The 69,786-nt window shown below is 54.1% G+C and overlaps 4 protein-coding genes across 5 annotated transcripts; 3 read left to right on the forward strand and 1 right to left on the reverse strand.

Annotated features, from left to right (window-relative positions):
- ZFP41 (ZFP41 zinc finger protein) lies at nt 4,620–9,396 on the forward strand. Its single transcript, XM_013969062.2, is given in 5 exon segments — nt 4,620–5,607; nt 5,610–5,973; nt 5,975–6,831; nt 8,221–8,327; nt 8,396–9,396. Coding segments are annotated over 3 exon segments (585 nt in total). The 5' UTR covers nt 4,620–5,501; the 3' UTR covers nt 6,090–6,831; nt 8,221–8,327; nt 8,396–9,396.
- GLI4 (GLI family zinc finger 4) lies at nt 6,750–18,621 on the forward strand. Of its 2 annotated transcripts, XM_018058667.1 has the most exons (6): nt 6,750–6,831; nt 8,221–8,327; nt 12,278–12,520; nt 13,836–14,004; nt 16,703–16,819; nt 17,558–18,621. In XM_018058667.1, exons 2-6 carry the CDS (start codon nt 8,229–8,231, stop codon nt 18,478–18,480), a joined length of 1,551 nt encoding a protein of 516 aa, XP_017914156.1. In that variant the 5' UTR covers nt 6,750–6,831; nt 8,221–8,228; the 3' UTR covers nt 18,481–18,621. The 2 variants fall into 2 exon arrangements, with proteins under 2 accessions (XP_017914156.1, XP_013824512.2); XM_013969058.2 differs by lacking the exon at nt 12,278–12,520.
- On the forward strand, nt 28,673–34,749 carry ZNF696 (zinc finger protein 696). Its single transcript, XM_018058686.1, has 3 exons — nt 28,673–28,990; nt 30,535–30,634; nt 33,132–34,749. Exons 2-3 carry the CDS (start codon nt 30,619–30,621, stop codon nt 34,181–34,183), a joined length of 1,068 nt encoding a protein of 355 aa, XP_017914175.1. The 5' UTR covers nt 28,673–28,990; nt 30,535–30,618; the 3' UTR covers nt 34,184–34,749.
- Nucleotides 40,961–57,130, reverse strand: TOP1MT (topoisomerase (DNA) I, mitochondrial). Its single transcript, XM_018058111.1, is given in 16 exon segments — nt 40,961–41,139; nt 41,525–41,678; nt 43,318–43,412; nt 43,830–43,906; nt 43,909–43,956; nt 44,429–44,543; nt 45,321–45,490; nt 45,652–45,832; nt 46,100–46,244; nt 47,151–47,243; nt 47,245–47,336; nt 47,790–47,912; nt 48,715–48,825; nt 52,611–52,779; nt 52,860–53,222; nt 56,703–57,130. Coding segments are annotated over 16 exon segments (2,463 nt in total). The 3' UTR covers nt 40,961–41,040.

Here is a 69,786-nt window from a genome sequence, read left to right on the forward strand (position 1 = left end):
TTGAATATAATATCGTAGCAACAAAGAGGGAGCAGAGTTGAATTTGGTCTTGACTGTGTTGAGACTGCAGTACCTGAAGCTCCTGCAAGGATAAAGTGTAAGGGACAGATGCACAGAAGGAGCCAGAGCCAGAGACACGTGAGAGAAGGCAGCATCTAGGAGCATCAGGGCCAAGTGCCCATTCACTGAATTGCCATAATGAGAGCCCCACCACCTGCCAGGCCACTGGAAGGACACATCAGGAAATAGAGAAAGCAAAACAGCCCACCCCCAGAAGCCTTGATTTTCTGGTGTGGGAAGGGAAGATGAACATAATAAACACAATAAGGAAATTACATAGCCTGTTGGAAAGCTGAAAGTGCTATGAAAAAAAAAAAAAGTAGGGAAGGGTGGGTACCAGGAGGTGGAGGAAGAGGCAGAATGCTGTGGTATTACGAAATGTGGTCACCAACAGTGCCAGTGGTGTCCAGGACGTGCTCCTAACCAGTGGACTACGGCAGAGGTGATGGGAGGTTAGGTACTACGAGACTTCACCGTAGCAGACTGGGGCCAGAGGCTTTCTGCTGGCCCTGAAGGAGCACAGAGAGGGCCACGAGGCAGGGAACTGTGGGTGATCTGCAAGACCTAAGGTCAGCCTCCCGACAACCCAGAAGAAGCTGGCCCTCAGTCACACAGCCACCAAGAAAGGAAACCTGTCAACGGCCACAAGAGTGTGGAAGCAGATCCTCACCGCACGCTGAGAACCTTGACTGCGGCCTTCGGGGACTGAGCAGAGGACCAGCTAAGCCTCGCCTGGACTCCTGTCCCACCGTGATATAACAAACGGTGGATAGGAAAAGTGCTATAACCGTGATAGAGGAAACCATGGCACAAGAAAGGAGCCCTGATATAACAAACAGGTATGGTTTTGAGCTGTTAAGCTTGTGATAACCAGAAAACTAACACACCCAGGGTGGTCAGAGGTCAGGGGTCCCCTCTAGGAGGTGAGCTCTCCGCAGGCGGTAGGCGGGAGTGAGCCAAGCTGACAGCTGGGGACAAGTGTTCCAGGCAGAGGGAGTGGTCAATGCGGCTGAAGCCGGCCACAGCCGGCCTGCTGCTTCGGTGGAACTCAAACAGGTGGCGGGGGCTGGGGGCACGAGTGAGGGAGGGGGTGCAGAGGGGAGCGAGGAGGGCTGGGGTGAGTGATGGGGGCAGGAGAGGAAGGGAGGGAGTGCGCAGGTCAGTGGAGCGAGACTGGGTGGGCGGCCGGGGTAAGGGGGGCGTGTGCTGCGACCCGAGTGAGTGGGAGGGGCTCGATCGAGGGCCGAGTCACCCGTGGCGCACCACCGAGAGGCCAGGGCCTCGCCGCCTAGAACGGCACCGGTAACGCCGGCCTGGGAGCAGGCTCTTCCTGCGGGTACCGAGGGTGGGCGAGGCGGGGATCAGCTGAAATGAGCTGAAAACAATTGCGGGGGCGGAGCCCTGCAGGGCGCACCACCGAGAGGCCCGCGACTTCGCTTCCTAGAGCGGCGCTGGAAGGGGCGGGGCCGGCGGCGGGCCCTTCCGGCCGGCGCAGAGACGCGGCTGCTCGACTGAGAAGATTCCCCGGTGCTCATCGCTGGCAGCTGGGGGTGCGGCTGGCCTTGATGAGGATGCGTCCCTTCCGGTCCAGGGACCCTGCGAGGAGCGCACCCGCCCCGATCTCCAAGCGGGAACTCACTGGGTCCCTCTGGCGTCGTGTGGAGCCCCCACCCAGGGCATCGGCCACCGCTCTCTCCGCTCCCTGGTTCCGCGGGGACAAGGGCGAGGTGCGCGAGGACCAGCGCCGTGCGAATCGAGGTGAAGGAGACCTCGGCCCTGCACCCGCGGCTGGCGAGGCTGTCAGGGCCCCTCTTCTCGGCTTCGACACCGCTGCGGGCCCTTTGACAGGCCCAGGGCCTATAGACTGCTTGGGTGCCTGTTTGCCCTTGGATCTCAAACCCGCTAATAATCCCATCTCTCACTGAGACCCCGGCTTCTGAGGGCGAGTGAGGTTACCAGGGAGTCCTGCTGCGGCTAGATACCCAAAGTTTCATGTTACAAGCGGCCTGGCCCAGAGAGTGAAGGAGCTACCCTGAAGTGACAGAGCACGTAGCTTTAGCTCAGGGCTGTGGTCTGTTCTGGCACGGTAGATTGCGTTTCCTGCGTGGCTGTAGCAGTTACCAGGCCTACAGATCTGTGAAATGAGAAGACCAAAACAGTGACCTCAGATCGGTTCCACTTCTAACAATTATTTTATTGCTGGGTATGCACAGAGCTTAGAGAAGTGAATATATCCAGTCTCTGCCATTAAGCACCTGCTTGAGTTAGGCAGACATGATGATGATGTTTTGGGAGCAGCATTATGTGCAGTCTCCAGCCAAGTACCTAGGGATTCCGGGATGAAAAAGAAGGATCCTTGCCCTCAGCTCATCAGGAGACTGCACATCAGTGACAAGCCACAGGGTCCTTGGAGCCCAGCCAGCAGACATCAGGCTCAGTGGGTCCAAGGACCACTCCTCTCCTTCGAGTGGGTCCGCAGAGAGCCAAGATGAGTTTACATCTGCCCTGGAGAGCCATGGGCTAGAGGATTGATGGCACTTTCCTGTTGGTCTTGGTTTTCACCTGTTTCCTACTAAAACTAGACCTCAGCTCAAACTGCAGCCTGGCTGACTGGGGCTCTGATCCTCCACCCTAGTTCTACCTGCCTCCCCAGCAGAGATGCCCCCATATTTGTATGCTTCCCTCAGCCTAGATGACCTTCTGCCATCCTCAGTTCTGGCTCCCACCTAATGCTAAGAACAGCCTCCTCCCAGAAGCTACCTCCAAGAGAGCCTTCAGAGAGTAACATTGGCCTGAATCTGAGTCAAGTGTATGTAAATATTTTCATCAAGATGGGAAAACTGTCCAGTCATTTTATGTGTTGCCTCTGTGCATGGGAGAGTGGATGAAGACTTAGTATCCGCTTTGACTTAAAGGAAATGCAAAGGATTTATCCCTCAAAACATACTTCACTTGAAATGTTACCATCTAGAGCACCACATTTTGGGGTGAGACAGCCTGGCAGAATATGGACCTCTTGGGAGATCAGGTGACCACACAGGCCATGGGAGGTCTCGCAAGGGTGACTCGAGGACTCAGAACAGGATCTGCTTTCTTGGGAAAGTGCTTTCTCCTGTCTTGTGAAGATTTCTTTAGCCTGCGGTTAAAGAGCCTGAAGTTTGTCAAGCTTTATCCTAGAAGTCCATTTGTTAGCGCTGAGGGAAGAGAGGTTAAGGAAGCTCAGAAATAATACAGAAAAGGGACAGGTGAAGCTTCTTAACCAATGAAACATGAGCCATGCTGGCAATTCTTCTACAGGTACCTGGGCCTGACCTGTCACTGGGACTGACTGATTCCTGTTTGAATTTTGTGGTGATATTAGAATGTTAGGGTTAGGGTTAGGGTTTAGATGGGATTAGGGACAGAGACTGTCAAATCTTTTAGATAATGCACTCAAGAGCCTGGGTTTGGCCCTCAGTGGACAGTCAGCTCCAGTTAAGGCCACAGGAAGAATGAAAGCCTGGTGAGGAAACAGGGCATGAGGTCAGGGAGGCTTCTCTGAGAAGAACCCTCAGAGTAGAGCTCTGAGTGAGTGAGGGGCCAGCACTAGTTCTCAGGACCTGTTTGTGGGCAATCAGGTGCTGAGGCAGGAAGGGCTGGGAATGTGTGGTGAATCTCAAGGTGCTTGGGAAGGGGCAGGGCAGCAGTGTGAGGGGAACCACGGGGGATTTGACAGGGATGTGATGGAGTTCACTGGCTGCTGGGTGGAGGATGCCACCCAGCAGAGGACTCAGGAGGGCCAGGGTGAGGGTGGGAGCAAGGTTCATCCAGGTGATGGGCAGTTAGAGGAAGCACAAGCTGGAATCAAGATTGCCAGGAGAAATATCAATAACCTCAGATATGCAGATGACACCACCCTTATGGCAGAAAGTGAAGAGGAATTAAAAAGCCTCTTGATGAAAGTGAAAGAGGAGAGTGAAAAAGTTGGCTTAAAGCTCAACATTCAGAAAACTAAGTTCATGGCAATCTGGTCCCATCACTTCATGGGAAATAGATGGGGAAACAGTGGCTGACTTTATTTTGGGGGCTCCAAAATCACTGCAGATGGTAATTGCAGCCATGAAATTAAAAGACGCTTACTCCTTGGAAGGAAAGTTATGACCAACCTAGAGAGCATATTAAAAAGCAGAGACATTACTTTGTCAACAAAGGTCCGTCTAGTCAAGACTATGGTTTTTCCAGTGGTCATGTATAGATGTGAGAGTTGACTATAAAGAAAGCTGAGTGCCAAAGAATTGATGCTTTTGAACTGTGGTGTTGGAGAAGACTCTTGAGAGTCCCTTGGACTGCAAGGAGATCCAACCAGTCCATCCTAAAGGAGATCAGTCCTGGGTGTTCATTGGAAGGACTGAAACTCCAATACTTTGGCCACCTCATGCGAAGAGCTGACTCATTTGAAAAGACCCTAATGCTGGGAAAGATTGAGGGAATGAGGAGAAGGGGACGACAGAGGATGAGATGGTTGGATGGCATCACCGACTCAATGGACATGGGTTTGGGTAGACTCCGGGAGTTGGTGATGGACAGGGAGGCCTGGTATGCTGCAGTTCATTGAGCTACAGTCAGACACAACTGAGCATCTGAACTGAACTGATGGGCGATACCTTCTGTCAGGGTCGCACGTGGCTCTCATGGCCTGTAGCTCTAGAAGCACATAGTCTGGCCCCAAATGCAAGAAGTGGAGAAGGAGCAAATAAAGGGCAGGGAAACTCCACAATTGGGGGCCACACAGCAGTTATTGGTCCATGGTGCACATGAGGATCCAGATGTGGAGATGTCGCCCCTGGCAGAGGAATAAGAATTCTTTGGTTAGGGACTTCCCTGGTGGTCCGGTGGCTACGATGCCACCCTCCCAATGCAGGGGGCCCGGGTTCAATCCCTGCTTAGGGAACTAGATCCTGCATGCCACAACTAAGACCTGGCAGAGCCAAAGAAATACATTAAAAAAAATTCCTGGTGAGCAACTGAGTAAATGATGACATTTACCCAGATGAGGAAAACTGGGAAGAGTAAGATCGGGGTGGGGGTGTTCTGGGAAATCAGTTCTTTGGTTATGTCCAGCCTGAAACTTATGAGATGTCCGGGTGGCACACACCAGCAAGAAAGGAAGGGGGCCGTGTCCGCATGCCTCTGCTGCCCCTTTCCCTGCCCATCTGTCACTTTGTAACTCAGTTCCTCCCAGACATTCACTTAATCTACTAGTTTGTGGTCTTGTTTCCAGCCCCAGAAGGGTTGCTGGCACTATTCTGTTCCAGAACTTCAGTTCCAAGCTTGGAAAAATAAAGTCCTTTCTGAAGAAGTGAATTTACAAGGGAATTTGTAGGCTGGAGGATTTTGCCCTTGGCCATTCTCCTTGATCCTTGCCGGCTTCCAGGGGGCCTTCCTCTACCCTGAAAACAAGGATGAAGAAGCCCACAGGCAAGAAAAATAAGACCCAGACCCCAGAGGCAGAAGTGCATGTGCAGAAGGACACTGCCAAAGAAGAGAAGGCATCTGGGAAAGAACAGCCAAACCCACTTTGGCCCAAAAGCACAGGAAGGAAGCCCGCCTCAGTCCTGAGAATGAGAGGCACATGTTTGAGGCCTTAGATGCTTCGTTTAAAGATGACTTTGAAGGAGTTCCCATGTTCACTCCCTTCCAGAGGAAGAAGCCCTACGAATGCAGCGAATGTGGGCGCATCTTTAAGCACTAGACGGATCATGTTCGTCCCCAGAGAGTCCACATTGGAGAGAAGCCCTTCCAGCGTGCCCAGTGCAGGAAGACATTCAGGCACAGCCCTGACGTGACCAAGCACCAGAGGATTCACCCCAGAGAAAAGCCCTTTAGATGTAGTGAGTGCAGCAAAGCCTTTAACTGCAGTTCCAATCTCCTGAAACCGGAAGACCCACACTGGAGAGAAGCTATACGGATGTAAGGAGTGTGGAAAGACCTTTGCCTACAGCTCATGTCTCATTCGCCATCGGAAACATCACCCATGGAGGAAGCATTGAGTGTGGGGAGGCCACCCACCGGACTCGGAACTTTGTGCCCACAAGAACGTCCTGGCAGGCCTGCCTGGGGGTCCTCTTCCTCTGGAGTCTGAGCAGGCTGGTGGGGTCCTGCCTTCACCAGGAGACCCACCCGAACCAGGTCAGCAAACACCCAAGCCATACAGAGAATCTCCAGGTTGAGACATCATGATAACAAGCATGCAAACTGCTGTCCAGAGGGCAGGTTTGGGACCTGAGCACTGCGCAGCACTTCCCACTGCTGCCTCGCCTGTAGCACCCATGCTGGCCTCAGCCCTCCCACCAGCTCCTTTGAAGACTGGTCTGCAGACCCTTTGCCCACTGTGTCCCAAGTCCATCTCCGTGCAGCCTGGCAGGAGGCCTGTGTCCCTGGGCTGGACAGCAGTGCTTCTGCAGTGAGCACTGGGAACCCCACGGTCCCCCCACCTGGGCTGGCTGTGCCGGCAGTGATGTGCTTTGTCCTGTGCCTTCCCTCCTCTGCTGGAGCACCAGTCCTTGAACTTGGCCCCCGTCCCCAGGAACTGGACTCCCTGTGTGTCCTCCCGGCTCAACCACCATCCCAGCTGAGCAGTCTGGCTCACCACTCAGGACACTAAATGCTGCCACCATGGGCGCTTCCTGCCCTGGCCATGTCGGCCCCAGGATGTTGATGGCAGCTTGGATCCAGCTTTTGCCTGCATTGCCGCTTTTCAGACACAAGACAGAAGGCCAGCTCTCCGTTCAGGTGAGTTCCACTTCTCCAAGCCTGGCTCCCAGGTTCTGTCCCACATCCTGCACATCCATGTGCTTGCCTGCCCTTGGCTTCCCTCCAGGAGTGGCCTGGCTGGGCCTCCGCACTCTCCTGGCTGGGGGTGTGGCTTGCCCAAGAATTTCGGCACAGTGTAAGAGGGAGGAGGGACCAGAGGGATGAGGGGGCCTGTCATCCAGGAAGTAATACGGCTTTTTATCAGTAAAATGTTGACACCTACATTTTCAGCTGTTTGGACCCAGAAAACTAATAATGACCCTGGTCTTGGGTCCTCCTCCATCAGAAGACAGGAGAGAATGCTCCCAGTGCAAACATCTCTCCAGGTTAAGACTCTTGTTCTTTCTAAAAGCTACAGCATTACAGCAGCTCTGCCTGCACCAGGCACCTCCATTCCACAGCTCAGTGGGCCCTCCTCCTGTACCAGCAGCCCGGCCCCAGGTGTGACCAGGCATAACCTGGCACTGTGATCCCACTCACACAGTCCCAGAACTGGAGATGTGATGAGGCAGAATTGTTCAAACAGGTGCCGGGAGGCTGGCTTAGGGAAAACACACCTGGGATCCCAGTGGGGAAGATTGCTGTAAAGGATGCTGCTGGGACATTTGGCAAACCTTGGGTCTAGACTGTCCACCAGTGGGGGAGGGGAGACATCAACGTCCAAGCTCCCTGGTCTGATGGTCTGCAGCCATCTCAATGTCCTTGTCATGAAAGATGTCCGCTGTGGTCTTCAGGGCTACAGAACAAGGTCACAGTGTCTGCAGTTTGCTCTCAAAATGTGAGCAAAGAAGCAATAACAACAATACCCAGACACTGAGTGAGTGACAACGCAGGCTGGCAAACCTGTTAAGGGATGGATAATAACTGCTCTTGGCTTTGTAGCCATAAGATCTCCGTCACAACTCAGCTTAGCCATGACATGCAACAGCAGTCAGAGCATGGAAATAAACAAGCACAGCTCTGTGCCAATAAAGCTTTATTTTACCAAAGCAGGCGGTGGGCCGGATTTGGCTGATTCTAGATGAAAGGATATGTGACATGTTCTGGGGGTATCTGCATCCGCTTCAGTTTGGTTTGTTTTTTATTTATTATGGTTTATAATATCCCATGATGAGTATATTGTTATATATAAAATATTGTTGTATAACACGTATTAATACCATAGATAGAAATACATCACATGTACTGTAGAAAAATTATCACTCTCTGTGTTAGTATGTCTCCCATGTTATTACCAATGGGAAGCATTTTTTGTGGCTACCTAATGATCTGTTAAATAAAAAGCCGACTTAACCGTTTCCTAACATGTAGGCTGTTTCTAGTTTAGGTCACTATAAACAATGTGGTAAATATCTTTTCCACATTTAGGGCCAACGATGGGTTGCCAGAAATGGACTGATGGATGGAGATCATGCTGGCAAATACCTTCCTCCGGGTTGTGCCCCAGAAGTGCTCCAGCAGCTCACAGACAGCAGGTGAGTTTTAATCTCGCCAGTTTGTTAGAAGAGAATAAACACTCTAATCTAATGTCTTTGATTTCCAGAGAGGAGGCGGATGCAAAGAGCATGGTCTCTTGAGCCGGGGTTGCCAACGCACCCTTGTGCCTTGGAGATGTGGGGCCTTGGCTGGTCCTCACCTCCTTGTGCCTCCAGTCCCCAGAGGTGACATCGGGGCTCTGACGGTGCTCAGCCTGGTCACCGCCTGTGTGTGACCTCAGTGCCACACTGACCCTCAGTTTAGCCACTGTCAGCTCTGGTCACGTGTTAGTGTCCTTAGTGGGGGGACATTGGCCCACAGGCGTGAGAGGTGGCCGTGCAAGCAGACAGCCTTCAGTGCCTCTCCCAAGAAAACAAGAGAGCCACGAGAAAACAGTCACACAGCCCGTCTACAATCAGCCACCGGCTCTTCTGCCGCCTGGTGTTTGGTGCAAACTGATGGTCTCGTTTCTCATTTCTTCTGAGTTAACTATTAACAACACCACACCGCCTCCAAGCGCTGAACCCCACACCCTTCAGATATCAATCTGTTTTGATGGTTTTGTTGGCTATTGCTCTTCAAATGAAACTCAAATTCCAGAAAAAGAAAACCTGCTAAGTAGCCTGAGTCAAAGAAAAAACCATAATGAAAGTTATAAAATACTTAAACCTGAATGATAATGAAAATACAGCTTGCGAGAACCCATGCATCTGTGGTCAGTAAATCTACGACAAAGGAGGAAGACTATACAATGAAGAAAAGACAGTCTCTTCAGTAAGTGGTGCTGGGAAAACTGGACTGCCACATGGAAATCAGTGAAATTAGAACATTCTCTAACACCATACACAAAAATAAACTCAAAGTGGATAAAACACTTAAATGTAAGACCAGATAGTATAAACTCCTTAGAGGAAAACAGGCAGAACACTTTTTGACATAAACTTGCAACAATATCTTTTTGGATCCACCTCCTAGAGTAATAAAAATAAAAACAAAAATAAACGAATGGGACCTAATCAAACAAAAGTTCTTGCACAAGGAAAGGAAATCATGAAACAAAAAAAAAAAGCTACAGAATAGGAGAAAGTATTTGCAAATGATTCAACTGACAAGGAATCAATGTCCAAAATATACCGACAGCTCATCTAGCTCAGTATCAAAAAAACAACCCAATCAAAAAATGGCAGATCTAAATAGACATTTCTCCAAAGAAGACATACAGATGGCCCACAAATATATGAAAAGATGCTCAACATCACTAATTATTAGAGAAATGCAAATTAAAACTACAGTGAGGTATCACCTCACACTGGGTCAGAATGGCCATCATCAGAAAGTGCAAATAATAAATGCTGGAGAGGATGTGAAGAAGAGAGAATCCGCCTACATTGTTGGTGGGAATGGAAACTGGTGCAGCCATTGTGGAGGACAGTATGGAGGTTCCTTAAAAAATTAAAATTAGAGATACCATATGATCCAGCAATCCCACTCCTGGGCATATATCCGGAGGAAACCATAATTCACTGAGCAGAGGAGTGGATAAGAAGCTGTGGCCCATTCACACAACAAAATACTATCCATCCATGGAAAGAGCTGAGCACCACCACCCACTACGACGTGGGTGAGATCCAGAAGCATTATGCTTAGTGTAGGAGCCAGGCACAGAGGACAAACACTGTATGATTCCACTTATATGAGTTCCATTTCACTGTGTGTATTTATATAAATGAATTGCCCTGGAACGGGCAAATGCATAGGAACTGGAGTAGCAGTTACCAGGTTGGAGGAGGACGTGGAGGGTTTGACAGGTACAGTCTCTGTTAGGTAGTGGTGACACGTACTCAGCACTGGGAATATTTAATGCCACTGAATTATTTACAGTTGGTTAAAATAATAAACACTATATACTTTTTTACCACAACAAAAAAAGTCTGTTGAATTTGATATACCAATAACAAAATGCAACTTTCTAAAGCTGTCATCCATTTTAACAACAAAAAATGGCATTTTCTGGCAAGTTGAAGATGTGCTCACCTGCTGACCCAGAAACATCACTTGCTGACACGCCATAGAGGAACTCTGGAACATGGGCTAAAGAGACACCTACGGCAGTATTTACACGGAAGCGGGTAAACGTGCATCAGCGTCTGCGGGTCTCAGACACAGCACTGCGCAAAGACAGGAGAACACGCAGTATGATTTCAGTCATTAGCTTGTGCCAAGCCAAGAAAACAGCACGTCACCTGGACATGCACATGGGGAGAAACAAGAGTCGATCCCCAGCCGGCAGGGCTTGGCGTTTGGTGGCCTCTGCTTCCTGAAGTGGGTGAAAGCCGGGCAGGGTATGGTCCAGCCCCGTAATTTCATTATAGCACACACACCCTAAAAAACAGTCATTTGTTTCCTCGCAATCCTGTTGCCAACCAGGGTGGGGTACCCCGCGCTCCAGAGCAGCATGGTCCTGTGACACCTTCCAAAGCTGAAACAGCGGAAAGCAAAGAGGCAGTTACCTTGTTAGAACACATCTCATTCAGGGTGCACAAGACAAATTAAGATGATGCCCCCAGACATGGTTAGCAGCCCTGGCACCTACTGCCGAGCCTGGATCCAAAGAAGGAGCTTGGCGCGCCCACTCTTAGCTGCCTCGGGAGCAGCTGCTGTAGAACAAAGGCTGAGCAAGCTTTTTTTTTCACTTTTTGCCTTTATTTTATCAAAGCTAAAATCCTCTTTGGATTTGTTGCAAACCAGGTACTAAAAAGCCTCACTCCAGCCAGAACCCCAAGGTGTCCTCACACTCACACCCACACCCCAACCAGCAGCAGGTTTGGTCAGTTCGGTCCCCCACACGCCCTCCCCCAGCCTCCTCTGCACCTTGCCCATCTCTCCCTTCTCTCCTGCCTCCCCACTGCCCTGAACCGATCTTAAATGCACTCTTCACTCTCTGCTCACGACAGTTTGCTGGCTCCTGGTACAAGAAGAATGAAATCCAGGCTCCAGATTGACTTTAAGACCACTGTCCAGCTTGTTTTGGAGGCAGGGACCTGTCCTGTTCCACACTGTACCCCAGCTTGTGACTCAGGACCTGGTACCAGGTCAGGCAGAGGAGGGCAGGGGATAACCTTCCAGAATCCACAGGGCTGGGACTCACCTCAAGTCTGGGGCAGGAATCAGCTGCTCAGGCACCTTTTCTCCAGCTCCGAGTGTGCTTCAGCCTCTTTCTCTGTTCTCATCCCGGTCTCACCACCCACCAAGGAAGGCCCTCCCCACACACTTGGTCCTTCACGTGTCCCTGGTTATCCGGTTTCTCTGCTGCCGTGGCAGCCACCTGGGACCAGATGTCTCCTCCTCCCTGATGAGATCCTCAGGCCTGGGGCTGTGGCTCCTCTCTTGCTGTCTTCTGTCCTCTACCTGCCCAGACTCAGAGGTAGCCATGGGGAAGTAATTCTGCTGGACGTCCATCCCTGGTGGATGGGTTCATGGAATCCTCCTCCAGCTGTTGCTTTTCCCAACAAGAGAGAGTGAGTCCACTTCTCTTTCTGGTTGTAAGATCTGGGCTGAGAAAGAGACTTAGTGAACATCAGGAAATTCAGGAAGAATTCCATGAAAAGGTTGTGGGGAAATCTGTAACACTTCTCAGGACCTAAAGTTTGGGAACACACTTCAATGGCAGGGTAGTTTAGGGGGCATTTGAGACAGCCCAAAAAGAGAGGAGGACTGACTTCAGCAAGTTCCCTAGCAAATGATGGCCGTCCATGCTAGGGAAAGATTCCCCCGAGGATGCTTTGGGTGGAACTTTTCTTCTTGCGGACAGGAGCACTCCAGTGGCTATAAGAACTGTGCTTGTAGAGTATGTGTGAGCCATCCCTGCCAGGCGCGCGCTGCTCTGGAAGCATGTGCAACCGGGGACCGAGAGCTCAACAGACGAACCTGGGGCGACTGACCTCGACAGGCTGCGGGCTCCTGTGATCAAAGGCCACAGATCCTTGTGGGGCAGGTCCACTGGCCTCCAGCCGGCGCCGCACAGTTTAAGGAACTCCCCGCCCCGCGCGGCGCCCCGCCCACCGCCCCGCGAGGTCACCGAGGCAGTGGTCCTCCCAGCACCCAGAACGTCCCGGAAGTGCGCGCGGCCGGGCGGGGCGGGACGCGGGTGCACTTCCGGCCGGCGCCCGGGCGGCTACCTCCCGCTCGGAAGGTGAGTGGATACCGGGCAGTGGTGATGGAGGCTGCCGGGGAGCCCAGCCTCGCTCGCGCGTCGTCCCCGCGGGCCGGGTCCGGCCCCTGCAGCCGCCGCCGCCTTGGCCTCGACCGGGGCTGGGGGCGCGGGTGGGGGCTGCAGCGGGCACACTGTCCCCGAACAGTCGCGGGTGCCCGTTTACGGGGCGCCTTCCCACGCTCCCGGAACCCCAGGGACGGGAGCTGTGGCGACCCCCCTCTGCAGACGGGAAAGTGGCTCAGAGCTGCCTCTGGCCCGAGGTCGGTGGCTGAACGCAGCCCGGGCTGCCTGCTCTCTGCTGCCAGGCCCCCGGAGTTCGGGCCCTTTCCCGCGGGGCACAGGCTCCAAGCTGCGGAAGAGGGAGTAGACAGGGTTCGCGCCCGGGCCAGTGCCGTTTGTGTCCCCTCCGCCTTCAGCCTGTCACAGCAGCGTGGAGGTGGAGGGTTTGCGTCCATGTGTGACTGCCGCCTCCCCTCAGACAGCCAGGGTAGAGGTGGCGGTGCATTTGCCCCCCGGATATTAACTAAGTGATATAAGATGGGTCTTAGCGGGAGTGAGAACCTGCACCCAGGTTCAGGACTGCACCCCACCCTGTGGCAGTTTACCTAGCTGCCGGTGACCCTTGCCATCATTAGGGGCTGAGGTCTGGTGGGGGCTGACCCCGAGGACACCTGTGGTGGCTGCCTCCCCGCTCACTTGAAACAGGTAATGTCTGCACCATGGCCGGACGTTCGTTAACTTTGGACTTTCTCCTGCCCCTTTTTCACCCCCAAATAAGACCTACTTCATTAAAGTGTGAAAGAAAAACTCTCCCCTTGGTCGAAGCTGTTGTTGCAAACCAGATTAAAGGAGGGTGTTTTTGACCCAGAGGAGACTGAGAGCACCGAGGTGTGCTGGGGCCAGGTCTGCAGCCTCTGAGGGCTCTGTGGAGGGTTTTCCTCTCTGGAAGAGTTTCCTTGAGAGTTAACCTGGAATGTTCATGCTCCAGCAGGCAGGGTTCAGTTTTTGTCTTCCCCAGAGCCAGGGGCCCCTAGCTGTGACAGGAGGTTTTTCTGGAAGAACAGCCTGCTTCTCCCAGTGGGCAAGGCCTTGGGTTGGGAGAACATTCTGTTCTTGTAGGTGTGCTGATGCTGTGCACCTGGTAGAACGAACAGTTCCAACACTCTGGGCCCCACAGGTTGCTTCTTGGAATTCCTTACCCAGGGAGGGAGGCTCTGCCTGTGGCTGATTGCCACCCCCACCCCCGGCACACCCCTCTGACCCCCTCACCCTGCCATGGTTTTCATTTTCCCAGGTCCCCAGTGTGCACTCCTTCAGCGGGCCTTGGGGGAAGATGGCGGCCCTGGGGGACGGTCAGGAGCCCCCTCATGTCCTGTCCCCGGTCAGTTTCGAGTCACCCGGGACACCTGGAGCCCACCACCATGAAGCCCAACTTCACCTCCACCTCCACGGTCATCAACATGGTACTTGCCTCCCTGCACTATCACTGCGGGCAGGCAGCTTGCTGGGCACTGGGGCTCCTGCACCCTGGTACCTGAGTTGGGACTCGGGCAGTGGTGGCTGAGCTTTGGGCTGAGCTGTGTGAGCAGTAGCTCCCTAGGGGACAGGCCCCCGGACTGTGTTTCTTTAGGGAATCGGGGCTGCAAAAAAAGCAGCCCTGATGGCCAGGCCTGTGTGACAGAAGCAAGTCACCTTGTCTCTCTCCCAGCCTTTGCTCCCACGCCAGGAAAATAGTGTCTGGAGATCTGGGCAAGCTGGTTTGGGTGGGGAGCCCTGTGCAGGTGGAGCCACCAACCTTGCTGCAGCCCCCAGCAGGATCTGGGGGTGTCCAGGTGTGGGAATAGCCAATAGCTGATTGGGGAGGACGTCGCAGCCCTGTGGCGTGTGGTGCCCCTGGGCCCTGCTGACACTCAGTCATCAGAGTCCGGGGCTTCCTTCCATGCCCCACATTCCACAGGAGGCTTGGCCTCACTCCTCTCACAGTGGGGGACACAGATGCTGGTGACAGCTGGATGGGAGCCCAGATGTGTCCCATCGCTCTCAGAGCAGGTGTGAGCCTGTGCCACTGCCTCAAGAGCTGGCACTGTGCCCAGGGCCCACTCTGGGCCCAGGGTTCTCACTCTTGGCAGGTCCTGGCGTTATAGCAAGTGGTGTTATGGCAGCTGAGATGGGCTGAGCAGCAGCTATGCTGGGTGCCAGCTGTGTGCTGAGGGCTCTGTGTGGGGACAGAGGAAGCCGGGGGTGGGCACCAAACACGCGAGGACAGTGAGGCCCACAGAGGTCGCAGGGGCGGCCTGAGCTCGCACACAGCCAGAGATAACGGGTCAGTCGAGGACGAGTAGGAGCTGCTAGCGTGCCCTGTGACGGGCCAGGCTGGGGCGTGTGCAGTGGGTGTGGAGCTGGGCGCTGCCCTCAAGGAGCTCAGACCCGCCCCCTGGGCACACACAGGTTTCAGGGCCCCCACGCTGCCCCTGGGGGCCTGCACTTCACCTCCAGCTCCTCATGTCACCCTCACACCAGCCTGGTGAGTAGGACCTCCTGTCGCCACATCTCTGATGGGGACCTGGAAGCCCAGACCTGAGCCAGTGGAGCCCAGCAGAATCCAGACCCCACAGCCTGACTGAAGCGCTTGCCCTCAACTCCCCTGCGGGCCCAGTACACCACAGCTCCTCCCCAGGGAGGCAGACCAGCAGGACACAGGACTTGGGAGGGGCTGTCCTGAGGATATGAAGGCTGGTCCCCAAGCCCCTGCAGAGCAGGGCTGCCCCTGACCTGATCTCACCCAGCCACGGACAGCACGGGCCCAGAGGCTGGTCTTGGGCGCTCTGAGCCATGTCCAGGTGCCCTGAGATGCCTGAGGGTTGCCCGATTGGAAGGAGTGGGGCTTCACCCCTCCCAACTGCGTCCAGGCTGTTTTTCAGGGCAGAGAGAACCTCTCAGACTCTCGAGCCTTTCCTCTACTGCTAAGGCTTTGCTCTTCAGGGGTCCACAGGGGCCTCTGCAGGAAAGACCCCAGCATCTCAGGAACCTGCCCAGGGCCCTCCAGCCAGCGAGGCCAGGACTTCTGGGGCCCCAGCCTCCCGACTCCTGTGTCCAAGTCGGTGCGATAGGCCAGAAAGAGCGTTCGGGAGATCCACCCTGGCAGGCCTGGGGTCCCTCAGACACAGCCAGGCCTGAGCCCAGCGACCCCGCCCACCTCAAGGACCATTTCTGAACCTGCGGCTGAGCAGAGTGCTGGACGCCAGGCCAGAGGGTGTCCTTAGAAGGGGAGCCCTGGTCAGCTTGAGCGGGACAGGGAGCAGCATGGGCTGAGGGGACAGGGCCTGGTCCCTGGCAGGGGTGCTGGGTTGGGGGGTGCAGGTGCGGGGCAGGGCTCAGCCCCTCTTCGCTCGTAGCTCCCAAAGACTACAGCGGAGCCGCACTGCACTGGGCTGGGTGGTGGGCCTGGCGTAGCCCCTCAGGGACTAGTGCCCTGCAGATGGAGGGCTGGACCCCTGGGGCTCGCAGGCTGGAGGAGGGAGGGGCCCCCGGCAAGGAGGCAGTCTTCCCAGAGGTGCCCCTGGCCTGGCGCCTGAAGCTGAATTCCAGGTACCCAGTGGCCAACCCCACCCCCCTGCTCCTCTCCTGCAAGTGTGTCCAGGCCTAACAACACACTTTCTGGGCTGTTCTACGCGGAAAACTTTGAACCAGAAAACCACCCACTGCCTTCCTTCTGGAGCACCGGCCACAGCAGCACGCTGTCCACTTGAGCCTCAGGCCTGGGGCCCACGGCCAGGGTCAAGCAGGCCTGTCCCTGTTGCTAGTTGAGGGTGGCCTGCCTTCAGGCCAAGCTGTAAGCCTTCTGTCACAGCTACCCTGGAGGTGCCCAGCATAGGGGGACACAGTGCCGAGCTCTGTGAGAGGCCGTGTCAGGATGCGGCCGTATGAGCAGGCTGTCCACCTAGCAGGCCACTCCTGGCCAGCCCCAGACTTCGGGTGGTTGAGTGGCAGGGTGAGGGCAGCAGCCCAGAGCAGCTGGCGCTCCGCCTCCTCCACTGCAGGGCAGCCACGTGGTGTCTCGGGGCCCCTCACACACCTGTCTCCTGAACACTCCAACCCTTTGTGGCTCTCAGGAGCCTCCAGAGGAGGGGGAAATGAGCCCCAGCCCCCTGTGACCCCCAGGCTTCCCCAGCAGCAGCCCTGAGGTGCCCTCCCAGCCCCCACAGGAGCAGGAGCTGTCAGACCTGGACTTCCAGGAGGTGGCAGAGGTCCAGATCTGCAGAGACACCTGCTGGTCAGGTGAGTGAGCAGGCTGCACCAGGGCCCTGCCTGCATCACAGTTACCTGCGGCTGCTGCCCACTGGGCTCCGGGCTATGCCCACCACACAGCCAGGCCCCCAGGCCCTTCTTGTCCCTGGCTCAGAGCGCGCTTCCGTCCCCCACAGCCCGTCCCCACTGATGCCCATCCTGTTACCTCCACTGTCACGGCTGAGTGCTGCCCAGGCCCCCATAGCCCTGGCCTGTCCAGCTAGTGTCTGCCCCAGCACCACTGGCGCCCAAGGCCAGCACTTTGGGAGTCGTCCTGGCCCCCCTTCCCCCAGCATACTTCCCCCCGCCTCCTCTAGCCCCCTGAATCAAGTTCTGGCCCCATCCCCTTCTCTCCAAAGCCTGGAACTGGATTCATCTGTCCAGGCGCTTAGCCCCTCATTTCTCTGCTGCCCCACCCTACCCCGCCTCTCCCCCAGAGAAGCCCTTGTGGTGTCCCCTGGGGCTCCCTGAAGCAGCTCAGGGGCCACAGGGGCCTGGAGAGGTGCCTCCTCGGAGAGGACGCGGCAGGCGCTGACTTCCCAGGCCAGCAGCCTGGGGAGTAGGGGCTTTTTTGTTTGGCTCCAAGTCTGAACCTCCTGTCCGCCCCGCCCTCCAGCAACCCACGCATGACCCGTCCGCTCCCACCCTGGCGCAGGCACCTGGGGTGGGACGGGGTCCTGTGAGGGGTGGCCTCTGAGAGCCCTCCACCTCTCCCGCTTCTTGTTTCAGGTTCTGAGTCGGAGCCGGAGCAGGCCCCGTCGTCTCCCCGCCAGCACAATCCTGAAGACGAGGTGCACCAGGCCGAGGGCGTGCTAAGGACCCTGCTGAGGAGCCTTCCCCACAGACCCAGTGGTGGGGACCACTTTGGGCAGGAGCCCAGCCTGGAGCAGCCAGCAGGCCAGCCACCGAGGGCCGGGCCCCGTTCCCAGAAGAGAGGCACCTGGATCGGGTCGCAGGGGGCCTCCGAGACAGAGAGCAGCCCGGGGCGCACAGCCGAGCTGGCGGGTGGCTTGAGCCGGGGCTCAGGCCTCGGGACCCAGCAGGGTGGCCCGCGGGGCGGGAAGCCACACAGGTGCGAGGCCTGCGGCAAGAGCTTCAAGTACAACTCGCTCCTGATGAAGCACCAGCGCATCCACACGGGCGAGAAGCCCTACGCCTGCCACGAGTGCGGCAAGCGCTTCCGTGGCTGGTCGGGCTTCATCCAACACCACCGCATCCACACCGGCGAAAAGCCCTACGAGTGCGGCCAATGTGGCCGCGCCTTCAGCCACAGCTCGCACTTCACGCAGCACCTGCGCATCCACAATGGGGAGAAGCCATATGAGTGCGGCGAATGCAGCCAGGCCTTCAGCCAGAGCTCCAACCTGGTGCGGCACCAGCGGCTGCACACGGGCGAGAAGCCGTACGCCTGCAGCCAGTGCGGCAAGGCCTTCATCTGGAGCTCGGTGCTCATCGAGCACCAGCGCATCCACACGGGTGAGAAGCCCTACGAGTGCCCCGACTGTGGCAAGGCCTTCCGCGGCCGCTCGCACTTCTTCCGGCACCTGCGGACCCACACCGGTGAGAAGCCCTTCGCCTGCGGCACCTGCGGCAAGGCCTTTGGCCAGAGTTCCCAGCTCATCCAGCACCAGAGGGTCCACTACCGGGAGTAGCGAGCACTGGGAACACGCGGCAGCAGCCTGGGGTCGAGGCGGCATTCCCGCGAACGGCTCTTGCCTGCACACCCTCCTGGTTGGCACAGCTGGCATCACATGCCCTGTCCCAAATAAATTCTTTGTACTTGATGGAAACGAGAGGAGGCCCGGGAGCTGACTTCATCACCTTCTTGGGCTCTGTGCAGGGCGTGGTGCAGATTGCATGTGTATATGGGTTGGTAAATAACAGCAATGGACCTAAACCTGGAGACTTCAGTTGGATACCGGGGTTTTTATTTTTACACGAATAGAAGCAGTGTACCATGATGGCTAGGAAAATCAACTGGAATTTAAAGCCCAACTCTACACTTAATTGTAAGGTTAGACAAGTTAATCTCTCCAAATTTATTTTCTAATTAGGAAAAAAAGATATATTAGTCGGGGCTCTCCAGAGAAGCAGAGGCAATTGGAGAGACAGGTAGGTTAGGAATCCGCTGAGGTTACGGAGGCTGAGACGCCCCAAGACCTGCGGAGGGCTGCTGGAGACCCAGGAGTATCAATGGTGTAGCTCCAGTCTGCAAGCCAGCAGGCCCGGGACCCAGGAAAATGCAGTGTTTCAGTCCAAAGGCAGAATGAGACTGACACCCCAGGTCAACAGTCAGGCAGGAGAAGTTCACTGTTACTTGGCCTTTTTGTCCTATTCAGCCTTTCAGCTGATCGGCTGCGACCCACGCACATGAGGGTGAGGAGCCCAAGCACTTAGTCTGCTGACTCAGATGACCATCTCGCCCAGAATAATGTTTGACCATATATCTGGACACCCTGTGGCTCAGTCCAATTGACACATAAAATTAACCATCATTAGCAAGGATAAGACGGTACTTGACGTAGAGTTGGCCTCATTCCTCCTGCTATGGGTGTTCTCTCTCTCTGGGATGCAGAACAGAGCTCAAAGGAGCCCCAGACCCATTCGCTTCTATTTTACCCACTAGAGGGTAAGGGAAACATCCCAGAGAAGGGTTCTGCTGGGGTCTTAGGCCACTTGCTGTCCATCCCTGGGAGATGGGCTCAGAGATTGCCATTCAGCCTGATTCAAAGTCACACTCGTGGCTGGTGGCAGGATGCTGGGATGAGCAGACAGAACCACAAGTTCCTCTGCCCACATTTTCAGTATCGTTATTGTCCACGTGCTTGTCTTTGTCAGTTGCAAAGCATCAGTCCATATGGGGCTACATCAGTATCTCATAAGTCTGAACTGGATGAGGGGTTAGGCTGGACGCAGACTCCGGAGAAAAGAGCATCTCCAAGGCTGGGGTTGGTGCTTGCTGAAAAACAGATTCCCAGACCACACATCAGGGAAGACAGATTCAGTAGATCCAGGGTGGGGCCAGGGAATCTGGATTTAGCTCCAGCACCCCCAGTGATGTTGACAGTGTGCCAGGCTTGGGGGCCTATGGGCTCACCCAGCCCCTCGAAGCAGGTGTTTCTGCATGAGCGATGGTCCCAACTCTACTCAGACCCCAACTGGAAGGGGGCCTGGCACTTCGGGACTGCCTGGCTGAGGCCAGGGTCTGCCCTCCAGCACCAGCCCTCCCAGTCCTGCCCTCTGGACCTGTCATAGCCTGGCTGTATTCAGTGGAGGAAGAGCCCTCAGGGTTTGAAGGCGGTGGTCACGCTAGGGGCCATCTCCTCGCCCCTGCGATTCTTTCCTAAGTGCTGGGTTCCTTCAACTGGTCGCAGGGATCGTGGACTTGCCTCAGCAGCGGACAGTAACGTTCTCACCTCAGACCAAGCCAGCATGAGCCATTCCTCCCCTGGGCCGCCCCAACAACCCAATACTCGCCTCCGCCTCCCACCCACTCCACCAGAGTCTTCTGGAATCACGAGTTGGGTGGTATCCCTTGCTTGCTTTCCAGAGTCTCTCCTTACGCGCCCGGCCTCCTTGCCCTTTCCCTCCCAGGCTGTCTCTGCCTCACCGCCCGCTTCTCCGAGGTCCCACAGGCAGTTGCTACCCAGCACCTCGGACAGCTCCAGAGAAGCGCGCCGGTCCGAGCGTAGGTGCACCGCCCCGAGGCTCTAGGGCTCAGCTCAGTGGCTCCCGGGGTCTCCTCTCCCCGGACTGCTGCCCCGGGCAGGGCCCCCCGCGGGTCCCCCACCCCCCAGCTTCCGAGAGCTCCGGGAAGTGCTGGCGGCGCGGGGCGGGGCTCGCTGTGGGCGCGGCGCGCGCTTCCGGCTCCCGAGGGCCGCGGGGCTGAGGCGGGGTGGACCCCGCGCTGCGGGTCCCTCGGCCCTGCGGCCCGGCTGGCGGTGGACGCGGTGTCACGGCCGGCCCCCTCGGGCCTTCCTCCCACAGTCCTCACGACCCCTGACCGCAGAGCTGCGTCCGTGCGCCAAAAAGGCGTCCCCCGCCCGCTGGGCCCAGGGACAAGACGGCCGCAGGCCAGGTTCCCAAATCATGCTTCTCCCACCTCCTCATTTTCGGGAGTGCGCTGAAAGAGTTGACAATCCCAGGGGAGGCCGGGTTTCGCTTTGGAAGAAGTTCGTCTGGGAGTGTGCGGGCCGAGCTTGTGAAGTCCGGACCGCTGTGCCCCCGAGGGGAGCCCCCGGCCCCGGGCACGGCCCCATCCGCGCCGCTGGGGTGTATTTCCCTGAGACCTCTCCAGGGATCAGCACGACGTCCTCCTCTCGCTGATGCCAGCGCTATCACCCGCTGTGACCTCACCTGCCACTCCGACTGCCAAGGGCACCAGGCCAGGCTCTCATCTTCCGGAGGAGGGGACCCAGGGACACGGTACTCCCCTCTCGAGCCCCGGGCTGTGTCCCTTTGGCCACGGTCCTGACCTCGGCATCTGTTATTCAGTGTGCGGCCCAATCCCCTCCCCGCTGCCCAGCTGCCTCGCCCCAAGGATCAGCCAGCTTCCGGGTCTCAGGGGAAACTAAAGGCTAGTCCTCAAGGAGGACAGGTTTTAACAGATTTTTTAAATTTTTAATTTAAAAAGTTTATTTGAGCAAAAATCATTTGGAATCAAGCAGGGCTCCCAGATTTCTTTTTCTTTAACAACATTGCTGGGTGGGCTGTGGGGGGTCGGGGGGTGGGAGAGGGCGGAGAAAGGTAGTGAACTGGAGATCGACTTGTACACACCGTTATATTTGAAATGGATAAACAGCAAAGACCTACTGAATAGCACAGGGAATTCTGCTCAATGTTATGTGGCAGCCCGGATGGGAGGGGAGTTTGGGGGAAAGCTAATACATGTATATGTATGGCTAAGTCACTTTGCTGTCCATCTGAAACTATCACATTGTTAATAGGCTATCAGTTCAGTTCAGTCGCTCAGTCGTGTCCAACTCTTTGTGACCCCATGAATCGCAGCACGCCAGGCCTCCCTGTCCATCACCAACTACGGAGTTCACGCAGACTCGCGTCCATCGAGTCAGTGATGCCATCCACCCATCTCATCCTCGGTCGTCCCCTTCTCCTCCTGCCCCCAATCCCTCCCAGCATCGAAGTCTTTTCCAATGAGTCAACCCTTCTCACGAGGTGGCCAAAGTACTGGAGTTTCAGCTTTAGCATCATTCCTTCCAAAGAAATCCCAGGGTTGATCTTCAGAATGGTCTGGTTGGATCTCCTTGCACTCCAAGGGACTCTCAAGAGTCTTCTCCAACACCACAGTTCAAAAGCATCAATTCTTCGGCGCTCAGCCTTCTTCACAGTCCAACTCTCACATCCATACATGACTACTGGAAAAACCATAGCCTTGACTAGATGGACCTTAGTCAGCAAAGTAATGTCTCTGCTTTTTAATATGCTATCTAGGTTGGTCAAAACTTTTCTTCCAAGGAGTAAGCGTCTTTTAATTTCATGGCTGCAATTACGATCTGCAGTGATTTTGGAGCCCAAAAAACATAAAGTCTGACACTGTTTCCACTGTTTCCCCATCTATTTCCCATGAAGTGATGGGACCAGATGCCATGATCTTCATTTTCTGAATGTTAAGCTTTAAGCCAACTTTTTCACTCTCCTCTTTTACTTTCATCAAGAGGTTTTTTAGCTCCTCTTCACTTTCTGCCATACGGGTGGTGTCATCTGCATATCTGAGGTTATTGATATTTCTTCCGGCAATCTTAATTCCAGCTTGTGTTTCTTCCAGTCCAGGGTTTCTCATGATGTACTCTGCATAGAAGTTAAATAAGCAGGATGACAATATACAGCCTTGATGTACTCCTTTTCCTATTTGGAACCAGTCTGTTGTTCCATGTCCAGTTCTAACTGTTGCTTCCTGACTTGCATACAGATTTCTCAAGAGGCAGGTTAGGTGGTCTGGTATTCCCATCTCTCTCAGAATTTTCCACAGTTTATTGTGATCCACACAGTCAAAGGCTTTGGCATAGTCAATAAAGCAGAAAGAGATGTTTTTCTGGAACTCTCTTGCTTTTTCCATGATCCAGTGGATGTTGGCAATTTGATCTCTGGTTCCTCTGCCTTTTCTAAAACCAGTTTGAACATCTGGAAGTTCACGGTTCAGGTATTGCTGAAGCCTGGCTTGGAGAATTTTGAGCATTACTTTACTAGTGTGTGAGATGAGTGCAACTGTGTGGTAGTCTGAGCATTCTTTGGCATTGCCTTTCTTTGGGATTGGAAAGAAAACTGACCTTTTCCAGTCCTGTGGCCACTGCTGAGTTTTCCAAATTTGCTGGCATATTGAGTGCAGCCCTTTCACAGCATCATCTTTCAGGATTTGAAATAGCTCTCCTGGAGTTCCATCACCTCCACTAGCTTTGTTCGTAGTGATGCTTTCTAAGTCCCACTTGACTTCACATTCCAGGATGTCTCGCTCTAGATGAGTGATCACACCATCGTGATTATCCAGGTTGTGAAGATCCTTTTTGTACAGTTCTTCTGTGTATTCTCTATACCCCAATACAAAATAAAATATTGAAAAGCATTTTTTAAAAAGAAAGAAACAAGATGAAAAAATTATAATATTTTGGGAGTTTGTTCCCTTCTCACACACTTCCTCTCCCTGACCTTGATCCCTGCATAACCCCATCCCAGACACAGGGTTTAATTCCCTTGTTCCCTGAATTAAAGAGATGACACGCCTTCCCCAGGTCTCTGCATGCTCCGGTTTAGAGGCTGCTGTCATCTGCTGCCTCCCCTTCTGGGTTCAGCTCAGAGTGAGGAGGAGATTCCAGGGCAGGAAACCCCGGAAGAGGCAGAACCCCAGTGCGTCCAGGGGACAAACGCCTCAAGTCTGCCGTGGCGGGGCCAGGGACCTGCTGGCCTGTGCAGAAGCCATCAGTGTTCCCAGCTGGCAGGGCTGCCACAAGAGACCTGCCCACACCAGGCGATTCTTGGGGAGGAGAGGAACCAAGACCTTGAGATGGGAAGTAAAGCCAGCCTCACTGCCAGCCTGTGACACGCCAGGGAGACTGCACAAGAGGGAGGTTGGGAGCGATGAGCCCGGCTGTTTGAGCCACTCCAAGTCCAGCAGGCGTGGGGAGCCCCAGCCCGGAAACCAGCTCTCCACCAGCCTGTGGGACCCAAGGCCTCCCCGCACGGGGCAAGGCCTGGAGCGGCAGAAGCTTCCAGTTAGGGAGAAGCCTCACCAGTGCGGCCAGTGTGTGCAGGAGGATTTTCGGGTGGACATCGGACCAGAGGACCCACACTGGCAAGAAGCCATCTCGTGTAGCCAGCGCGGGAAAGCCTTTACGCACAGCTCCCAGGTCACGCAGGCCCCGCGGTTCCACAGCAGCGAGAAGCCCGTTGCGTGTGCGCGTTGCGGCCCTTCCTTCAGCCAGAGCTCCAGCCTCACTCAGTACCAGCCGGGCCACCCCAGGGAGGAGCGGTATGCCTGCCAGGAGTGCGCGGTGCCTTCAGCATTAGCGCCTTCCTCAGCGAGCATCCACACCGGGGAAAAGCCCTCTGAGTGCAGCTGCACCTTCAGGGCCCTGTCGGACTTCTTCCTGCACCAGAGGGTCCACACTGCGGAGAAGCCTTTCGCTGTGCTGAGTGAGCAGGGCCTTCCTCTGAGCTCTCACCTGAGCCAGCGCAGGTAGGTTCATGACACAGAGTGAACCAAGGCAGCCACTGTGCTGGGGGGGGGGGGGGGGGCGGGGGGACGGGGGCGGCGCACTGGGGCCTCTGCTGCACCGAGCTGACCCTGCACGGGAGGGTGCTGGGGACACTGCGGACGCCTGCGGTGCTTTGGTGCAGGCGTGCGGAGAGCAGCGCTCAGGCTCGCCCTAAAGCTGGCCCCGACACCTGCACCGGGGTTAAGACGCCTGCGCTGGCTCCCTCACGGCAGCCCTGCCGGGCCTTCACTGCCCTTTGGGCCGCCCGGTAACCATGCTAACAGAGTTCCACTGGCTCCGCCTGGCAAGCGGGACCGGAGGTTGCGGCAAGGCGGCAGCGCCCTCTCACTCGCCGGGAAATCTGACGAACATGCTGTTGCAACGAGCTCCGTGGTCCCCCTGCCGGCAGCCCTGAGAAAGGCCTAGACCAGAGGTCAGGCAACGGGGACGAGCACTGCAGGACACCCGCTTCAAGCGGCCAGTGGGCTTTGCGTATGAGCGGACAACGAACTCTTTTCTTTACCCAACTTTTTCCCGCGGCGCCGCGGTGCGGGAGGTGCGGTGGGTGCGCCGCGAGGGGCGGCGACGCCGAATGGAAGTCTAGCTGGAGCAACCCTTCACTGTATTTTCAGGTTTGTGCTGTGTTTTCAGGCTCGTGGCTCCTTTTTGGTCATGGGGCTGGTCGAATAATGCAGGGCATAGTCCCTGGCTTGGAGAACAGTTGAGAAGTGGCGGCCGTGTGGGGACGGTCATGTTTTCAGGTAAGGCCCCATGTCTGTCTACTCGGTGTCTGGTGGGAGCAAAGGTTCTGGTGTGGGAGATCAGATTCGTGTGGTTGGAGTATTTCTTTTGGGAAGAGTGGTCCTCCAGAATATTGCCGGTTTTCCCTTAAGATGTGTCTTGAATGCTATTTCTAGTCATCCTTTTGAGATGTCTTCATTTTTACGTGTGCTTTATGATTTGTGAAACGTTACACATAAATAGTGCAGTGCGGGATTGGGCATGCATTCAGTGTTTACTGATGCAGGAAATGCCTCAGACACAGGCTCCTGAGGATGGGCTGGTGGGAGACAGGTGCAGGGAGCCCCGTTTGTTGGAGATTCTGGGAGAGTGTCCAGAGGGGCCCCCGGGGATGACTGGGAGTCCAGGGCTGGAAGAGTCGTGGCCTGCAAGTACTTTGGATGCCGGCGATGGTCCAGCTTCTGCCCTTTGGGCCACGTGGCTTATGTCTGTATTCTGCCCTCTGCCCTCGCATTCTGAAGCTGTTTCTGAGCCCAAAAAGTTAACGTCTAGGCAGTTGGTGGGGCTTCAAATTACCTGTTCTCTCCCCTCCTGGCCTTTCTGCTGCCCAGCTGCCCGCCAGAAAGCCTGTCCACTGTAGTTGGCTCCTTCATCCTTCCCCCTGCACCATGGCAGGTCTGCAGGCTCCAGCACTCTGGGCAGTAAGAGGGAACTGGAAAAGCCAGTGGGCTTCATTCACCTCTGTGTCCTGCACCTGCAGTGACCAGCAGCTGTGTTCCAGTAGTGCCTGTTCCACTGACTGGGCCCTGGAAGGCGGAAGGTGGCAGAGCAAAGGTGCTGACCAGGTTTCTCTTTCTCTCTCTCGGTTGTTAATGTCAGAAGAGGTGATGGACCCAGGGCAGGGCTCACCTAGGAGAGTGTGGCTGAGGGCAGGCAGTAGAGGGATTTGCACTGTTCCCCAGGGGATGTGAGTGGAGAAGCACACCTGTGTGCAGTTGGGGCCACAGGCCAGGCTGAGTTCAGCTCTCCCTGCCTCGAGCTGGCCCAGCCCTGGCAGCACTGAAGCCCCTCCACTCCTCTGGGCACTGGCCAGCTCTCTGGGGCCCAGAGCCTAGACATGCAAGCCAAGTGGACCCCCTACCCACTCACAGAGCAAGTGACACTGGCTTGGGTAGCATGTGGGGTCAGGGGTTGCTACTGGAACCCCAGGAATCTGGGTTTTCTGGTGGTCATGGAGGTCTCTGTCCCCTGCGCACCTCTCATCTCTGCAGGCCCCTGTGGCCTCGGGCTCCAACTGCTCAGGTCTGACACTATCTCAGCCCGGGCTGCAGAGGACACAGCCCTGTCTCCCCCCGGCTGCTGCACAAACCCTAGTCAGGTCACAGGCCCATCCTGGGGAAGCTGGTGGTATTGGTTCCAGAATGATCTAAGGAAGATAGGGCAGGGGCACACCCCAGAAAGGCGGGGCCCTGGCAGAAGCAAACAACAGGCCCCCCAGTTGCACCCCTGATCCTGCTGGAGAAGAAAAGCCAGTGCACATCCCACTAGAGCCCGAATGAGAAAGCTCACTCTGGCACCTGGCTGTGGAAGCGACAGATACATGATGGGACCCCATGGGGACGTCATGTGGGGCCTCTGCGTCCCCCCATGGGACGTCCTGCGTCCTGGGACGTCAGCGTCGGCCTCTTTGGCGCCATCAGAAGGCAGACTCAGCGTGCAGTTTATGTCTCCTCTGGGGCTTGCAGGGGAGACAGGCTTAATCCATTTCTACAAGCTCATCAACAAGCTCTGTTTGTCAGGACCTCACTTTTTTGATAAAACTTGACAAAGCACATTTTTCCCTATTATATAAACAGAATATATTGTAGAAAATTTGGGAAATGCAGAAAAGTAGAAAGAAATCACACTAGTTCACATCACATGGCAGAACCATACCTTTTAACTTTTTATATCTATACAAATTCTTTTTTCCCCAAATCTTTTTAGGATGGATTGCATCCATTATGCCTCTTAGCTCCATAACCCTTTCATGTGTGTTTCCGACACTCAGGGATGTTCTCTTACAGACCCTCACTGCAGGTACCAAGTCCAGGTAACTGGACACCGACACAACACCCAGCCAAGTGGGGCCTCTCATCCTGTCCATGATATTTTCCCTTCAACCCAGCATCCAGCAGGGTCACATCTTGTCTCTGGTTGCCCTGTGTCCTTAGGAATCTTCAGTGTGGGGCAGTTCCTCAGCCTTTCTTTTCTCCCCAGAGATGGTTTATTAGTTGCAGGGGAAACATGGTGCCCACAGTCAGAAAACCAGACAGGAGTGACCATGTGATCAAAATGATCTCTAGCCAGTGACGAGTTGGTGGACCCCATGTAGCTACACGTGACACCCAGAGGACACGTCGTTGCAGGATTCCAGCAGGAGAGGCGTGGCCCGTGTCCAGTGATGAGGGAGGGGAAGGGAATGGGCCAAGGCTCAGAGCGAGGCAGGAGCGAGCCGGGCAAGGTCAAGGACTGGTGACTGGTTTCACAGCTGGGGGAGCCGGAGGAAGAAGCACCACTGGAGAGGGGGTGAAGGCTGGGGGCCAGCGTCGGGCTGAGGGAGGGAAGGCTTGCTGCCAGCCGCCCACTGGCCTGTGTGCTGAGTGGGCTGAGAGCGTGGGTGGCTGCCAGAACAGAGCAGAGGGGCAGTGCCAGGGGCCAGGAAGGTGTTAGGATGGGGTGGCTGAGGAGCAAACTGGAGCATCTAAAGGAAAGTGCCTGGAGCATGGAGAGACAGCACAGTGCCGTGCTGGGCACAGGACATCCACCTCCCAGGACCAGACCCATGTCTGAGGCTGACGCTGGAAAGGTTTCTTGGCCGGGGTTCAACACAAGACCCTGTGTTGATCCACTCTGCACACAGCCCCACCGCGTAGCCTATGGGGCTCAGAGAACGCCCGCCCTCCAAACCTGAATCCTGCCCACAGGCTCCTGAGCCCGCAGGGGAGACCCCAGTCCTGGCCAGCACCTCACCTCAGCGTAGGAGAGACGCCAGGAACGGACCGGCCAGGCTGTGCCCCGGCTCGTGCAGCCCGAGGAAACCCTGAGATAGTAAAGCCCTCGAGTATGTAGTCGCTGCGACCAGAGGGGAGGGACCAGCCCGGGGACGCAGGGCAGGCGGGAGGAGAGGGTCCACCTGCCAAGACCAGCCGCCGTCAGGCTCCGGCTTCCTGCCCTCGGCGGATCTCCGTGGAGAGGGCGGCCAGGGGTCTCTCCGGCTCTGCCTGCCCCTTCCCCCGGGCGCTCCCTGCTTTCTCCACGAGCGCCGGCCTCCTCCGTCGGTGTCTTCGCCCACTGCGCAGTCAGCGAGGTCACCATCCCGAGTGACGACCCAGGCCTCGGGCCCTGACCCGGTGGAGGCCACGGGGCTGGCGGGGAGGGCTCGCGCGGGAAGGGGAGGGCCCAGGAGGCGTCCCGGAGGTCTGCGGAGGAAACCCAAGCAGGGGCGGGAGCGGTGAATGTGAAAGTGTACGGACAACCGCCGAGGGTCGTGCACGCGAGGCTAGGGAGCCCTGCCCGGACTCGCGCAGGCAGGTCCACGCCCCCCGCGGCTCCGGCTGCTGCCCGCGTCCCCCAGGGCAGCCGAGTGCCGGTCCTCCGGCGCCTAGAGCGTCACCGGAACTGCCTGCGCCGCCTGGGTGGGCGCTGCTTCCCGCGAGCGGAGGGGCTCCGGGTGAGTGCGGGCGATCCTGGGGCTCGGCGGGGAGAGGGCAGGGTGCGGAGGCCTGGCCGCGCAGGGGCAGGAGACCGAGACAGGCCCGGGGGGGCGGGCACCGGGACCCTGTCTGTCCCCGGCTGCGCTTGTGAGAAGGCTCACGTCCCGGAGGAGAGCGGAGGCGGCGGGCGGCTCTGACCTCGTCGGGGCCAGAGAGAGCCTCCCCCGCCCAGGGTGACGCCCCGGGACAGCCTCCATGCCCCAGGGTGACGCCCCGGGACAGCCTCCGTGCCCCAGGGTGACGCCCCGGGACAGCCTCCGTGCCCCAGGGTGACGCCCCGGGACAGCCTCCGTGCCTCAGGGTGACGCCCCGGGACAGCCTCCGTGCCTCAGGGTGACGCCCCGGGACAGCCTCCGTGCCCCAGGGTGACGCCCTGGGACAGCCTCAGTGCCCCAGGGAGATGCCCCGGGACAGCCCCGTCCCTGAGGTGGAATCAGTGTGCCTGTAACGCCTTTGTAAATTGTTGAATTACCAGCAGTGCAGTGCTCCTTGTCCTTTCCCAACGGTGCGTGAAGGTGTTTGTTTCCCTAATTGTCTCAATGTACCTAAGGGGCCACTGCTTTGAAGCCTTTGCTACTTTTAGACTGAAACATATTTTAAATTTCATTTTTAATTGCCAACCACGTGGAACAATGTGGTACCCGTGTTTAAAATCTATATATTAGCTGCTTGTTTATTTTCTTCTCTGGTTACCTGCTCGTAACTTTTGCTAGTTTTTCACGCTTTCTTATGTATATATAATAGGATATCTTTAGGCTATGAATCCTTACCTGTGTTGCAGGTATCTCTCCCGTTTGGGTTTTTTTTCTTAATCTGTTTTTTATACTAAATGTCCTGTGTAGTTAAGTCTGTTGGACTTCACCGTTGGTGTCACGCTTAGCAAAAGCATTCCTCAGTTCAAAATTACACCATTCAGATGACTTTTTATTTTTTTGGTTTCATGTTTTTATATTCAGATCTTTATCAAGAAAAATTCAAATACATAGAAATGTCTCCAGACATTTATGCATGTGTGCGTGCTAGGTCTCTTTGCGACCCCATGGACCGTAGCCTGCCAGGCTCCTCTGTCCATGGGATTCTCCAGGCAAGAACACTGGAGTGGGTTGCCATGCCCTCCTTCAGGGGAACTTCTCCCAGGATCGAACATGCGTCTCTTGTGTCTCCTGCCCTGCCAGATGGGTTCTTTACCACTAGCGCCACCTGGGAAGCCCAAGGACGGCTTAAAGGTGCTGGTTCATCCCTCGTGGATCTGAGACCACAGCAGGCAACTGACAGGTGCTGCCTCATCGGTCTGGGCTCCTCATCTGCTGGGAGGCTAGGGTGAGGGGAGCTAGCGTGGCCTAGACAGAGCTCCCACTAGTTTCTGGGGTGTCTGCTTATTCAGGACCTTGGTTTATACTGAGGTGGCTCCTCCAGGGCAGGCTCTGAATCTCCCTTCACTGAAGGAGCTCTGACGTCCCCCCTGTCATTTTCTCCCCTTTTTCCTCTTTCTCCCGGACAGGGGTCCCACTGTTGGCATTTCTGCAGGAAGCAGCAAACAGAGCCCGGCCTGGGTCTCCAGACCACCACGGAGAGGGCTGCCCTGATGGACAAAAGCACAGGTGAGGGGGGTGGGGCGGCCCGGCCCAGAGGGCTGTCCTGGACTGAGATGTGGGGACAGCTTAGGAGTTGGAGCTTCCCCATCAACCTGCCTGGCGGCTGTGGAGATGTCAGTGGACTCTGGCAGCTTCTGATGCTCACAGCGCCCTACCTTCATGCCTTTGTGCTCCCCATACCCCACCTTCTTTGCTCTCCAGGCCACACTTTTTTTCCCCATAATATTCACTCATTCAGCTGTGCCAGGTCTTAGTTGTTGTACGTGGGATCTTTTAGTTGCTGTGTGTGAACTCTCAGTTGCGGCAGGCGGAGTCTAGTTCCCTGACCAGGAGTCAAACCCAGGCCCCCTGCATTGGGCGTGTGGAGTCTTTTCTCCTAGCCACACTCTGCAGCCCACTCTCTCTCTGGAACCCCAACCTGGATACCTCTGAGAACAAGAATTTTGTTTTTTAAATTGTAGTTGATTTACAGTGTTGTTAGTTTCAGGTGTACAGCAGAGGGATTCAGTTGTATGTATATTCTTTCTCATGTTCTTTTCCATTATGTTATTGTAAGATAATGAATATAATTCCATGTGTTATACAGGAGGACCTTGTTCATCCATTGGGTTGCCCAAATAATTTGGGTTTTTGGTAAGATGTTACAGAAAAACTTGAATAAACTACTTGGCCAATCCCAGGTATTTTTGTTTATATTGACTGCCTCTATTTTTTTTTTAACCAATATTTTATATATAGTAGTTTGTATCTGCTAATTCCAAACTCCTAATTTATGCCTCCTCGCTTCGCTCCTTCTCCCTTTCCCCTTTGGTAATCATGAATTTGGTTTTGGTCTGTGAGTCTGTTTTGTAAATAAGTTAATTTGTATCAGTTTTTTAGATTCCACATATAAGTGATATCCTGTATTTGACTGACTTCTCCAGTAAGATAGCATCTAGGTCCATCCATGTTGCTGCAGAGGGCATCATCTCATTCTTTGTGGTTGAGTACTGTTGCATTGTCTGTGTGCACCACGCCTGTCATTTGTCGACGGACATTTAGGTTGTTTGCATATCTTGGCTGTGAACCTAGTGCTGCTGTGAATACTGGGGTGCATGTATCCTTTTGAGTTTTACCCAGATATATGTCCAGAAGTGGGATTTCTGGATCATATGGCAATTCTGTTTTGGGGTTTTAAAGGAACCTCCATACTGTTTTCCATAATGTCTGCACCGGTTTACATTCCCACCAACAGTGTAGGAGCCCTTTTCTCCACACCCGCTCCAGCATGTTATTTGTAAACTTTTTAGTGATGGTCATTTTGACCAGTGTAAGGTCTTTCCTGTTGTTTTGGTTTGTATTTCTCTAATAATTACCAGTGTTGAGCATCATTTCATGTGCCTGTTGGGCATCTGTGTGTCTTCTTTGGAGAAATGTCTATTTAGAGCTTCGGCCCATTTTTTGATTGAGCTGGTTTTTTGTAAATGAGTTGGATGAGCTGCTTCTATATTTTGTAAGTTCAGTCCTTGTCAGTCACAACACTTGCAAATATTTTCTCCCATTTCTGTAGCTTGTTTTGCTTATGGTTTCCTTTGCTGTGCAGAAGTTTGTAAGTTTGATTAGGTCCCATTTGTTTTTGCTTTCATTTCTTCTGCTTTGGGAGACTGATGTAACAAAACATTGCTATGGTTTATGTCAGAATGTTTTGCCTGTGTTCTCCTCTAGGAGTTTTACAGTATCACATCTTATATCTAACCCTTTAGGCCATTTTGAGTTTATTTTCATGTATGGTGTTAGAGAATGTTCTAAACTTCATTGATTTACATGCAGCTGTCCAGCTTTCTCAGCACCACCCTATGGGTGCTCTGGGATGAAGGCTTCTCTGCTGGAGGTGGCCTGTGGCTCTGGGGCATTGAGCAGCCTCCCTGGCTTTCCCCACTTGGTACCAATGTAACAAAAAGTAGGGTCGAGCTGCTCACCCCCTCAAAAGCCAATAGAAGCAAGGGTGACAGAAAGGAAAGTTTGCTTTATTTTGGATGCCAGCAACCTTGATTTGAGAGGTGGGGGCAGTCAAGTCCACAGTGTTGTCTCAGGGGGTCCAGGGTCTGAGAAAGAGGCTGGATCCCAGCATGTGCCATCAGCACTGCTTGCCCCTGTACTCCCGGATCTCTGCTTTGTTTCCTCCTGCTCTGCTGCCGACTGCTCTCTGGGCTCCAGTCCATGTGCCCAAACCAGGGAGTCACCAGAGCCTGACTGAGGGTCTGTCCCCAGGCCTGAGACTGGGCAGACTGAGATTAGAGGCTTGGGCTTTTCTGGAGTCTCAGGAAAGGACACTGACCACCCTCCCCCGGTCCCTCATCCATCCTGAGACCATAGAGGTTAGAGGTGGAGAACTGGGCAAGACGAGGACAGGCAGGATCACAGGCATCTTGCTGTCAGCTGTCAGCACACAGCTCTCCAGCACGACCTGTGTGTCCTTAGCCGAGTTCTCTTCTGAGTTGTGTATCTCTGCCCTCTTTTCCAGCTTACCAGGCTTCCTGCTGTGCAGCTTCAGCAGCTGAGCACGGGGCTCAGAGTGCAGAGCTGATGCCTCAGCAGGCAGCCCTGAAAGAAGGGGGCCATGGAGAGGCCACACCAGGACTGTTACAGGGTCCTTCCTGGACACTGGGGCTTCCAGACCCTTGTGGGAAGGAGGAAGCTGCAGAGAGACCCAGAGGTTCCCCTCGGGGACATGAGGTTCATGAGGACAGAGTGTCCAGGTCAGAGGTCACCCTGAACACAGCGTTGGCAGTAGATGGGAGAGGCCCCTGGAAAGGGCGGCCTTACCGATGCAGCACCTGTGACAGGAGCTTCAAATGCTATTCAGACGTGGTGAAGCACCAGAGCATTCACTCTGGGGAGAAGCCCTACGAGTGTAGTGACTGCGGGAAAGCCTTCATCCACAGCTCCCATGTCGTCAGGCACCAGCGCATTCACAATGGGGAGAAGCCTTACATCTGTAAGGAGTGTGGGAAAGCCTTCAGCCAGAGCTTCAACCTCATCAGACACCAGAGGATCCACACAGGAGAGAAGCCGTATGAATGTGCTGAGTGCGGCAAGTCCTTCAGTCAGAGGTCAGACGCTATGAAGCACCAGAGGATTCACACAGGGGAGCGGCTCTACGAGTGCAGCGAGTGTGGGAAAACCTTCATCCACAGCTCAAACGTCATCCGGCACCAAAGGATTCACCACAGAGAGAACCCCTACGAATGCAAAGAGTGTGGGAAAGCCTTCAGCCAGAGCTCCAACCTCATTCAGCACCAGCGAGTCCACACAGGGGAGAAGCCCTATGCCTGCCAGGAGTGCGGGCGCGCCTTCAGCCGCAGCTCCTTCCTTAGTGAGCACCGGCGCATCCACACTGGGGAGAAGCCCTATGAGTGCGGCGAGTGCGGCCGCTCCTTCAGGGCCCTGTCAGGCTTCTTCCGGCACCAGAGGATCCACACAGGGGAGAAGCCCTTCCGCTGTGCGCAGTGCGGCAGGGCCTTCCGCCTGAGCTTTCACCTTATCCAGCACCAACGGGTTCATGGCACAGAGTGAACCTGCTCTGGGGTGAACGTAGAGGAAAAGTTGAGTAAACAAGGCTGGAGGGTGGGTAGCACGCCCTTCAGTCTTTGCCAGCACCCCGGGGCTCGTGAGCTGTGCTCCACTGGCCACAGGAAGATAACACTGTCTTGTGGTCTGTGAGCTGCCCATGGAGGCCTGAAGTTTACCACCACCTCCGGGAGCAGCGGAAAGGAAAGAGGCTGGGGAAGGAGACTTGATGCTGACATGTGCCTCTGAAGCTGCTGTACTTCATTTTCATAGCACTGGGGTTTCCTGGAGTATAGTTTACATGTAATGTGATGCCCAGCTCTTAAGTGTTTGGTTATATAACAAATACAACCTGTTCTGACCTTTATGACTACCACGCTATCAAGATGCTCACTATTTCCATCAATCCAGAAAGACTCCTCGGGCCCCTCATCCTTAGAAGCAACCAACAATGTTGTTTTTGTCACTATAGTTTTGCTTGTTCTGAAATGTTATATAAATAGTGATATAATTTATACTCTTTATGTATTTTTCCCTGTGCTTAAGTTTTGAGGTTTATCCATGCATCAGAAGTTTGTTTTTGTTTTTTTTTTTAATGTTCATAGCACTTTTGAAAAGTGGTCACTGTTCATGATCTAATACCTCAGACATCACAATACAGCAGCTTTACAGATACCTGTAAATGTTACTTGCCAGATAGGAAGGGAGAGGTGTCTTTGTTGGAGATGCTACTCTGAGTATCATAAAACTGCCATAACAAGCTGAGTGAGGTCGTGTTACTGAAAGCTGACTGTAATGTAACCTGGCCACAAGTCTTGGGGGTTCAGCTGCAGGACCCAAATCTGTCGTCGTCAGGCTGTGGTTTGGTGCCCCTTCATGGGAACTGTCTGCTCTAGATTAACTCCTGACTGAATTATGGGGGTCCTGTAGCTGGCTGGGATTTCTAAAACAGTAGCTCAACTCGGGGGCTTCTGTTGGTACCTGTCTGTTTTATGGTGTCCACTCAGGTGACAGGGCTGTAGAGCCTGTAGGGGCAGAGGTGCCCTCAGAGTGGATTCAGTGGCTCCATAGCACTGGGCTGCCGGCTCCTGGGCCAAAGTGAGGTAGAAAGCCGAGCCTGGAGCTCCCATGCGGAGGCAGGACCTGGGTTTGTGCTACCTCCCAGGTATAACAGCTCTCTGGAGGAAAGTTTCCCCTGCTTAGATTCTGATGGCCCTGGATCATGAGGTCAAAGCAATGAACTTAAAGAAGTCACCAAGCACAGAGGACAGCATCTCATTGAATGAGGGTTAACAAAACCAGCAAAGAACAGATACAGACCACAAAGAACTGCAGAGTATTGAAACTACCAGATAATGCAGGCAAGAGAATAGTTATGTGTGAATGTTTAAAGAAATATTAATAAGACGTCTTCCCACTAAAATCTAGAACAAGACAAGGATGCCCACTGTCACCATTTCTATTCAACATAGTACTGAAATCCTAGCCACAGCAGTCAGACAAGAGAAAGAAAACATATCCCAACTGGAAGAGGAGGGAAAATTACCATTATATGCAGATGACATGATACTGTATATGCAAAGCCCTAAGGAGTCCACACAAAAACACTAGAACTGATAAATTCAGCAGGGTGACAGGATACAATATTAACATACAGAAACCTGTTGCATTTCTTTACACTAACAATGAAATACTGGAAAGGTAAAGTAAAAAAAAAAAAAAAAAAGTCCCTTTTAACATCACATGAAGAAAAAATAAAATACTTAGGAATAAACCTGGCCAAGGAGGTAAAAGACATACACTCAGAACTATGAACACTAACAAAGGAAACTGAGATGATTTATAGAAATGGAAAGGTGCTCTTCCCTTCTGTGGCCATCGCTGAAGCGCCAGCACCCAAAATGAAATTCAGTCCCTTTGTGACTCCTGACCAAAGCAAGAATCGAAAAAGGCATTTCAATGTGCCTTCCCACATTCGCAGGAAAATTATGTCTTCTCTTTCTAAAGAGCTAAGACATAAGTACAACGTTCGATCCATGTCCATCCAAAAGGATGAGGAAGTTCAGGTTGTATGAGGGCACTACAAAGGGCAGCAAATCGGCAAAGAAGTCCAGGTTTACAGGAAGAAATACATCATCTACATTGAATGAATGCAGCAGGAGAAGGCTAATGGCACAAGTGTCCGCGTGGGCATTCACCCCAGCAAGGTGGTTATCACCAGATTAAACTGGACAAAGACCACAAAAAGATCCTCGAATGTAAAGCCATGGTATTTTCAGCTTGACTTTACTCTTGTGTGAGATGAGGGCAATTGTGCGGTAGTTTGACCCCCAGCAAGATGCTGGCAGGCGCTGGAGCAGTGGCTGCACAGCTGGAGCGACTGTGAGGAGATACCCCACGTCCAAGGGCAGAGGAGAAGCCCCAGCAAGACTGTAGGAGGGGCGAAACTGTGTGTAGAATCAAACCCCATACCCGCCAGAGACGCTCAAAAGACTCAAACAAACCTTGTACACGCCAGGACCCAGCGACCCCACAGAGACTGAGCCAGAACTGTGTTCGAGTGTCTCCTGAGGAGTTCTGGGTCAGCAGTGGCCTGCTGCAGGGGCAGGGGCTCTAGGTGCAGCAGACCTGGGTATGGCATAAGCCCTTTTGAAGGAGGTCCCCATTAACTCCACCGTAGAGCCTCCAGAACTTACACAGGACTGGGGAAACAGACTCTTAGAGGGCACCATCTGAACCTTCTGCACCAGGACCCAGGAGAAAGGAGCAGTGACCCCACAAGAGACTGACTCAGACTTGCCCATGAGTATCCAGGAGTCTCCCGCGGAGGTGTGGGTCGGCGGTGGCCTGCTTCAGGGTTGGGGGCACTGAGTATAACAATGTGTGCATGGGACCTTTTGAAGGAGGTCGCCATTATCTTCCTTACCCCCACCATAGTTTGGCCCCAGGTCAAATAACGGAGGAAGCACAGGGCCAACCCATCAACAGAAAATTGGATTAAAGATTTACTGAGCATGGCCCTGGCCACCAGAACAAGACCCAGTTTCCCCCCTCAGTCAGTCTCTGCCATCAGGAAGCTTCCATTAAAGGAGAGAATGTTGAAACTGTTATCTATATCCTGGAAGTTCCAGCCATTCTCAAGACCCAGAATCATCACCTTCAATGTTTAAGCCCAAGTAGACAACAGCCAGGGGCTTGCCAGGTGGTGCAATGGTGAAGAGTCCACCTGCCAGCAGGAGATGTGGGTTCAATCGCTGGGTTGGGAAGATCCCCTGGAGAAGGAAATGGCAACCCACTCCAGTATTCTTGCCTGAAGAATTCCGTGGACAGAGGAGCCAGGCGAACTACAGTCTGCCATGGGGTCGCAAAGAGTTGGACACGACTGAGTGGCTGAGCATGCTGAGCACGAAGACAATAGCCAGCATGTCGTGCCAGCCTGCAGCTGACCCTGGAGTGCCCGACCACTTGGATGGGCTTCCAGGACTTCCGGTGTCCCCGTGCACCATCACAGTAACGCGACTCTGCACTTTAAACAAGTCCACAGACTCGGGGAGTTTAACAACATGAAGCAGAGTGAACAGAGAGAGACCCACACCTGGACACAACTCACTGAAAGCACAGGCCAACAAGATGAAGACCTTGAGGAGCCAGAGAAAGACTCCACTGCCAGCACTCAGTCACACCATCAGCCCACCGCTCAAGACAACAGGAAGAGGCAGGAGACAGTGGGCCGTGTCCTCGGTGCACTGAGAGGACACCTGTCCACCTAGAACTGGCTCCCAGCAAAACTATTTTTTTAGATAAGGTGAAAGCATGTATAAGGTAAGTAAAACCTCTGAGTTCATTATTAAGCAGTTTTCACTGGAAGGACTTCTAAATAAAGTTCCTACTAGAGAAAGAAGGACAATGATTTCCAAATGATGACCTTGAATACCAGATGAATGGCTGATGTAACTGAAAAGCCACACTGTGTGAGGACGCACACTGGGCCCTTCACAAGAGCACGGGGGCCAAAGGGACCTTCAGGCCCTAAAAGCCGCCTCTGTTGGGAAGAGCTGTAACACACTTTAGACTCTAAATACTCTTAGAGTAGTTTAATGTAATTACTAAATATAAACAGTGTATACGTTTCCAATCAAAGAAAAAATGCAACTTAAAATGAACAAAAACTTACTATATCAACTAAAAAATAAATAGAAGAAAGATCTGAAGATAAAACTGATTGATCAGAGCAAGATGGCAGAAACCACCCAAAAAGGTTCATAGTCACAGTAAACCTGACAAGATCAACATCCAGTTGAAACAGGCAGGTTGGTGGGAGGAGCCTGTAACCCAGAACAGCAGCACCTGTGAAGACAAGGTAGGCAGAGGCAGGGGTCCACCGAGGGGCCTCTGGAGGCGAGATGCCCACCCATTTGCTGTGTGAAATGCTGGAAGGGCTCTGGGGTTGGAGACAGCAGGTGTGCAGGGTTCTCACTGGAGAACAGGAACCACCAACCTCACAGGCAACCGCACTCAGCTGCTCCAGACGCCGCAAGGCCCCTGTGCTCAGAACACCTGCCTCGTCTCCACGGGTGGACGACCAGCACCACTGACCGAGGAGGTTCTCAATGCGCATACAAAGTCAAAGCAAAGAGAAGGGAGCTTCTGCAAATGCAAAAGAAACGGCGAGTGCAAGAAGTGTAGAAAAGGTGAGCAAAGCAGGAGTCAGTACTCCTAAGGAGATAAGTAAGGAACTGTGTCCACTGAACGAGAACAGTATGGGGCTGCCCTGGAGGCCCAGTGGTGAGGACTCCCCTGCAGGGGGCACAGGTTTGATTCCTGGCCAGGGAACTAAGATCCTGCATCTCATGCAGTGCAGCACCCCCAACCCCCGCCAAAAGAGAACAGAATAGTATTTAAAGGAACAGTTGAAAAGAAAACAAATCTTAGAAACTACATGTGGTAACCAAAATTAAGAACAAAGAAGATTGAGAGGTTGAGAGATAAAGTTGAGAAAATCTTTTTAAAAGAATGAAAAGACAAGGAGCTGGATAAGATAGAAAGATTAACAGGAGTCCTGGAGGCCGGGCTTCCCAGGTGGCCAGTGGTAAAGAATCTGCCACACGCAGAGGTCGTGGGTTCAATCCCGGGTCAGGAAGATCCCGTGGAGAAGGAAATGGCAGCCCATTCCAGTGTTCTTGCCTGGAAAATTCCATGAACAGAGGAGCCTGGCAAGCTACAGTCTGCCATGGGGTTGCAAAGGGTCGGACACGACTGAGTAACTGAGCATGCAGGAAGGGAGACGGGCGGAGAAACCGAAACAGTGGGAATGAAGTTATCAGGGAAACAATCTTAACTTTTTCCTCAGAACTGAGAGACACGAAACACCAAGGCTACAGCAGCTCCCAGTGCCCGCCACAAGCAGCAGAGGAAGACACACCGAGGCTCGGCGTGGAGAGAAGACAGCATTGGTGAGCAGACTGCACGGAGCCTCTGCAGCACCCGGAGGCCAGGGACAGCCGCGCAGCTCTCTGACAGCCGCAACTGGAGGCGCTTCCCCACCTGCAGGCTCACACACATAGTCGGGAGTCCAGGGCCCGGCCACAGTGTCTCCAGACGGGCAGACTCACGCCCTTTCTTTCACTGCTGTTGATGAAGTTTTTTGCAGGAGGCTACAAAAACAAGATCCCAGACATAGGGGCAGAGAGGGGAGATGGGAAGCGGTGGGAGGAGGGGTCCAGGGTGGGGGTCCCAGGAGACAGAACTTATTACTAGGGCTTCCCTGAGAGCTTAGTTGGTAAAGAATCCACCTGCAATGCAGGAGACCCCGGTTCAATTCCTGGGCCGGGAAGATCACCAGAGAAGGAAAGGGCCACCCACTCCAGGATTCTTGGGCTTCTCTGGTGGCTCACCTGGTTAAGAATCTGCCTGCAAAGTGGGAGACCTGGGTTCAATCCCTGGGTTGGGAAGATCCCCTGGAGAAGGGAAAGGCTGTCCACTCCAGTATTCTGGCCTGGAGAATTCCACAGACTATACAGTCCACGGGGTTGCAAAGAGTCAGACACTTTTCAGGAGACGGGAAGCGGGTGGGGGTAGCCCAAGAAATGGAAACCACTGCAGACAGAGGCCAGGGCAGGGAAAGCGCCAGGGATGAGGAGGAGCTCCAGACCTGGAACTGAGTTCTCCCTCGAGCCTGCGGCCAGGACCCCTGCTTTCCTCCCACACAGGATGCCCCCGACAGCACCGGGAGCCCCAGCCACAGGCTCCTCTTAGCTCCAGCGGGCCTGGGTGCAGAGGAGGGGGCCTCTTGAGACAGAGACCTACGAGCTAAAAGAAAAGCACCTGCCCCACCTGGTACTGTAAGACGACCCGCCTACAGCTCCTGGAGCCTCAGGCAGACAGCGGACTGGCCTCAGCAGGACGCCCCACAGGTCACGCGCCCCTGGGCCCCACAGACCCAGATCTCCCCCGACTCTGCTGAGACTGGGCCTTGAGGGCACAGACTCCGTGCGTCCAGCTGCGGGGACCTCGGCTGCTCGCTCGGGGGCACATGGACCCACCCACCCACCAGGGAGAGACAGGCTGGGATGGCACTCGGCCACCCTCCTGTCTATTCAGGTGAAGAGGTGCCGGGGGTGGGGGTGGTGTCCCTACCCGGTGCTGGGACAGAGTGTGGGAGTTGGGGGTACAGGCCACACGTGGGACAGCCAGGCCAGGGGCGCCTGCCAGGAGGGGGGACGCTTCAGAGCAAAACGGCCGGGCGTCCGCCACCTCCTGTGTGATGACGCAGAAAACACTTCATTGTACAAAACTCCCCAATAGGCTTTAATGGTGGAAAAAAACTACAAAGTCAGTCCCAGCAAGGCAGGGGAGGTACTCCTTTAGAACTCAAAGTCTTCGCCCGCCATGTCAAGCGCCCAGGTGAATTTCTCCCTCTGGGTCTTGTAGACCTTCTCCACAGGCACCTCAAACTTCTTACACTTGCCCAGAGGAGAGGGGGTTCTCGGGGGCCAGGCACGGAGGCCAGGACGCCAGGCTACCTGACCTGCTCCTGGCACGGCCATCGGGGGCTGAGGGACCGGGATGGGGGGGCGCAGTGTACCCGGGGCAGCCCAGGTGGCCTCCAAGTACGGCACCTGGGAAACGCTCACGGGGCACACAGGCGACCCAGCCACCACACCCTTGTGGGTGGGACAGCTCAGGGTCCTTCCACAGCCCCAGAGCCCTCAGAGAGGACCGATGACCAGGTCTGGCATCAGACACTCTAGCTGGTCAGGTCCCGTCACAGGAAAGACCTGTGCTGACCCCAGGGCCCTGGGGACTGAACTGGGGCCACTCGGGGGTCCAGTCCCTCCTCCAGGTCACGCACCAGGTGACACCGACCCGGGGGTCTAGGTAGTTGAGGTTGGAGGTGCCCAGGGCCACCTGCTTACTCTCCTCCTCGTCTGTGGCCTGCATGCTCACTCTCAGCAGCTGCTCCTCCAGCTTCTCCAGCAGCTGCCCCCTCTTCTCCAGGAAGCTAGCAGAAGGGGGAGGGGCCGGCCCCCGGGCTGGCATCGCCCCACTCTGCTCAGGGCCCTACAAGCCCAGTGTTGGGGGAGGGCTTGCTGTGCCCCACGGCCCTCCACCATCTCCAGGGTGAGCCCCACGAGACCAGGACTCAGGAAGGCCACCCTCAGGACAGAGTGGGGACCGTCCATCCAGGCCTGACGGCATAGGAAGTGAAGTACAAAGCACACAAAGGCCAGAAGCACACAGAAAAGGGGGCAGAGGACAGGATCAAATGTCTGTGAGCGGCTCAGTGCCTACTCCCACCACCTTAGAGAAAAGCTGACGCATCGAAGCAGGAGGCAGCTCTCACCCCCACAGGCCCGTCCTGAGCCATGCACGCAGCGCCCCACAGATGGTGGGGGCAGACACGCAATACCCACACGCACTTCAACCCCGGGCCTTGTCCCAGGGACTCAGGCCCAAATCCACCTGGACCCATGTGGAAGGACCGCGCATGGGGAACACCCCCACCAAGGCCCGGGCGGCCCCATCAGATGCTGCCGTGGGACCCAAGACAGTGCCTGTCCCAGGCTGTGGATGGGGTGGGCTGCAGACCCAGACGCACTATGTGGCAGCTGCCAGAGGCCAACAGGCAGCTGCTGATGCCACTAAGAGGGCTGGTAGGCGGGGTACACAAGTGTCGTGGAAGACACGAGGTCTGCCAGCAGCTGCCCGAAGAGCCTCGCTTTCCACTGAACAGAACACCCTCCGACCCAACAGCTGGTGCTCACTCGCACCCCATGACTGCAAGTGCCCTGCGCACCTGAGGACACCTTCGTGCTATAAAGCAGCCACGGCGGCGGGACAAAAGGGGCACCGCCAGAAACAAGGGCACGGACGGGAACCACGGGCGGCAGGGCCCAGCGGGGTGGGCTGGCTCCTGGGGGACACCACCAAGCACTGACCCAACAGGGACACAGGCAAAGCCACCACCCGGTGATTTAAAACTGCCCACAAAGAACGGCCCGAGCCCGGAGGCCTTCACTCGTGAACTCTGCTGCTGCTGCTAAGTTGCTTCAGTTGTGTCCAACTGTGTGTGACCCCATAGACGGCAGCCCACCAGGCTCCCCCATCCCTGGGATTCTCCAGGCAAGAACACGAGTGGGTTGCCATTTCCTTCTCCAGTGCGTGAAAGTGAAGTCACTCAGTCATGTCTGACTCTTAGCGACCCCATGGACTGCAGCCTACCAGGCTCCTCCATCCATGGGATTTTCCAGGCAAGAACACTGGAGTGGGGTGCCATTGCCTTCTCCTGGTGAACTCTACCGAGTAGCTAAAGAAGAATTAACTCCACCAACTCTCACAAATGGTCACCGACGAGCAGAGAGCAGAGAGAGGACAACTTCCCAAGCCCCTCCAAGACCGGTGTCTCCCCAACACTGGGCCAGGGGCTGGGGGCTGTCTGAGGTGGCTGCACCTCAGAACCCTGTGAACGAGCCCCTGAAGGACAGGACCACGCAGCCCGGCGCTTCTCCCCTGCACTTCTGCGCTTCTGTACCTCTGGGCACAAATGTAGTGTGTGCTAAATCGCCAAGTATGACCAGAAAAGACCACCAGGGAACTGGGAAGGGAAAAGAAGGTTCAGCCTGACTCAAGTTGTAGGGGGCAGGGGGGACCTGCTGTCCCCTCGGGATGTGTGGTCAGCCCATGCCTCCTGCAGTTCTGTCTTGGCCTCGGCCACCTGCTGCTCCTTCGCCTCTATCTCCAGGGGAACAGGGGCCCAGTCGGGGCCACTCTTGCCCCACCTGGTCCACCCCAGAGACCAGCGTCCATAGCCTGTCGGTCCCACGCCCTGAAAGGGTGCCCATCCGCCCAGTCAGGGTGCCAGAGCACTCGCCTGATCAGTCACTCTGTGGCCAGCGGACAGGGTGAGGCCAAGGGGCCCCAGACACACAGGCTGCTCCCCCAGACCCGGCCCCTGCTCCACTGACCTCCTTCCTGGACCAGAAGCCCTTCCACACCAGTAGGCTGCACAGGCAGCGTCTGGCCCTCACCGAGCCAGCTCTCCCCTACTGGCAGCCCTGAGTGTCCTGAGCACCTCCGAGGGCCACACAGCCCCAGGGCGGGTGGGGGGCTGCACGGCCACCCTCAGAGGCCCTCTGCAGTACTCCCCGCGCACCTGGGACTGAAGCATCTGCACTGACTTGTCAAAGGTCTTGGGCGTTGTGCACTGATGGCTGCAGAGAAAGGCACACCCCGGTTTGCTCGGTTGTAAGACAGAAGTTTGGCAGCTATGCTGTCTTCAGCTGGAAAACGGGGGTCAGGAAGTGGCAGCCAGGACCCCCCAAGTGAGCGTGTGCCCAGGGAGCCCGCCCCCTACAAGGGCCTTGCAGGTGGGACTCAGAAGGACCTGGGCCCAAGGCCTTACAGCAGGGGCCTCTCCAGACCCCACCTCCACGAGAGTTGGGATGAGGGGCCCAGAGAGGCCAGAGCGCTTGGACAGTGGGGCAGCAGGGGCGGAGGCAGCAGGAAGAGGGTTCCCACACCCCAGGGGGCCATGCGGAGCTGGGGGGTGCCTCAAGCCCGACTCTGGGGGAGCAGACGGGAGACCAGGCAGGGGGACTGTGGGGGGCTCGGTCAGGGGCCCCTGACCCATTCCCTCTGGCCAAGCCAGCTACACTCCACCTCAGCCACTGACCACACGGCTCTCCTACCAGCCCAGCAGCCAGGCACCAGCACACGAGCAGGCACCCTGTCCCCACACAGACAGTTGCTCACCTCGGGGCAGTGCTTGCAGCTGCCCCTACAGCATGACACTGGCGTTGTAGGTCCGGAACACCCTGGCCGTCAGGCCATCCCTCGGGTCCTGCAGGTGCCTGTTCGGGCTGGCAGTCTGAAGGTGGGGGGAAGGTGGGGCTCAGCATGTGGCTTCCTTGGGGACAGTCTCACAGCGCTCCTCCTGGGCCCTGTCCCGCCTCCTGGGTGGGACGGAGCCGCCAGTCAGACGGAAGGCCCTCGGCCTTTGTGTGCAAGAGAAGGTGCTGGCCAGTGCTCACGCTCACCCCCCTCATCAGACCAGCCATTGGGTCACCCCGTCAGCACCGCTTATGGTCAGCCTGTCAAAGGGCTCCTCCCAGGGCCTTTGTTGTCCATGAACAGCTGTAGGTTCCGGTATACGTACAGCGGAGGAAAGACGCCGTTACCGAGGCGCCCTCATCCCCAGGCAGGAAGGAGCCTCCTGAGGATGAGCAGAGTCAAACGAGGGCCCCAGATGGACATCTGTGCAACGGGTCCCGGCTTCTCCCGGAGCAGGCAGAGCCTTGTGGGGTTGTGCGCTGAATGTCAAGGCTGGTCTAGCCAGGCTGGTGCCACCCCTGTCCCCGCACATCCACAGGTGGCCCCATGTCCACAGTCACACTCGTCTGATGACACAGGGCGCCCAGGGATGTCCGTGGCCCCTTGGCCCCATTCCCTTCACCCTCGCTTCCCTCCCCATCCTGAGCGAGCATGAACACCCTCCTCCTGTGTCTCCAGCCAGCCCCACACTGCGTGTGTCCCACAGGGCTGGACACCTGGCAGCAAGCTCCCGAGTGACCAGGATGGCCCGCGTCCCCTGACCCGGTCAGTGCCTGAGGAGAGGGCCCAGCCCTCGCCCTCTGCCCGTGTGTACGCACAAAGGCATGGCCGCCAGGAAGCGGCATTCGCCGCTCACAGCCCGATTCCAGCCTCCAGACCCGTTTACGAGGTCAGGAGAGCCGCTGGCCTCTGGGTGCAGCTGGAAATGCTCCACGCGGAGGGAGCAGCAGCCACCATGTCCGCTGCCCTCCTCCCCGTTCCCAGCTGCGGACCCCCATCAGGGCATGGCGCACGTGCCCTTGGGGACACACCACAGATGGGCACACGCCCACCCCTCCACCGGCCCAGGGCACTGGCTCAGAACACAGAAGGCCCGCTGTCCACCCCCATCCATCTAACCCAGCCTTTGCCACCAACCAGAGCACCATGAGAAGTCCAGGGGAGGCTCGGGACCACCCGCACCTTGTCGATGAAGTTAAGGGGCACAGCGCACTGTCTTGTCCTCATCTCTAGAGACGTCCAGGCGGTCCGGTACTGGGAACGGATCTCGCCCACAACCCCTTTCAAGTGCTGAGCCACCTTGTACTTCCCCCAGTCTCTCTCCCCCTAAAAAAAGGAGCAAGGAGCCCCCTTCAAACAGGGAACTGCTGACTCTCCTCCTGGGCCCCCTCTTAACCTCCTCCACTCAGGGCAGGCAAGCAGACTCCAAACTCAGTTAAAGACGGCATAAACTTAAATTCCTTATTTTTTAAGACCAATGGCCACTGGACACACTGTGATTCCAAAATTGGCCAGTTAACGCCTACGATCTCAGGGACTCCCTGCCTAAGTGGCCCAGCTAGGCCGGGGAAAGCAAGGTCACACCCGGCGCACCTTCAGCTTGGAGCCAGGGTTCAGCGTGACGTACTTGATGAGGTTCTGCACGTTCTCCGTCCATGCCGCCAACCTCATGACTGTGCGGACACACCCGGCCTCCTTCCACTGGGGGCCGGCTAGGGGCTCGGGTACTGCAGAGTCCCTGCAGAAGGAGAGCAACCCAAACCCAACGATCAGGACCCCGACACACCAGCCAGACGCCCTCATCTCCCACGGCCGTGAGCACCGCTAGTGCTAAGTCTGTCTCAGAGCCGTCTCATCACCCAAGCCGTGCCCTTGTGCCACCACCCCTGGCCCTCAGCTCCTGCCCGTGACAGGTTCCTTCAGAGCTGCCCCAAGGGTGAACCCCGTGTGTTGCGAGCCGTGGCAGCTGCAAGGGTCACAGGCGGCCGTGCATTCCTGACAGGCCTGGGCTCCCAGGGTGCACCTGCCGGCCCGGCTCGGCTGTGACCTCCGCAGCAGCAGGACAGGAGCTCCTGCACGCCTGTCACCACTTGAACCATGGAAAACTGTTCAAAGTACACAGATGTGCACTCTGAGTGGAGTAAAATCTCAAGCGTGGGGCAGGGTGACAAGGGCTGGATCAGCAAACAGCACCCGGGCTGCTGTGGACACGTTCCTCTGCAGGGAAGGTGCCCTCCAGTCCACCCCACGGAGCCTGGAGTGATGGTAGGACACCCTGCATCGGGCCCCCTCCCAGGTGAGAAAGTGAGAGTTGCTCAGTCCTGTCTGACTCTTTGTGACCCCATGGACTATTCAGTCCCTGGAATTCTCCAGGCCAGAATACTGGAGTGGGTGGCCTTTCCGTTCTCCAGGGGATCTTCCCAACCCAGGGACTGAACCCAGGTCTCCTGCATTGCAGGCGGATTCTTTACTATCTGAGCCACCAGAGAAGCCCAAGAATCCTGGAGTGGGTAGCCTATCCCTTCTCCACTGGATCTTCCCAACCCAGGAATCAAACCGGGGTCTCCTGCATTGCAGGCAGATTCTTTACCAGCTGAGCCACCAGGGAAGCCCCCTCCCAGGTGAGCGGCGGGGCCACAGGCACCTGCTGCAGTTGATGACCACGTCCTCCGGCAGGACCCTCCTCTTCAGCCTCTCCATCTTGGGGTGGTCGCCCCAGCCTCGGACTGACCAGGGGCTCAGTCTTGAAACTGCCAATCTTCTCGCGGTGCCCATCTAAGATACAGTAGCCAAACTCTTGCTGAAGTTTTTCCTTCTCTTCTTTGAGCTTCTGCATTAATATAACACCATGTCAGCTTTAGTGGTGAAGAGACAGGATGCTTGCCACGTGAGCAGGAGTAGTCAGAGCCCCTTCACTGCTGCAGCAGCCTGGGCAGCCTAGCGAGGAAGCAGGCCCAGCACAGGGCGCGGCCGTGACGGCCCGCTGTCACCTCGAGTGGGAAGCACCGGCCCACTGGTCCTCATGGCAGGGTCGCTGCTCCACGTGCTCCAGGTAGACACAGCACTTCTTAAATACGTCCAGGTTAGGGGCACATAGCTCAAAATCAGCTGAGAATAACAGAGCGGAATCAAAGTCCCCTTCACCACTCTCTCTTGGGGCTCATCTAGAAAACTCCCTCAGGAGCATTTTTTGTGAGAGGAGGGGTCGTTTTCTGTACCACCAGCTGCCTCCCACATGAGACCCCAGAAGCCCAAGCCGGACTGAGCCCCGGGGCAGCCTGACCTGCTTCTCCCCCCTGGACAGAGCCTTCTGGGAAGCAGTCTTGTCCACAGAGTGTCTGTGGGTCTCCGTGAAGTCACACCTGTCCAGGTGCTTGACGACCTGCCTCTCTTCTGCTGTCATTTCCTAATGAAACCATATACTCCCATCATCTAACGCAGGCAAGGGTCACACAGGCAGCGGGGACCCTCCCCCTCTGTGGCGGGGGTCCCACTCCACAGGGAATTGTGACGTCCCAGAAGCAGGAGGAACCAAGGCCACCCTGACCAGCAGCCTCCGCAACTGTCCCTCCCCCAAGAGAGCCCCTTCAGGTAGCTGCCCAGGTGTGTAGGCAGTGAGCTGAGGTGCCAGAGCTTCCCCCCAGTGGCCCTGAGTTGGGCCATGCGGCTGCATCTGAAGAACGGTCCCCACCAACTACCGTGTGGACTGCACAGCACTGATGGGCCCTTCACTCACTATGAGTGTGGGCGGCCTGCCACCCTACAAGTGGTGGGAACACGCACATGCTTGGCAGCCCCTAATTCAGCCACACACACACACACAGAGCCTGTGGCCCAGCCATCCCCTAGGTACCTGTGGAGAAGGGGTGCACGGCCCCAGAGTGCCCTGTGAAGCACCCAGGTGCCCAGCAGCCAGAAAAGGCACACAAGTGGCCCCAGGGTCTGGCCTGGAGCAGCCGGAAGGGCCCAGGTGCACAGTCCACAGGCAGAGCCAAGGCGGGTGCAGGTGTGCACAGACCCACCCAGCACCTTATCTTCAAAGAGCTTCCCAACAAGTGTTTCTGTTTCCTGAGAACACAAAATGCCCCTCTGGGCCCCCCACAACCTCCCTTTCCCAAGCCTGGCTCTACCTGCCCCTGTAGGGGCAGCAGAGACGGGAAGGTGAGCCAGCGTCTGACAGGCCGAGGCCGTGGCTACGTAGAGAGTACCTTCCGCCAGTCACTGAAGAAGTTGTCTGGGAAGACTTCTTTTGTTGTATATTCATGCTGCAACACTTTCCCATAAAACGCAGCAGCCTCCTCTTGCAACCTCCTCTGCTGCTAAGCTCAGCATTAAGGGCTTCCCTGGAGACGTGGGAAGATATGCGGATTTAGGGGGCTGGCCCTCACCCTGCAGCACACAGCATCCTGCCCTTTAAATCACTCTTTGTTACACACATTGTGCTGTATCACGTTATAAACTCGCCAAGACCAAGGAGCTCTGAGTTTTAAAATTCCGAAGCACATGCTCAATTTAAGAAGACGACCACACCTGAGCATCCTGGGGCACGTGCCAGGCCCCTGCAGAAGGCAGCCACATATACTACGTTTGTCCTGCTTTAATGATTTACTGAGAAGCAAAAAGCAGAGGAGAAAAGGAAAGATATAAGCATCTGAATGCAGAGTTCCAAAGAATAGCAAGGAGAGATAAGAAAGCCTTCCTCAGCGATCAATGCAAAGAAATAGTGGAAAACAATAGAATGGGAAAGACTAGAGATCTCTTCAAGAAAATTAGAGATACCAAGGGAACATTTCATGCAAAGATGGGCTCGATAAAGGACAGAAATGGTATGGACCTAACAGAAGCAGAAGATATTAAGAAGAGGTGGCAAGAACACACAGGAGAACTGTACAAATAAGAGCTTCACAACCCAGATAATCATGATGGTGTGATCACTCATCTAGAGCCAGACATCCTGGAATGTGAAGTCAATAGGAAGCATCACTACGAACAAAGCTGGTGGAGGTGATGGAATTCCAGTGGAGCTATTTCAAAACCTGAAAGAGGATGCTGTGAAAGGGCTGCACTCAATATGCCAGCACATTTGGAAAACTCAGCAGTGGCCACAGGACTGGAAAAGGTCAGTTTTCTTTCCAATCCCAAAGAAAGGCAATGCCAAAGAATGCTCAAACTACCGCACAATTGCACTCATCTCACACGCTAGTAAAGTAATGCTCAAAATTCTCCAAGCCAGGCTTCAGCAATACGTGAACTGTGAACTTCCAGATGTTCAAGCTGGTTTTAGAGAAGGCAGAGGAACCAGAGATCAAATTGCCAACATCTGCTGGATCATGGAAAAAGCAAGAGAGTTCCAGAAAAACATCTCTTTCTGCTTTATTGACTATGCCAAAGCCTTTGACTGTGTGGATCCCAATAAACTGTGGAAAATTCTGAAAGAGATGGGAATACCAGACCACCTGACCTGCCTCTTGAGAAATCTGTATGCAGGTCAGGAAGCAACAGTTAGAACTGGACATGGAACAACAGACTGGTTCCAAATAGGAAAAGGAGTACATCAAGGCTGTATATTGTCACCCTGCTTATTTAACTTATACACAGAGTACATCATGAGAAACACTGGGCTGGAATAAGCACAAGCTGGAATCAAGATTGCCAGGAGAAATATCAATAACCTCAGATATGCAGATGACACCACCCTTATGGCAGAAAGTGAAGAGGAACTAAAAAGCCTCCTGATGAAAGTGAAAGAGGAGAGTAAAAAAGTTGGCTTAAAGCTCAACATTCAGAAAACGAAGATCATGGCATCTGGTCCCATCACTTCATGGCAAATAGATGGGGAAACAGTGGAAACAGTGACAGACTTTATTTTTGGGGGGCTCCAAAATCACTGCAGATGTTGATTGCAGCCATGAAATTAAAAGACGCTTGCTCCTTGGAAGGAAAGTTATGACCAACCTAGATAGCATATTAAAAAGCAGAGACATTACTTTGCCAACAAAGATCCATCTAGTCAAGGCTATGGTTTTTCCAGTGGTCACGTATGGATGTGAGAGTTGGACTGTGAAGAAAGCTGAGCACCGAAGAATTGATGCTTTTGAACTGTGGTGCTGGAGAAGACTCTTGAGAGTCCCTTGGAGTGCAAGGAGGTCCGACCAGTCCATCCTAAAGGAGATCAGTCCTGGGTGTTCATTGGAAGGACTGATGCTAAAGCTGAAACTCCAGTACTTTGGCCACCTCATGCGAAGAGTTGACTCATTGGAAAAGACCCTGATGCTGGGAGGGATTGGGGGCAGGAGGAGAAGGGGATGACCGAGGATGAGATGGGTGGATGGCATCACCGACTCGATGGACATGAGTTTGAGTGAACTCCGGGAGTTGGTGATGGACAGGGAGGCCTGGCATGCTGTGGTTCATGGGGTCTCAAAGAGTCGGACACGACTGAGCGACTGAACTGAACTGAACTGAACTGAACTATTTACTTTGCTGTTATAGTCATGTCGAAGTTTACAGATCAACAACACCTGAAGTGTGAGGATGCATATCACCACTTAACAGAAGCAAAACTAAAGTTAAGGCTCCAGAGCAGACGTGTGATTAACTGTAGCAGCTGCAACCTTTAAACACCTTCCCCTGTTTGCCCAATGACTTCCAACATTTTACTCCAAGCGTGGGTACTAGGGACAGCTCAGTGGAGAAGAGGGTCCAGCTCAGGAGCGTGAAGGCCAGTGCGGGGAGGGCCTTCACCACAGAGTTCTCTCCGCTGTTGTGCGTTTGAGAACTTTTATCACAGAACATTGGAAAAAAAAATACACATTAGTTTGATAGTAAGAAGAAGGCAGTCATGATAAAAGAACACAGTTCTTCCCCAAACTAGCTTCTGAGGAAAAGGTGAAGAAGACAGAACCAGATGAGCTGCCAAGGCCCAAGGGGCTCAGTTACTGCCCCGCTAGCATCCCCCGCCCCACGGCTGGGCCGCCCAGGTGTCCTTAAGGGGCAGAGCTGGTTCTGACAGCCACGGAATCTAGTCTAGCTCAGGAAAACAGATTCTAAACCGAAACCTACATCAACGGAGTTGCAGGGGTCAAGGAAAAGACACGGCTTCGTGTGTGCTGGCTGAGCGTCCCCCAGCAGGAACCCGGGGGTCACCACGGGGTCACCAGGCCCCGTCCACTTCACGCCTCCCGGGCTCTTCTCCTCTTCCCTCCTGGAGGACACACGAGAACGTTTGCACACTCTCACTGCGCACAGGCCCTCCTCGCAGCCCGGTAGACTCCACCCCCGGCTGAACCAGGCGAGGGGCCACGTCTCCCTGCTGGGGGCGGGGCGCCGGGATGGACCCGGCCCAGCCTCAGGCCACGCCCCTCGTTAAACGACCCGCCGCGTCTCCCTGGCCCAGAAGGAGGAGTCCCGGGGGCTAGTCCAACCCACTCGGGCAAAGTTGACAACCGCAATTTTTTCTTGGAATGCATCTACTCAGGGTGCTCCAGCGAAAGGACCACTACAGCCCTGCCAAGCTTCACACTCGAGCCTCACCCCTCTGCTCCCCAGACGCTCCCTCCCCGCCCCCAGCAGGGCCCGAGCCGAGAGGCACACTCTTTACTGGCTGCGGTGGGAATGTAGTGACGGTACTTGAGCCACAGCAGGGGCCACGTGGATCACCCTCAGTGAGACACTACCCTGGAAGCACTAGGCTAAGAGAGCTCCAACAGGAGCTCCTGAGTGCAGCGCCATGCAGGTGTGAACCCACCCTGCTCTCTGGAAAGGTGGTATTTCATGCAGAGGAGAAGCCCACCGCCCTCCCTCTACTCCACACCCCGTCACAACTCACCCCCCGTGTGACCATAGGGCCTCTGTGCACATCCCCCAGGAAAGAGCCCGGGAGCACAGCGGGCAGAAGGAAGCCTCAGCTCGGAGCACAACGGCCACTAGGGGGACTGCTCGCACGTTATGTGCCCACGATCAGAATGAATGGACTGAAGCTCCTGGAAACCAAGAAACTGGGAGTCCAGTGCGACGAGAGGCCCGTGTCAGAGCACACCCATCAGGTTCAAAACCACACTACGGTGCTGAGGCCACGCACAGCTACATGAGCAACAGATCTTACCAAAGCGGAACGGAGGAAGAAACCGCCAAAGGGGCCCCCCTGGGGAGCAAGGGTGAGAAGGGGGGCTGCACCCCCAGGCACGTCCGGAAACATCACGCGCTGCACCTGCGGCCTAAGATCACCTTCGGGGAAACTCAGGACCACGTGCACCCTCCGCTGCGCTCCCGCCCTGCCCAGCAGCAGAGGTCAGGGGTCTGGGAGGAGCCGGGACGCCCCTTCCCTGCGCCTTCGCCCGCGGTCTTCCCTCACCTCACCGGCTCGGCGGCGGACCCTCTCTGCTGGGCTGAAGGCCTGGGGGACGTCGGGACGCACTCTGCTCTCCAGGAGCCGCTCGGGCCGAGCACAGGGCGGCCTGGCGCTGGGAGGCTTTCTTCCTCCGCGGGGCGTCTTCCCGGCCCCACGGCGGGCCCAGTCAGGGAAATACAGCCCCCACGCGGTCCCTTGTCCCCGCCTTCCTCCTCCACCCTGAGCTCTCGGGACAGCCTCCTTACGCTGCGGACAGGCCCTGAATTCAAGCCGTCCCGCCGACCCCTCCGTCCCCAGACAGTGGCCGACAGCCGCAGGATGCGCACGCGGCCCCGCCACCCGCGCGCAGCTCCTCCCCACGGCGGCCTAGGAGCAGCAAGGGGCCGCAGGGCTTCAGCGCGTGCCCCTCAGCTCCCGAGGGCACCTGGTAGGTCCTCCGTAATCACACGCTCGCCTGCATACCGGGCCAGACATGGAGGAGGGGCACCTCCATGCTGTCGGAGGGCCCTACAGGTGAAGCTGGGTCAGGCACCGTGCAAACACCAGCGCCACCTCCCAGGCGGCCCCGCGCTGCAGACCAGCCCCTCGCTGTTCCGCCCCCCCCCCCCCCCGCCCCCGCCGTGCTCCTGAGCCCACCCTCCTGCACCACTGTCCCTGACATCCAGTGGCTGAAGCACTGGTGCAGAGCTGCACAGCTGCAAGGGCTGGTTCTCAGCACCCAGGCAGCCATGGTGGGGGTCACCCCAATTTTGGAATGAGCCACGCACCGCTGACTGAACATGCACTAGGACAGCAGCAGCTGGTGCTCCTTAAGGCCACCTTCTGCCAGGTGTGCTTAGAGTCCTTGCATATTTCTCTTACAGTCTTTCTAAAATCAAGTACATGTTGCACCTTCAGAATCCTGAAGCCACTGTATTTTCAAATCCAGACTGAAGTTCTGTAAGTGGAAATGTGGCAAGACAAGAACTGTAAGAAATCTAAAAGGAAGCAGAAAAAACATCTGACGAGAAGCCCAACACCTTTTCATGATAAAAGTAAAAAAAAAAAAAAAAATTCAAGAAACTAGATTGGAGGGAACCTCCACCTGAGACATCCCACGGCTATGTGACACTCCAAGGTGCCTCCGACCCAAGATCAGAACCAGACCTGCTATTCAACACAGTCCTGGAGGCTCTAGGCAGAGCAGGAAAGTGACTAAAATATATCGAAGTTTGAGAGGAAGAAGTAAACTGTCTTTATTTGCAGGTGGCAGGATCTTGTGTATAGAAAACCAATAAGATTCTACAAAAAAAGTCATTAGAGCTAGTAAGTTAATTCAACAAAGTTATGAGGTACAAGATCAATACACGAAAATCAATTTTCTTTCTTTATACCTGTAGTGAATAACTTAAGAAGAAAACTACAAAACAACTCTATTCACAGTAGCACAAAAAAAGGAAAATGCCCAGAAGTAAATTTAACCAAATATGTAAAAGATTTGTACATTTTAAACTATAAAACATACTGAAAGAAATTAAAGAAGATGTAAGTAAACCGAAAGTCATCATATTTGTGGACCGGAAGACTTCATTTTGCTAAGATGTTAATATTCCCCAAAGTGATCCACAGATAAAACTTAATCCCCCATCAAAAGACTGGTTTCTTTGCAGAAATTGGCAACCAATCCTGAAATTCATGTAGAAATACAAGCTAACCAGAATAACCAAAAGAATCTTGAAAGAGAAGAACAAAGTTAGAGGACTTACATTCCAACTTAAAAACTTACAATAAAGCATCAGTAATTAAGGCAGCATGGTGTTGGCATAAAAATAAACATACAAATCAATGCAGTAGAACTGAGAATCAAAAATAAACCCATACACCTGTGGCCAATCGATTTTCCACAGAGTGCCAAGACCATCCAATAGGAAAAGAACAGTCTTTTCAACAAGTGCTACTGAACATGCAAAAAACAAAGGGACACACAATCCTTGCAAGTTAAAATGGATTAAAGACCTAAAGCTAAAACAATAAAACCCTAAGGAAAAAAAAAAACAGGTTGTGAACCTTCATAACCCTGGATTAGTTAATGGTTTCTAAATGTATCAAAAGTACAAGCAAACAAAGATAAGACAACTAAAGTGAACTCGAAATTTTAAAACTTCTGTGCTTCAAAGGACACCATCAATAAAATAAGAGAATCCACAGAAAGGGAGAAAAAGTTTGCAAATCATGTCACTGATGAGTCTAGTGTTCAGAATATGTAAAAAACTCTTACATCTCAACCGGAAAAAGATAAACAGCCCAACTGAAATCAGAGGCAAAAACAACCAGATACTTCTCCAAAGGGACACAAATGGTCAATATGCATGAAAGATGCTCAACATCCTTACCCACCAGGGAAATGCAAATCAAACACCCACCCACGTCATAAGCCTTCACCTGTCCCTTCACAGAAGCAATTCCACAAACAGTAACCCTGTTTCCAATACAAGGGAAACAAGACTCAGAAAATCTAACTTCCCCAGAATCACTCCGTTGGATGCAGCAGATACTCACCCCAAGACCAGCAGCCCCACTTCACAAGGCATGAAACTTCCCAGCAGAAACGTGACACAAGCCACATATGGATGTTAAATCGTTTAAAACCGATTTGATTTTTTATAATATAGTTAATTTCAACCAAAATATCTTAAATATTGTCACTATAACATATAATGAGTTCCCTGGTGGCTCAGAAGGTAAAGCATCTGCCTACAATGCGGGAGACCAAGGTTCGATCCCTGGCTGGGGAAGATCCTCTGGAGAAGGAAATGGCACCCCACTCCAGCACTCTTGCCTGGAAAATCCCATGGACGGAGGAGCCTGATAGGCTACAGCCCATGGGGTCGCAAAGAGTCGGACACGACTGAACGACTTCACATACACAGAACGTATAATAAACATTAAAAAATAGTGAGTTCACATTCTTTTTCCTACTATTGAAATCACCACGTCTCCGCTGGGGCCAGCTACATCCCGGATGCTCGCAGCCACGTGCGGCGGGACAGCTCAGGTAATGGTTGACAGTCGCACGTCTGCTCCCCTGCTCAGTGGCTGCGTAACCAGGGGCAAGTTACTTAACCTCTCTGGACCTTGGTGTCCTCATCTGAAAAGTGGAGATAGTACCCACCCATCAGGGCTGGATACTAGCAATGCAGACAGAACGAGCGCTTCATAAGGGGGCGGTTCTCACCAGCGTCACGTGAGACCTACGTGTCAGACCTCTCTGGTCTCCACTACAGCATTCTGGGGTACCCACCACAGGCGCACAGCTGGCAGAAAAGGCCAGCACTGACAGTGTGACCTCTTCCCAAGAGCCTGAAAGAGGCCTGGAGGCTCTCGGGGCACTGGGGCTCCGGGGTCGAGACAGGTTGGGGGCGGTGCCCGACGGCGGGGCGGGGCGCGGCAGGGCGGGGCGAGGCGCGGGGGGCGGGGATACCGTCTCCACCTGCCTGCTCCTCCTGCCCCCGCCCTGCGGGGGCCTCCCCGGGCCTGTTCTTGCTGCTCCCACCGCACGTCGCCCCGACTGGCTCCTCCTCGCGGCCTCTGCGCTGCTCCAGGCCACGCCGACGCTTCTGTCGCTTCTGCTGCTGCGCGTCCTTCCCCGGCGGCGGGCGGCGTCGGCGCTCAGAGGCGCCCCCCAGCCCTGCACTCCCGCGTCTCCCTTCCTCTCTTTCCGAGGCCCCTGCCCCACCTGTGTTTTCTTTCCTTCTTCTGTCTTTTCTGGAAACTACACTCCCTGATGCAGCCTCGCTGCCAGCACCCCATCGTTTCGTCCTCTTCTTTAACCTCTCCAGCCCCCGTCTTCCCCCGCCTTGATCTCACCCGGCAGCCGCTTGCTCCCCACCAACTCTACCCCACTGTCGGTATCGGCCAGCGTCCCCGCAGGGGACAGCCCTCTGGCCCCCATCCGCGCGTCTGCCCGGCAGCGCGTGGCGTCCGTGTCTCCGTTGCCCGCCCGCGGCCCCGCCCTGCTGCTGCGGCCACCCGCGCGCCTTCTCTCCCCGCGGCCGCCTCCCTCCCCCGGCTCCTCGTTTCTCAAGCCCTTTCTGCCTTTTCTCTTCCAATTTTCTCCTTTTATTTTCCTTCCATTTGCTTTCCACTTTCGCCCCATCCTTTCCCCGGCTTGTGTCCACTCGCTCCGCGTCTCCCTCTCCCAGGGTGCGCGGCCACAGGACCTTCTCATCCTGGCCGCTGGCCGTGCTCTGCAGATCCCCGTTTTCAGAGGACATCCGGAGAGCACCAAGGGCCATCTTCCTCTCTCGCCCAGGGCTTTGTCGTCGCCTCAGAACCTTGCGCAGGAGAGAGCACACAGAGTGGGCCGCTCCCCGCCAGCGCCCTGCCCTTCCCCACAGGGCTGCCAGCAGAGGGCACCCCACCCAGGCCGTGTCCCCGCTGCCCTTGAAGCAACCTCAGCAGATGGCGTGTGTCTCAGCCCTGGTGGCCCTCATCAGGAGTGCGCCCAGGGCGGCGCACCACCCCGTCCACCAACCACGAGAGCAGAGAGCACCCAGGCTCCACAGACTCATCTCATAGACATTCCTATTAGCAAGGTGGACAAGTCAGACAGTGAGGTCATTCACTGTCTTCTACTTTCTGGGCACACTGCAGGAGACCAGACACCACAGATGGAAGCAGTGCCCCCTGAAGTGGAAGCGCAGAGTCCTAACCACTGGACCTTCAGCGAAGTCCCCACTGTCTTCCTACACTTGCAAGACTGAACACCCAAGCACAGCTGCTTAGAAAGCTGATCATGATGTAACACCTGAAGATGTCACCTGGCCTTTTTCCCTGGACAGCTTTTCACAGTTATTTTTCTTCACTGGCTTGCTGATCTCGGCAGATCTAGAATACAAAACTAGACATAAATACATAGATTCGCTGCTCACTTAGAAAGCCCACCACTTTGAAGACAGAGGAAAGATTCAAAATAACAGGGAGTACAGAGTCTCCCGTCTCTTCAGTGGACTTTTTTCTGTTTTTCACAATGTGCTTGGAACCACGAGCATATTCACATCTGCGGGCGGGGGCTGAATGAGCACAACAGCAGTCTGACACGGACAAGCTGCTGGAAGCTGCGAACACCCCTGGCACACCTCTTGCCAACCGCTGCAGAGGAAGCAGCTGGCGGGGCCAGCCTTGCCCCTCACTGGGCCCACCTCTGCCCTGGTCAATACTGACTGCCAGGGAATCGTCAGCTTAGAAGAGCAATCCTTCAAGAGTAACCTTTAGGCAGCACCTTCAGGAACAAAACCCAAACTAAACGGAGTAATCAGATATAATGGGCAGAGGCAGGGCACCCTCTCGGCCGCCACGGACACACCCCTACAGAGCAGGCCCTGCGGGGACCAGGAACGAGGCTGGGAGGTACGGCTGTCCCACTACCAGCTGACTGACCACCCAAAACAGCCCACACCCACAAGGATGGCTACTCCAGGAGACGGTGAAGGACAGGGGAGGCTGGCGTGCGGCAGTCCATGGGGCTGCAAAGAGTTGGACACAATTTAGTGACTGAAGAACAACAGAAAGAATGGCTACAGCAAAAAAGATGGGAAACAGCAATCACTGGCAGGGACACGGAGAACTCGAGCTCCTCGTATGTTGCTGGTGGGAATGTTAAACTGTGCAGTCACCTGGGAAACAGCGTGACAGCTCCTGAGCCAGGCAAACAGCTCCCACGAGACCCAGCAACTGCGCTCAAGGCGTTCAAAGCACTGCGTGTGGACGGTCACAGCAGCAGCATTTACAACAGCTCAGAGGCGGAAGCAACCCAAAACACCCACCGACAGATGACTGGATACTCAAAAGGCAGTACGTTCAGCCATAAAAATATTTTCAGCCATAAAAATGAAGTACTGATACACAGGCTACACTGTGGATGAATCTCGAAAATACATTAAGTGAAAAAAAGCCAGACACAAAAGGACAAATACAATATGACCCACTTGTACAAAAGACTCGGAATAAGGAAGTCCATAGAAACAAAAGGCCGATTAGAGGTTGTCAGGGGCTGGGAGAAGAGGGAAAAGAGTGGTGTGGGGTTTCCCTTTGAAGTCATGAAAAAATTCTGGAGTTAGTGCTGATGGTTGCCCAAGACTGAGTGTAGCTAGTGCCGCTGGGTTGTACGCTCTGAAACGGTTAAAGTGAATTTTACATTAAATGTGTGTTATCACAATAAAAGCAAACACAAAAGGAAAGTTTCCCAAATTTTCTGACATTTTCCAGGAGAGAAAAAGGAAAGCTGGAAGAGAACACCAGGCACAGAAGAAGCCCTGCCTCTGCCCACAGCACGGGGCTGCGCCTTTATGTCTGCCCAGACAAGCAGGGCCCTAAAACTTCAGCAGCAGGTGGCCACTTGTGATGCCACACCGCAAGAATCCCCAGGTGGAGGTGCGTGGGCTGCAGAGCCTGCTCAGAGTGCGCCCAGGGCTCCCAGTGGGCCCGAGAGCCAGGGACAGAGGAGGGGAAAGAGGGCAGGGGGTGCGAGGCAGCAACAGCAGCCAGAGAGGGAGTGGCCCACCCCCACCCCAGCCCAGCAGACCTGAAAGGACTCAAGCCAACTACTTCTGTACTTGGAAGCCAGGCGCTTCATTCCAAACTGGAAATACTATTAAAACAACAGAGCTCGAACTGCCTGATTTCAAAGCTTAGACTCCTTTCACCGTGAACTGAAACACAAATCCTGTCATCAAGCCACGCAATTGTTTCCAGCACCAAAGTTTCCAAAAGCGAAACCTACCCTGGTTTTTTCCATCAGGTTTTTTTCTTGGTTTTACTGGACAAAGGGAGCTATTTACACTACCCTCTGAGACAAGAAAGTGGCAGAAAATAGGATGTAAAGAAAGGTCGGTGACAACCGTATGCCTAATGCCTTTTAAACTGTTTTTGGTTCTATTCTTTGAAGCAGAATTTGGTTACATTGATTGTTACCTTGTTTACAATTATTTCTGACAAGATTCTTTATTTACAAGGAAAACCATAAAAAGGAGGACCAAGGGCAACTGATAGGGCCAGTCTTCAGGTCGGTGGCCTGACGTGTGGGCTCTCACAGAACAGGCAGGAGACTGCTTCCCTGCAGCAGCTCGCTACCAGTCACTCTGCGGTTCTATAGCATTCTCAACTTCCGCCCAAGTGAGGGCGAAGACTGGATTAAAAGCAGGGAGGGCAGGCCCCAAGCCCACTGCCAAGGCCAGACTAAGGACAGAGGTGACGTCACTGCCCCTCCCACCATATCCTCCCCTCCTGCACAAAGGAAAGGGACACAGAATAAACCTTACCCAGTATCTTTGGAAATGGAGAAGGTATTTTCTTCTTTCAGGTACTGCTAAGAGTCATAAAAGACAGAGCTTTACTGAGAACATTTTCATGTTGCGGTAAACGGTTAGAACTGTTAAAACACAAAAGCAACCACCACCAGTGTGTCCTACAGGTGGCCCCTGGGAAGACCAAACATGACCTTCAGGAAGTGAGCAAGTCAGATCCAGGCCACTGAGACGCCCCTGGCCAGCGACTTCCTTAGAACTCAGTAAGCAGGTGGCAGCCACGCCAAAGGGCTCCCAGGAGGAATAACCGACAACCCCCCACCAGGCCCGATCCCAAGGACCAGGCACAACGCAGAAAGCAGTACGCCTTCTGAAGTTAGAAATCAAGGTACTTCACAAGAACACGAAGTGCATATTTTAAAAATATCAAGATGACATGGAAATGAAGAAAGGCTTGTGGGTTAAAAAAAAAAGAATATAACTTACTGAAGACTGTAAGTTTAAAAATGAAACATTTAACAGCAAATGAATGATTCAAAACTGGTCTTTCCCACATCTCCTGATTTTTTGACTTGGCTCTTTCACTTTCTGTTTCTTTGGGTTTTCTAGATTCATCTGGTCAGTATTCTCCCTCTTCTTTTAAAGGAGAAAAAAAAAATGTAATGTGAATCCCAAGGGAGGGAATGCAAAGCCAGCACTGAAATGATGACTCCGGCTGGAAGAAGCATGAACTTGACAGAAGAGGGACAGGCGCGCCCCTCTGTCTCCCTCCCCAGCCCGACACAGTCTCCTTGCTTGATACTACCTGGGCCTCACCTGTGTGCGCAGGCTGCTCCCATCCTATTTTCCGTTGGTCCGGGGATCAGTTAGACTAGGCTGTTTCAAGAGCTGAGGCAGCTCATTAACAAAAATCACAATTCACTGAGCAAAGGCCACTTCTGCCCAGAAGCATTCAGTTACCTCTTGAGAGCAACCTTACCCCTTCACTGAGAAAGGCTTCAAACCGGACACTGGACCATCTCCCCTCGTGGCTTCTTTATCTGTAATTGTCTGTCTCCAACTGTAAGAAAACACAGTTGAGATGCCTCACAGAGGAGCCCAGATGGGCAGCAGGTCAGTCGGTGAGGAGGTGAGCCTGGGCCCACGTGCAGGGGCAGCCTATGGTCCGTCATACCTATGGCCGGTGGTCCTACTGGCCACGTCTACCTCTAAAACACAGCAAGAGCTAAATGACGTCCACCCACAGCCAAGAGAAGAGCAAGGCCCACTGCTCAGGACGCCTCCCTGAATCTTTCTCGGGACTCACAGCTGCACCAGTAGGTGCTCGGTGTCCTGACACCATTACCAGGGAAACGGTCTCTAGGCAGAGTTTCAGTTAACAAGTCCTGAGCATTTCCCTGCATTTTACGTGTCATTATCTTTATATTTTTAAACGTCACAACTGACCATCTTGAAGGCAAGCATAACTCCACTGGAAACAGCCTGTTTGCCAATTCTCCACTGGAAACAGCCCATTTGCCAATTCTGCGTGAGTACTTACAGCCTGAGAGGCACCGGCCAAAAGGAAAAGAAAAAAAATGCTGTTAACTCGGGGTGTTTGTTACAAGATGAATGCCAGTAGGCAACAAAGAGAAAGAAGGCAGGTGAGAACTCAGGCAATGCCGTGGGTGGCTCCACGACCTGGATGACCCAAGGGTGAAGGTGGAGACTCGGGCCCAGGGCGCCCCCCTGCCCCGAGAGGATGTGCCCCGAGCAGCGGCCCAGGCCCATTCCCACCTCAGCCGCACAGGCTTAGGGCCCTGCAGGCTTGTGCGCAGAAGGGAGGACCAGAAGGAAAGTCCCCCTCCGGGCCCCACTCGCCACTTGCTCGCTGGGCCAGGACAGTGGGGGCAGTAAGGAGCAGCCCAGGGCCAAGGCCTCATAGGAGGTCTTCACCCAAGTGTGTGTGAGTGTGAATACATTTGTGTGAACGGGTGTATGCACCTGCAGGTTGGGTTTGGGGAACGGCTGGTGGGCATGGATGTGATGGTGCCAGACACTGGGTTGGCGAGGTGCTGTCAGGTTAGGGAAGATAACCACCCCCTCCTGTTGCATTTAGAGTGTGGAATGGACCACAGTGGGCAAGACCGCTTGCAGGGCAGGGAATCCTGTGGCAACGCTGTGCCTGGTCCCTTGGAAGACAGTGGTGAGGTTGGCCAGCTCAGGGTGATGGGCTGGGGACAAGAGGAGTTGAGGATGGCACTCAGGGATCCAGTTTTCATGTCTGCATGGGTGGGGTGTCCTGTGACCCTAAAACCCCATCACAGGAAAAAACACCTAAAAACATACCTTAGGTGAAAACAGAGGAGCCCGTGATAAACGTGCTCCTTATTTTACAATTTGGTGGTGGTTTAATAACTTCCGGTGCCTTTGTTTGACATTATTAAAGATTCCATTTTCCTACTCTCTTAACAAATGGGCGTTAGGTAAATAGCTGTTTTCCTGCTTTGGTGAATAATGGCCAGACGGAAGTCTTCCGTCGTCTCTACGACCTCTCGCTGCCAGCCAAGTGTGTGCGGTGCAAGCTTTGCATAAAGATGGCATCTAATCTACGATTGCTCCTGGGTTTGCTGGAGCCTCACGGAGGCTGGACTCATTTTATTCTGAACGCTACAGGAGCGATAACCAACAAAGGAGACCATGAAGGCAACATCTATCATATGCTTCTTAAAAAACCCCATTGTCAGCATCAGTGACAATGGCATTACCGCTCAGTCACTGAGATTAAAAATTAGTCATACGTGGAAAATAGAAACAGGTTTTCAGGGAGAAGGAAGCTTTGGTTCCACTGAATTATGCCCCTTTTTTGCTTGGTAAATAAATGATGCATATTTTCTGATGATATATATTTTCGAGGGAAGCTACATCTAGGTGGTCCAGGATTTGGCATAAGAGGCTTGTTGTCAGTTGACTGAGTGGGAGGCGGCAAACATATTTCATAAATTGTATCCCAAACAGCCTGACAACAGGGTGTTCAGTTGTGACGTCAGAGTTACCTCCACCCAGAAACTGAGTCTTTCTGGATTAGGTCGCAAAGGAATGAGTCTTTGGAATGAAGGGTGTTTTCCTTCTCCTAGGTGCCACAGTCTATCAGAGGCACAGTCCGTCTGCAAAGCACACTCGGCTGCCCCCTCACCCATTTAAACCCTGGCTAAACCCAGTCATCCGTCTTCTGGGCAGCCACATGCCAGTGGGGCACCCCCTGCCAGGAATCCCCACTCCCTGTCCTTGGCTGTCCCCCTCCTCCTCTACTGTGACCTCCAGCACCCCTCCCTGGCCCACTCTCATCGAAGACCTTGCTTCCTGTCACCAACACACAGCAGCAGCCCGCAGAGAGCATCTGTGTCCCCCACCCACGTGTGCCCTGCCTGTGACCCGGGCTCTGCCTCCTCCTGTACCTCCTTCCATACCTGCGGCTCCCTCCTTTAAAGGCCAGCCAGCCCCTCAGCTCTCCCCTGACCCCACAGCCACGTGTCCCACCAGTTCTCTGTGCCCCCAGAGCAGAACTCCCCACACGTGCTCACTTCCTGTCCTCTGGCTCACTTTTGATTCTCTCAGAGCAGCCTTTTGCCCCCACACCCTGCTGACAGGACCCAGCAAGGTCTCCAATGCCCTCCACCACCTTCCCTGGCCGTGTCCCATTGGCCGTCAGCGACGTGGGACAAGGCCACACTCATGGGCGCTCCGTGGAGCCCGCCCCTCCCGCCCCATCCCTCTGGGTGGCTCGTGGCCCAGCCCTGCTGGCCCAGCCGATCCTCCTCTTCCTGGCTCCGCCGTGAACGGCCGCGCCACCTGTCCACGACTATCCCAGCACAGGCGGCCCTGCCTGCAGCCTGCCCCCCACCTGGCCTCCACTCCTCCAGAGCATGAGGTGGTCCTTCGGCCGCAGGATCCACCGAGAGGACTGTGGGGAGGCCTCAGTGGGGAAAGACCTGCAAGCGCCTCCAGCCATCTGCCCAGGATCAGACCAGTAACCGCCATGCTCTGGGCGCCCTCAGCTCGTGCTGTTGTAAGGAGGAAACCAGCTCCCCAGAGGGGCCAGAAAAATGTCTGTGGAGCCAGGCCACAATTCCAGACTACAAGGACCTTCCTTAGACCTCATCCCCCTAAAAAGCCATTCCCCCAGAAGCACCTTCCTTGCTCAAAGAGACCTCTCCTTCCCGCCCCTCATGCACCGTGTGTCCAGGAGGGAGAGAGCGCAGGCATGGCCAAGGAGAGGCAGAGAGCGTGCTGGGCACTCGGGCCCTGGGCCAGGTGCCCCAAAGAAGAAGACTTTTCAGGAGCTCTCTCTGCTCCCAACAGGTTTTTATAGGTGCCCTCTGCTCACTTTCCCCCCGCAAAAATGACTCTCAATTTGCCTTCAAACAAGAATATATATGTGTGTCTGTTCCCTGAGCCTTTGACAGCCCTGAGCTGGCCCCGGGATTTGGGCAGGATTGATGGCCCTGCCTCACTGGGAGGCCCGGTACATCTTTTACTAAAGGTGGTTTCCCAATGATGAATGGCTTTCTCAGGAACACAAAATTGTTGATTGTATTTACAAACAATTCCTTTTTCACGTCCCGTTGATTCTTCTCCAGCGTCAGTCCCTCGGTGACGCCCGCACAGTGATGCATCGGTGGCTATTACCACCATTGATTAAGGCTTCCTGCGGTCCTGCGGTGCCTGGTATGCCATTTGTCACAGACAAGTGGCTCGCACACAGCAGTATATCATGCTCTCTTCGGGCTTTACGGTTATTTATTCTTCAATTTATGTTGCGTACCCTCTAAGTAGAGGCACACACCAAAACTCCAAAATCTTAGCATGCCACAACAGTGAGCAAGTATGTGAGTAATGGAATTCTTTGCCAATCCTGGGCCTCCAGAGCCTGACTCCTCTGCCCCTCATTCTGAAAAAAATGCAAATGTAAATAAACAGTGTCAGCACCGGTCCTAATTGAGACTTGGGACCAGAGAGAAAGTCAATGAAAGTGCCACAACTTTTCACCAAGTCATCTGACATTCAGCATCAAACTGAAAGCTCCCAGACCCAAATTCTGCAGTGCCTCATCAATCAAAGTAACCTGATCCAGAGCTGCTCTCTCTGGGTTTCTCTGCCCCACCTCCTCCTCCTAGTACATTTTTGGCTCCCTTGGGCATTCCCCATGGAGCAGGATGTGTGTGGAGAAGGTGCTGGATGCCGTGAGGGTCCTGGCTCCTCCAGCTGCACAGCCCCTGGGTCTTGGGCCAGCTGGTGACTCTCCAGACGGCCAGAGGCTCAGAACAGAGCCCAGCTTTCTTCCAATTCAAAGATGGTTCACATTGAGAGCCCATCTGGTTTGCATGTGCAAAGTACCGATCAGTGTAAAATTCTGAGCCAGAGCCCATCAGGGCTTGTACTGCCATGGAGAAAAATTAATTTTCTCACAGTTCTGGAGGCAAAGTCCAAGATCGAGGAGCCAGCCAATTCAGCTCCTGTAAAGACTCTCTTCCTGGTTTGCAGATGGCCACCTTCTCACTGTGTCCTCATGTGGCTGAGAAAGCAAACTCTGGTCTCACTCTCTTTTTATTTCCTTTGGTCCCACCATACAGCTTGTGGAATCTTAGTTCCCCAACCAGGGACCAAACCTGGGCCCTTGGCAGTGAAAAGTGGAGAGTCCTAATTATGGGCCCACCAGGGAACCCCCTAGTTATCTCTCTTTTTATAAACACACTAATCCCATTGTGGGGTCCCCACCCTCAGGTCAGTTCAGTTCAGACACTCAGTCATGTCTGACTCTTTGAAACACCATAGACTGTAGCACACCAGGCTTCCCTGTCCATCACAAACTCCAGGAGCTTGCTCAAACTCATGGTCATAAAGTCAGTGATGCCATCCAAACATCTCATCCACAGTCGCCCCCCTTGTCTTCCTGCCTTCAATCTTTCCCAGCATCAGGGTCTTTTCCAATGTCAGTTCTTCGAATCAGGTGGCCAAAGTATTGGAGTTTCAGCTTCAACATTAGTCCTTCCAACGAACACCCAGGACTGATCTCCTTTAGGATGGACTGGTTGGATCTCCTTGCAGTCCAAGGGACTCTCAAGAGTCTTCTCCAACACCACAGTTCAAAAGCATCAATTCTTCGGCACTCAGCTTTCTTTGTGGTCCAACTCTCACATCCATACATGACTCCTGGAAAAACCATAGCTTTGACTAGATGGACCTTTGTTGGCAAAGTAATGTCTCTGCTTTTTAATATGCTGTCTAGGTTGGTCATAGCTTTTCTTCCAAGGAGCAAGTGTCTTTTAAAAATTTCATGGCTGCAGTCACCATCTGCAGTGATTCTGGAGCCCAAAAAAATAAAGTCTGTCACTGTTTCCATTGTTTACCCATCTATTTGCCATGAAGTGATGGGACCAGATGCCATGATCCTAGTTTTCTGAATGTTGAGCCTCAAGCCAACTTTTTCACTCTCCTTTTTAACTTCATCAAGAGGCTCTTTAGTTCTTCTTCACTTTCTGCCAAAAGGATGGTGTCATCTGCATATCTGAGGTTACTGATATTTCTCCTGGCAATCTTGATTCCAGCTTATGCTTCTTCCAGCCCAGCGTTTCTCATGATATACTCTGCATATAAGTTAAATAAGCGGGGTGACAACATACAGCTTTGATGTACATCTAATGCTAATCACCTCCCATAAGCCCCACCTCCAAATCCTATCGCTCTAGGATTACAGCTTCAACACAGGACTTTGGAAGGGGGACAAAATTCAGCCCATAACATAGTTAGCTGAACATTAGCTACCTTACCAAATTATCTAATTAGTCCTAATAGAGGTGGGTTTTTTGGTTAAATTTCTTGCACGGAGGTTTCCACCTTCTGGGGCTGACTGGCTGCCCCTCCCAGGCAGATTCTGTAACAACAGGGGTGAGCAGGCAGACAACAGCAGGTTCTGACACTCATCTGTGCGGGTAGAGCCACGAATGGCTTCCTGCCCTCTCCTCAGTAGCCATGGGCCTCTGACCTTTGTAAGCTGTTCCATGTCCCTCTGTTTTCCACAAGCCGGGATCCTCTGAGGAGTGGTGGGGCGGGGGGGGTGGTGTCTGCTCTCAGACGAGACTAGTGCCCCTTCCAGCAGTTTGTTCTAGACAGAATGTGGTCCACTGGAGAAGGGAATGGCAAACCACTTCAGTATTCTTCCCTTGAGAACCCCATGAACAGTATGAAAAGGCAAAAAGATAGGACACTGAAAGAGGAACTCCCCAGGTCGGTAGGTGCCCAATATGCTACTGGAGATCCGTGGAGAAATAACTCCAGAAAGAATGAAGGGATGGAGCCAAAGCAAAAACAACACCCAGCTGTGGATGTGACTGGTGATAGAAGCAAGGTCCGATGCTGTAAAGAACAATATTGCATAGGAACCTGGAATGTCAGGTCCATGAATCAAGGCAATTTGGAAGTGGTCAAACAGGAGATGGCAAGAGTGAACGTCGACATTCTAGGAATCAGTGAACTAAAATGGACTGGAATGGGTGAATTTAACTCAGATGACCATTATATCTACTACTGTGGGCAAGAATCCCTTAGAAGGAATAGAGTAGCCATCATAGTGAAAAAAAAAAGAGTCCAAAATGCAGTACTTGGATGCAGTCTCAAAAACAACAGAATGATCTCTGTTCGTTTCCAAGGCAAACCACTCAATATCACGGTTATCCAAGCCTAGGCCCCAACCAGTAACGCTGAAGAAGCTGAAGTTGAATGATTCTATGAAGACCTACAAGACCTTTTAGAACTAACACCCAAAAAATATGTCCTTTTCATTATAGGGGACTGGAATGCAAAAGTAGGAAGTCAAGAAACACCTGGAGTAACAGGCAAATTTGGCCTTGGAATGCGGAAAGAAGCAGGGTAAAGGCTAATAGAGTTTTGCCAAGAGAACGCACTGGTCATAGCAAACACCCTCTTCCAACAACACAAGAGAAGACTCTACACGTGGACATCACCAGATGGTCAATACCAAAATCAGATTGATTATATTCTTTGCAGCCAAAGAAGGAGAAGTCAGCAAAAATAAGACTGGGAGCTGACTATGGATCAGATCATGAACTCCTTATTGCCAAATTCAGGCTGAAATTGAAGAAAGTGGAGAAAACCACTAGACCATTCAGGTATGACCTAAATCAAATCCCTTATCAAGGTAGTGAAAGTGAGAAATAGATTTAAGGGACTAGATCTGATAGATTGAGTGTCTGATGAACTATGGACGGAGGTCCGTGACATTGTACAGGAGACAGGGATCAAGACCATCCCCAAGAAAAAGAAATGCAAAATAGCAAAATGGCTGTCTGGGGAGGCCTTACAAATAGCTGTGAAAAGAAGAGAAGCAAAAATCAAAGGAAAAAAGGAAAGGTATACCCATTTGAATGCAGAGTTCTAAAGAAGAGCAAAGAGAGATAAGAAAACCTTCCTCAGTGATCAATGGAAAGAAATAGAGGAAAACAATAGAATGGGAAAGATTAGAGATCTCTTCAAGAAAATTAGAGATACCAAGGGAACATTTCATGCAAAGATGGGCTCGATAAAGGACAGAAATGGTATGGACCTAACAGAAGCAGAAGATATTAAGAAGAGGTGGCAAAAATACACAGAAGAAATGTACAAAAAAGATCTTCATGACCCAGATAATCACAATGGTGTGATCACTCACCTAGTGCCAGACATCCTGGAATGTGAAGTCAAGTGGGACTTAGGAAGCATCACTATGAACAAAGCTGGTGGAGGTGATGGAATTCTAGTGGAGCTATTTCAAATCCTAAATGAGGATGCTGTGAAAGGGCTGCACTCAATATGCCAGCACATTTGGAAAACTCAGCAGTGGCCACAGGACTGGAAAGGTCAGTGTTCATTCCAATCCCAAAGAAAGGTAATGCCAAAGAATGCTCAAACTACCGCACAATTGCACTCATCTCACATGCTAGTAAGTGAAGTGAAGTTGCTCAATCATGTCCGACTCTTTTTGACCCCATGGACTGCAGCCTCCCAGGCTCCTCCATCCATGGGATTTTCCAGGCAAGAGTACTGGAGTGGGTTGCCATTTCCTTCTCCAGGGGATCTTCCTGACTCAGGGATTGAACCCAGGTCTCCTGCATTGCAGGTGGACGCTTTACCCTCTAAGCCACCAGGGAAGCCCCAAAGTGATGCTTTAAGTTCTCCAAGTCAGGCTTCAGCAATACGTGAACCATGAATTTCCAGATGTTCAAGCTGGGTTTAGAAAAGGCAGAGGAACCAGAGATCAAATTGCCAACATCCACTGGATCATCAAAAAAGCAAGAGAGTTCCAGAAAAACATCTATTTCTGCTTATTGACTGTGCGAAAGCCTTTGACTGTGTGGATCACAATAAACTGTGGAAAATTCTGAAAGAGATGGGAATACCAAACCACCTGACCTGCCTCTTGAGAAACCTATATACAGGTCAGGAAGCAACAGTTAGAACTGGACAGGGAACAGACTAGTTCCAAATAAGAAAAGAAATACATCAAGGCTGTGTATCATCACCCTGCTTATTTAACTTATATGCAGAGTACATCATGAGAAACGCTGGGCTGGAAGAAGCACAAGCTGGAATCAAGATTGCTGGGAGAAATA

Source organism: Capra hircus, chromosome 14 (genome assembly GCF_001704415.2).
Source record: "Capra hircus breed San Clemente chromosome 14, ASM170441v1, whole genome shotgun sequence".
Classification (NCBI taxonomy): Eukaryota; Metazoa; Chordata; class Mammalia; order Artiodactyla; family Bovidae; genus Capra; species Capra hircus.

What these genes read in the sequence shown, in the direction of transcription:
- GLI4 (XM_018058667.1), top strand. Translation starts at nt 8,229, where the DNA reads ATGGGTTGCCAGAAATGGACTGATGGATGGAGATCATGCTGGCAAATA. An exon ending in GGCTACCTCCCGCTCGGAAG is followed by an intron (nt 12,521 to 13,835) that starts GTGAGTGGATAC and finishes TCATTTTCCCAG; the next exon opens with GTCCCCAGTGTGCACTCCTT. An exon ending in CCTCCACGGTCATCAACATG is followed by an intron (nt 14,005 to 16,702) that starts GTACTTGCCTCC and finishes TGTGACCCCCAG; the next exon opens with GCTTCCCCAGCAGCAGCCCT.